The sequence below is a fragment of the Lycium ferocissimum genome, chromosome 8 (genome assembly GCF_029784015.1).
Source record: "Lycium ferocissimum isolate CSIRO_LF1 chromosome 8, AGI_CSIRO_Lferr_CH_V1, whole genome shotgun sequence".
NCBI classification, from domain to species: Eukaryota; Viridiplantae; Streptophyta; class Magnoliopsida; order Solanales; family Solanaceae; genus Lycium; species Lycium ferocissimum.
In genome coordinates, this window is record NC_081349.1 from 52,389,691 (window position 1) to 52,461,779 (window position 72,089).

Below are 72,089 nucleotides of genomic sequence, written 5' to 3' on the forward strand. Positions count from 1 at the left end.
GGCCTATGATGCCTACGAGTACATGTTTTTGTACTCATACTACACTTATTGCACTTTTCTTGAGCGCGGAGTTTGTTCTTTGGTTCGACATCCCGATGTCGTGAGTGATTTGAGGCCCTTGACTGGGGACTTCTAGGGTGAGCTACTTGCCTGATCTGTAGCTCGGAGACTCTTCTTACTTACCTATCCTATTCTTATTCTGACACAACATTATCTAGTTTATGAGACTGTATTTCCTTTATCAGACTATGTAGTTGTTAATAGTGGCTCGTGTACGATTTTTGATCATTCTTGGGGTTATGCACCTTTTATATATGAGTTAAGACTGTTATTTATCTCTGTTACTTCCGCATGATTGAATGTTAACTAAAATATCTTAGCTTTAAGGGAAGCGTTCGCCCACCGGGGGATAGTGTGGGTGCCCGCATGAGCCACAAGTTGCGTCGTGACACATGGAGAATAACTTATGTTGTTGTTGATGTACTACATGTTTATGAAGGAGGAAAATTGTATAGGATAGTCGGTATATTATGTATATGAGGCTAATTTGAATATGTTCTTGAGTTATTCATGATTTGAATTCTTAAGATATGGCTTCACTATGTTGTGGTTGTTGTCATGCAAGTGTTGTAAAAAGAGTTATATAGAGTTATTGGTGATTTAGACCAAGCTTGTCGCTCGATATACCGTATCCTAAGCCTCCTTGTGATGATAGAAGTTTTATTGTAGATTAAGGGATTGCAACTTAAGTTCGTGATTGTGTTCGGGTAAACGACAAGAGGTATGTAAAGACTATTCCCTCTCTTTCATTGGCATGAAACCATAACAAGAGAGAGAGTCGAACAATCGTATCAGAGAAGCGTATATTGTGGAATTCTCCCATTCATTAATGTTTCACCTTTCCTATGTTCAATGTAGCCTTGTGAGAGTTATACTTGCCTTGTCCATACTCCATATTGATGAAAGATTAGAGGAACTATATATATATATATATATATACACACTCTAGTATATACATGATATACAAAGATGTTATATGTCCGGCCTACACAGCTGGAGAGAGTATCCTTATGCCTGGCCTATACGGCTAGAGCGAGTATCCTCATATATGTAACGACCCGTTTGGTCTTTATAGTGTTTTGACCCATTTAACCTTGTTAACCCTTTCCCCAAGTCCCGTTAGTATGATCTATGACTTAATGAAGTCATTGGGTTGGTTTCCGCAAGGTTCGAGTGTAAATTGAGTCATTGATGGAGAAGCTAGTTAAGTTAGCGAGTTAGAATTGACCACGGTCAACGTCGGGTTAGGATGACCCGGTGTAAATGTTTTGAAAGTTTCGACATGTTAATATGATGATTTTGTACTTGTCCACAAGTTTTGGTGAGGTTCCGAAGTGTTTCAGATGGGTTTGGGTTTTGTCGCGCTCCTATTCGATATTTTCGCCATAGGTCTGTGGATAGAACCGAATCCAGATTGATCAAACGACCTTTGTTTTGAGTGAGGTTTGAACCATTAGATCCGTATCATAATTACGAAGCCATAGCAAAAAGAATCGTCGCATTTCGCCTCCGTATGAGGGAGTTATGACCATTTTAGTGCGGACTGTTCTAGCAGGTCTGCTGTAGCGACTAAGAAGCCGCTATAACGGTATGGCTGCAGCAGTCTGGTGACCGCTGCCAGGGCCCAACGGGGCCAGAATACCCTATTTTTACATTTTAACTCCGAACCATTATCCCCAAGACCCCAAAGTCAGTTTTCAAGAGAGAAAGAGGCAAAATTCATTCCATTCTTTGGTGAAAGCATCTTGGAGGGTAAGTCCCCATCTTTATTTGTTCCTTTTCCTTTCTTCTTCAAGTTTCATGATTATTTTAAGGTCCATCAATGGTGGGTGAACATTCTAGAACCCTAGAATTAGTAAACCCTTAAATTATTGGTGGGTTGCTGATTTTGTTGTTCATTAATCATCTAGGAATATAGATTAGAATATAGATTATCACTTTCTAGGAAGGGAATTTGATTTCTTATGGTTGAAATTGCATGTTGAGACTTAGGGTTCTAATAAAAATGGAAATTTTGTCCTAAAATCTGTTTGAAAGGTTAAATTGATTAGAAACCCAAGAATTGAAGGTTAATGATTGTAGAGATAGAAGTTATGATAAATTCACCATTAAAGGATGGTTTCATCCATTGGAAAGGGTAGAAGTAAGTGGGTCTTCTTCCCCAAATTGTTGTTCTTGTTTAAATACATGGTTTGTTGCTTACTTAGCATCATATTGCTAGACTTTGACCGTTATGAGGCACTTCAAAAATAGAAGGCTCGTGTGGAGTAGTTTGTGGCTCCTGTTCTGCATTCCAGGTAGGTTACGGCTTACTTTAGTTAGACTTTGATTAGCGAAACATATGTATTGTGTAGAATTGATGGGAGAAAGCATGATTAGGTCTTTGGACATGGTGTTTTGGTTGGATATTAGCTAGGTTGGTATGACTTCTGATTTTGTGGGCTCATCGCCATTACTTTATGTACCGAAATATGAGGTGTAGTTGTATTCATCTTTGTGGCGTTTCGGGATGGATTTCTATTGGGTTGATTATTGTTGATGATGGCTCATTGCCCTATTATTGTGATTAGACTTATTACCTAAATTGTTGTATTGTACTCAGTTCTCTCTTATTATGACATATATTATCGGAGAAAGGAAGGATAATGAGTTTAGGCTTGAAGTGTGATATAAACTGATGATAGTACGTAGATGAAAACTTGATGTATGATTTACTGTTGATGATAATATATAGAAAAATGTAGCATCTTGGTGATACAAGACTTAGTTATGAGGCGTACTTGCTATGTGTGGAAGTAAAGAGGGACATAGACTCTTATGTTGGTTGAGACGGTTTGTATGATTCATTTCATGGTTGAGTTGATCCAAGTCTTGATATGACTTGTGGCTTGTGACTTGCACCTTCACTTTTGCTTCATTGGTTTGCATTGATTTACCATGTTTACACTCATTTATGCATTCATACACTCATGCATGATGGAAATGGTTTGGAAAACTTGTGGCATGATGCCTTGTGTTTGACATTGATGTTGCTAATTGTTCATAGTCCATACATACTAATGAACTGGAATACGTTGAGACATACATTGTGATGTGAAATTAGTGAAGAAGTTAATATAATCTTCTTGTTGAACTTGTGATACTATTTGATACATGGTACTTGATGATTTGAGCATGGATAATAAGAGGCAGGAAATACCATTACGTATAGATATATGGAAAGACACATATGGACCTAGATTATGGCTAGTGGTCTGAGGTTCGTTCCAAAAATGAGGGATACATTGATGTGGCCCGCGTTCGAGGTTCTTTCCGGAGCGGAGGTTTATGCTCGGGTCCGAGGAGTGAATCTAGAACGAGTGGTACATGGACACCATGGGTCCCCTGCAGGTCATGACTACTGAGCAATGACATCAGATAGCATGTATGTACAATGTGTATTTGGCCAGTGCATTGCATTGCACATCACCATATTTTGCATTGTACATCATTACATTTTATTCTGCATTATTATATGGCTCGTTTAGTTCTTATTTCGGTGTGATTTGCTGAAACGACTGTTGTGGTATTGATATGATCATTGACTGAGTTAAATTGTGGATTAGTGACTTTACTTAGGGAAGGAACTTGGACTTGTGATTATTATATGAGATTATTGAAACTTGACAGACTTGTGGGTTAGGAGCTTCATCTTAGGTTGTGACTCTGTTATGGGATATTCTGTGACTTGGATTTGAGTATTAAATGCCTGCCTATTTATCTTGTTGATTTTATGCTTACATGTGTGAACTAATCTTAGTCGGCCTATAATGCTTACCTAAGATATAGTGTTTGTCGATACTATCTTGCGGCACTCTTTTGAGTGTAGATTGTGTTCCGAGATTTCATCCGGACTACATCTCAGCTTGAAGCTAGTTTGCTCGATCAGATCCGAGGGTGAGCTTCTATCCATGCCATGCCACCTCGAAGATCTCTCTTTCCAGATGTCTATTTTTATTCCAGACATTCTTTGTTATTATATTTGAGATATACTTCATTCTTTAGACATTGTTAGTTAGAGTCCTTGTACTATGACTTTCAGATTTTAGGGGTGTAATAGTTAAAACTTCCGCACTTATATTAATTATTATTTATGACTTGGTAGACTATATATTCATTCACATGTTCATTGATTGTTTTAGTATAAATGATTAAAGAAGTTAAAATTGGCTAGTGATTAAAGGGTTAACGGGTAAGGGTTCGCCTACTAGTGATAATAAAGTAGGTGCCCGCACGATCGGTAATTAGGGTCATGACAATATATCCTTATGCTCGGCCTATACGGCTGGAGAGAGTATCCTTATGCCTGGCCTATAAAACCGAAGAGAGTATTCTTACACTCGGCCTTACGAATATGTGGTGGCTAGCTATTTATCTTATATTATATATATATATATATATATATATATATATATATATATATATAAGAGACGAGTCAGAGCATGTAAGTGTATTTACAGAGTATCCTTCATTCTCAGATGTGTACGTATATCATACAGTTTCAATTGTTATTTGCCTTACATACTCGGTACATTATTTTTTATTGACGTCCCTTTTGCCAGGGCGCTGTATTTCATGCCTGCAGGTTCTGATAGACAGCCAGATAGGCTTCCACAGTAGCTAGAGCCGAGAATCAGCTTGATTAGTAAGCTCCATTTCATCTAGAGTTACTAGGTCCAGATTTGGAGTGTCCTTCTATGTATATATAGACTTGATGGGTAGGCTGTGGCCCTATCCCGATGACAGTACAATTCTGTTATCTTTAGAGGCTGGTAGACAAGTCCTGTACATCTTATATGTTAGTGTAGCGGCTTGCCGACCCTTGTATATGTTCATTTTGGTATTACTATTTACAGACGTTCATGGAGGCCTCGTATATTTATACACACACACACACACATGATTCAGAGTACGGCCTTGCCGGTCTAGATTGATATTTTCTACTTGCAGGTAGGCCTTGTCGGCCTAAGTTAAGGGTTATCTCAGAGTTCATAGTTACAGAGAGGTACGCTCAGGGTCAAGTAAGGTACCGGGTGCCGACCACGCCCCCCCAGGTTAGGGGCGTGACAAGAGAGCTCAGAATTAACTGATTTCAAGTGGTTTCTTCAAGATTCAACCTTAGGGTAAGATCCTAACCTTACTCTAAGCATTTCTCCATGATTCCATCCATTAGTTTTTTATTTCTTCCATGATTTAGAACTTAAAATACAGGTTTTTTCATGAACATGGGTTTAGCGTAAATGATCAAATTGAAGGTCCAATTGTGATTAGATCTCCACATTATTAGAATTTTCACTATCTAGACTATGGACAGGATGAATTTAAGTTGAAGTTACAGTTTTGACCTTCGAGGCTCAAGATTGGATTTTTTGTTGACCTTTTGGACCCGAAACATTTATATGGCATTATGGGTATCTACGAATTTGTATTCTTATGTAGATACCATATTTGAATAGATTGGGATTGTTTGGAAGCTCAAAGGAAGGGAAAGGCCGCGGAGTAACTATTCGCGACTTCAGATTCAGGCAAGTTGAGACTTGCTAAACCCTTTATGTTGGATAATCTAATTAAAGGGCGTAATGGGGAATTTGGAGTCCCGTACTCGTGAGGTGACGAGCATTTGTGCGGGTACCAGTATATTTTTATGGTTAACTAATGGAAAATAGAGTATTCTATGATGGGGAATGTATGTTGAGCCTAAGGGCATTGGAGGTAGTGTTAAATCTACTGGTTTGGTATGGTTGTTGATTATGTGGGCTCATGATAGCCATGTTTGACTTATATTTGTGATTATTGATTCATATGCATTCATCACTCCACACCTCGTCTAAGTCATGAAAGAGGAACTATTCTTGATATTGAATTGATATTATACATTTGAATGGTGTAAGCATATCCATTTCATACATTTCATGATATTGTTGATATACGGTTAATGAGACATAAGAAATGGTCCGTGGAGGTCGGATTGGATATGATACATGGTTGGAGTGATGAGCCTATTGACTGGGACCCGATTCTGATCAAGAGGATCTTGAATTTCGGGTAAGTACATGGACCTCCTGAGTCCCCTATGGGTCACGTGAAACCTCTTTTGTAGGAGGTGTGTATACAGGTGTATATTGGCCATTGCATTGCATTACATATCACTTGCATATCATACCATTCATACTTGACTGTATTGTTTATTTGAAAGCCTTATTTGAACATTTGGAAAGGTGTAAGCTTTGCGACTTAGTTGAATTGTGGATTCTTTATCTTATATGCTTGAGTGCTTATAAACTGTGAAATTTAATACTAATGAAGAAAAGAGGTGAGTAATGAAAAAACCAACCTTCATGTCACTTTAGTTTAGGGTCGGTCAACGATGCTACTGGGTACACGTGCTTCCCGTACTCACTCTATACTAGCTGCACCTTTTGTGTGTCGGTTCGGATCCAGGTTCGAGTAGAGGACGAGATCTTGTTGAGAATTGAGGCGTGCTTTGGAGTCTAGAGTAGCTCTTGTACTTATGCCTTCCAGGTTTTGGGAGATGAATTGACTTAGGCGTACTTTATGTTATTATTATGAGACCTAATATGAGACTTATTACGGGTTGTTTCTTTCTAATTTCTGCATTTAATTTATGTTGTAAGATTCTTTCTAATTTCTGCATTTAATTTATGTTGTAAGACTTCGCCATTATTTAAGATTTCGGATCGTGACAGTAAGTTACTTAAAAAATACCTTGAGGACACCCTAAGAAACTCTAGGGTTAAGGGTTTTTGGCGGCCGATATATACTTAGCTTTTTCACTGTATTATGTATGATGTAATCATCTTTCATTGAGTAAACAAAAGTTGGTGATTGGCCGTGAGTTTTTTTCCCCTTGAGGGTTTCTCACATAAAATTATGGGTTCTCTTTTCATTATCATTGCTTCTATTATTGTTGTCTCATAACAATCGCCACCCTTCTAACTTGAACCAAGGTTGTTCATTTTCACATACATATCGGTTACAAGTAATTTCTAACCTTTATACACAATATCATTTTCCGGCAAAGGTGTTTGACCGATCACCCTTCCAGCGACATAACCAAGAATTGTGCTTTGAAAAAGTGAATACTTTTTTTTATTAATGGGTGCGACAATTTTTTTTTTAAAAATCCAACTATGTATTATTTAGCTAAATCTTAAAAACACTTGTGATAGAACAACAAACAAAAATAATGCATTTAAACAGCAAGACAAAAAAAACATCTCTGAGAAGTAATCACATATTATTAGCAAAACAAACAAGAATAACATTTTTAATAGTAAAATCTCACTTTACAACCAAAAATCAAATTTTGATGGGCAAATCATGCCTCTACTACTAACAATACAAGTAAAATCAATATTTTCGACAGTGAAAACAACCGTCTAGAAAATATAGATTTATACGAGTTAATACAAATTTTTTGATAGGTAGTATGTTACATAATTAGGCTTTATCTTAATTTTAAAACATTATCTATTCAATACTTATTATTCTCGCGAGCATCCGAAGGTCTCTCCTTTAAAACGAGACCGAACAAAGAAAGAGTTATGCTATAAGTCGGACCTGATTAGAAAATTATCATCAATACCTCAGTCTAGGTCCGAGATAATTCTTCATTTCATGTTCGTTTTGTGTCTTGTTATTTTAATATAACTATAAACAAATAGAGAACAAAAAGAAGAATGAAAAAATCCAAAGGAATGGAAACAAAAGTACAAAAGATGAAAAGAAAAAAAAAAGAATAGGCACAGAAAATAAAAAAAGAAAGGACAGAAAATAGAAATGAATGTTGGTTTTGTTTAACAAAATACGTAGGACAGTGTTCAAAGTTAGTGTTTTTGATGAGAATTGACTATGTAAGTTTCAAGTAGCTTTGAACAAACTTCACCGCTGAGCCACCTTTATAACTCGAACCAAGGGGGTTCATATTCTTAATATATCGGTTGCAAGTAACTTGACTTATATATATATAATTTTTCGACGAAGGGTGTCCAACTGATCACCCTTCGAGTGGCACAGCCGAAAATTGTGCCAAGGGTATTCAAACTTTGAAGAGGTAAATAGTTTATTTTTATGAATTGTTGTGGTTTTCAATCAAACCGTGTAATAGTTTGCTAGATCTTAAAAACACTTGTAATAGAACAACAAACAAAAATCTCATATTTAAGCAAGACAAACAAAAATAACATCTTCATGATATAATTACATAATTACAAGCAAATATTAAATTTCAATCACGAATCATGCCTCTACTACTAACAATACAAGTAAAATCAACATTTTCAATTGGGGAATCGGACACTTCTAGCAAATATAAATCCAATAAGGAGTACCCTATCCTAATTTATTATCTATAAAAATGCTTATTGTTCTCCCAAACATGATAAAATTAAAGAAAAGATCGTGGTGTGCGCAAACTGACTCAAACACCATTGTTATAAAAAAATTAAATTAAAAAATTCACTAAGGTAAATACAAAAGTAAATAAACTGGGGTCTAGAAAAAAAAATTAAAAAAATTATGTTATCTTTATATGAATATTCTCATCATAAGTTAAATGCGAAGGAATTCTATATTGAATTGGATACTATAAATAGTCAAAATTTCTTAATGTAATAGACAAATAGACAAAAACCGTTAATTTGATATTGTTTTAGAGTTCATTAATGAACCAGGATATTTACAAACTTGGTTAATACCTTAAAAGTTGATGTTTCAGATTATGGATGTTTTGGATTTCTTTTTGTTAGTTATTTCAATGTCATTGTCAAAGAAATCATAGACCAAAAAAATAAGGGATAAATTGCGCAAGAGTACAACCCACAACACGACATTGCTCCTACATAGTCATGTTTTAAGTTTTTAGTCGCACATCTCACTATTTTCTTGCAGCAGTGTTCAAAACCCAATATACAACACTATACACCAAGTATAGAATACTATACAAATATTTGATTTTTTGCAACAATGTTTAGAAGCTTGATGTACAAATATAATATTTGATTTTTTGAAACAATGTTTAGAAGCTTGATATACAATATTATACACCAATATACAAACATTATACAAAATTATAAGAGTTGTTTATGCACCCATATACAATATTACACAAAATTAAAAGAGGTGTTTATACACTCTTATACATTATTATAAAATATTATACACTATAATATAAAAACTGACTTCGTCTTCTTCCTAGCGATGCTTCTGAAGTTTAACTCAATTCTACTCCAAATCACTGCAAGTTCAAGTTTTGACCTCCTTTTGATGTTTAGAATTAATTGGATCAATACGCAATCCAAATAACTAACTAACTCAGAAAATTCCAATATGATATTTTACTGAAATTTACTTCAAATCTACTCTAAATTACTTCACATTTAAGTTTTGAACTCCTCTAAAACTTGTAACCAGTTGTGGGATTTGATGACATCGCATCTTGGCAGCTCCATGGTGGTGGAGCCTCTGTAGAAGAAAGAAAATGGAGAAAAGTGGCAGATAGTCAGAAACAAGAGAAAGAGAGGAGGCAACATTGCAGTTACAGGCCAATTTGCGTAAGATTTTAAAATATGGGTCAATTTGATAGCATCGTTGTTTCAGTTGTATTTGCACGTAACTAATTAAAACATTAGAGGGAAAAATCCAAAGGAATGAAAAGAAAGTACAAAAGATGAAAACAAAAAGAATTAAATAGAATAAGCATAGAAATAAAAAAGAAAGGATAGAAAAGGGAATGAGCGTCGGTATTTCTTTTAACAAAATATGTAAGACAATATTCAAAGTTAGTGCTTCAGACGAGAATCGACCATGCAAATTTTAGGTAGCTTTGAACACACTTCAATGCTGATCCACTCTTCTAACTTTAATCAACAATGTTCATATTCTTCTATATATCAGTTACAAGTAATATCTAAACCTATATTTACAGTATAATTTTTTGGTGAAGGGTGTGCAAGTAACCACCCATCTGGTGGCGTAGCCATCAATTGTGCTAAGGATGTTCAAACTTAGAAAGAGCGAACAATTTTTTTTTTTTTTTATGAGTGAGTGCGGCGAATATTTTTAATCAGATTACATAATATTTAGCTAAATTTTAAAAAACACTTATAGTAGAACAACAAACAAAAATCTCATATATCAGGAAGACAAACAAAAATAACATCTTCAAGAAGTAATCACATAATTATTAGCAAACTAAACAAGAATAAAAAATTTAATAGGAAAATCTCACTAACAATACAAGTAAAATCAACATTTTCTATAGGGCCTTCTAGCTAATATAAGCTCATACAAGTTGAAACAATAATTTCGACAGGGAATACTATTATATAACTAGTACTCTATCCGAATTCCAAAATATTATCTATAAAAATGTTTATTATTCTTGCGATCATAATCAAATTAAATTAAAGATCGAGGTGCGTCATAAACTGACTCGACACCATCATTATAAAAAAAATGATAGAATTCACTAAGGTAAATATAAAAGTAGATAAATAGGAGATGAACCTACTAAGATCTGTGATTCTCCCAGGGTCCATTCAAAGTTCCGATGTTTTTTTAGCATTGAAAGAAACTTTTGACATCTTTGAAGCTCGGGAGATGAGCCTACTAAGATCTATGATTCTTCCGGTCAATCTTGGACATCCTTGGTGCATGAAGTACATCTCAAATTTTTTCGAGTGCCTTCATGTGATAGGGATTAACCTCGATCTCCCTTTTTTAAAACTAGAAAACTGAGGAACTTGCTTGAGGATACTCCGAGTGCACACTTCTCAGGGTTTAACTTCATGTTGTACTGCATGTGGATTGTGAAATTTTCCTTTAGATGGCCTTCTGTTTGGAGGGATTTCACAACATATTGTCGATGTAAACCTCGATTTTCAATCCAACTTTGTCTCTGAGAATCCTAGTGATGAGTCGCCAGTATGTGACCCCTTCATTTTAAAATTAAAATGCATTACTTTACTACAATACATACTTTGATGAATGATGAATGCTATTTTTTTTTTTTTTCAAATCTCCCGTATTTATCTATTTGATTATATTTGGAGTAAGCGTTTAGGAAGCTAATTAACATGTCGCCACCAACAATTGCGTTGATAAGTTGATCAATATGTGGTAGTGGGAAAGAATCTTTTGAACATGCTTTATTTAGAGTTTTAGAATCTATACATATCCTCCATTTTTCATTTTTCTTAGGTAAAACCACAACATTATGTAGCCAATCTAGATATTTGACTTCCCGGTTCGAGCCAATCTTAGGAGTTTACTAACTTTGTCTTTTATGACCGCAAAATTTATTCCTACCTATGGTCTCAACTTCTGCTTTACCAGTCTATGGAGAGGGTTGATGCTCAGCTTGTGAGTTTTGACTTCTGGGTATATACATGTCATATCATCATGATACCAAGCAAAGTTGCACATGTTATCTTTTAAGAATGAAATATGTTTACCTCTGACTTCAGAGCCGGGTTCTGAACCGTATTTGAATAGATTGGGCTAGTTTGAATGCTCAAAGGAAGGGCAAAGCTGTGGATTAAATCTTCGAACTTCGAAATTAAGGCAAGTTGAGACTCACTAGACTCCTTATGAGGTGTTTGTGTTGGCTATCTAATTAAGGGGTATAACGAGGAATTGGGGGTCTCGTACTCGTGAGGTGACGAGCACTCATGCGCAGTACCAGTATTATGTATGTATAATTAATGAAAAGGGATCAATCTTGTGAAGGGATGAATGTCAAGCCTACGGGAATTGGTTGATAGCATTAAATCTACTGGTTTGGTATGGTTTTTGATTCTGTGGACTTATGAATAGCCATGTTAGTTTATTACTAGTGAATATCGATTTATTTTGCATTCATCACTATATTTGGCATTGAATTTATATTATAAAATTGTATGTTGTACGCATATCCATTTCATACATTTTATGATACTATTGGCATGGTATTGATGCAACATAAGAAATAGTCTATAGAGACCCGATTAGATTTGGTATATAGTGGGACTAATGATGACATTATAGCCTATTGGCTTATACCTGATGTGATTTGGAGGATCTGACATTTCAGGTGAGTATATGGATCTCATGAGTCCCCTATGGGTCACGTGAAACCTACTGTAGGAGCGTGTTTATACTGGCGCATATTGGCTATTGCATTGCATATCACTTGCAGTTCATACCATTCTTACTTGATTGTATTGTCTTATTGAAATACTTATATGAATATTTGGAAAGCAATAAGTTCTATGACTTAGTTGGATTGTCAAATTTATTATCGTAAATGCTTAAGTGCTTATAAACTATGAAGCTTTATACCATTGAATTGTGGAGGTGAGTATTGGAAGGACCAATCCTCAGTGTTACTTTAGTTTAGGGTCAATCAACGATCTTTGCTGAGTACACGTGTTTTCGTGTACTCACTCTACGCTTATTGTACCTTTTGTATGTAGGTTCTAATCCTAGTTCGAGTAGAGGATGAGATCCAACCAGTCGTTGAGGCGTGCTTTGGAGTTTAGGGTGAGCTGCTGGCTGTTCTGCCATATTGGACTCCATTTCTATCTTATTATTCTGTCTTTGTCATCTAAATAATATTTATAGCATTTCATACTTGTATTCTGGATTTAGTACCTCTTGTACTTATGACTTTCAGGTTTTGGGATATGTATGACTTAGACTTATTTATGTTATGAGTTATGAGAATTATTATGAAGTTATGTGTTTTTTTCTTCTAAATCCCATAATAAACCTATGTTGTAAGACATAGCTTTTATTTGAGATTGCCTACGGGTTTGGGTAGGTGTCCTCAAGGCACATTTGGATTTTAGGTCATAAAAAATTTGGTATTAGAGCCCTAGGTTCATTGGTCTCATGAATACAAGAGCAATGTCTAGAAAAGTCTTGCGGATCAGAACAATGACGTCCGTACCTATCTTTGAAAGGTTGTAGGGTATTTAGGAAATTTCACTTCTTTCATTCTTATTGTGCGTTCTTGACTTTATTGAATTATAAGTTTCTTGTGCCACTCTTTCTCACAGATGGTGAGGAGTAGATCGACTACAGATGGAGAGAGCAGGAGCCTGCACCTACATCTGTACCTGGGCCTGCTACTAGGGCTGTTGTATGGGGTAGGGGACTATACAGGGGTAGAGTTTGAGTTGCAGCATCTGCCTGAGGATGAGCACTAGTGGGTTCATAGGACCCTGCTAGGGTAGTATCTGCAGAATTAGATGTTCTTGAGGAGGAAGAGCCCGTTCAGGCCGATGAGGTTGGACCAGGACAGGCACCACTAGGTTTCATTGCTACACCTATGTTTTAGGATACTTTGGTTCTCATGTTGGGTTTTCTCGAGAGTATGGCACAGGCAAGTATTCTACCGCTACTTCTGATGGTTCTCATACTAGAGTTATAGGACTGGCTCTTAATCATATAATTGCTCTCATATTTAAGACACCAGGAGCTAGGCCAACACTTGTTATATGGCTCCCCATTTCTTAGGTGTGTCAGTGCCTGGCTTTGCTTCACCCCAAGCTACTCAGTCTACAGTGACCATGGAGAAACATAAGATGTTTGATCTATTTAGGAAGCTGGATCCTCATAGATATGATAGAGACCCAGATGATGATACTTACTATTTTTTGATCAGCTGTCATGAGAGGCTGTACAACATCGAGTTAGCAGAGTCTCGTGGAGTAGACTGTACCATTTTTCAGATGATTTGGCCCGCCAAGTAGTGGTGGAGATCATGTGTCGAGACCAGACTAGCAGGATCCCCTTCTTTTACTTGGGCTTTATTTACTCAGGCATTCTTGGAGAATTTCATACCTCATAGTGTGAGCTAGAGGGGAGAAGGGCTCAGTTTGAAGGTTACACTAGGGGCATGTGACCGTGACAAAGTACAAGGCACAGTTTCAAGCATTGTTTCGCCATGCTTTGATGATACTTATGAATGAGGCTGAGAGAGTGAGGAGGTTCGCCAATGGATTGATTTGTATTCTTCGTTTGATTGCAGCACAAATGGCTGCCACAGGGCCTTCTTTCCATCAGATAGTGAATGCAGTTTGAGAGGCTGAGTTTATTAGGTGTGAGGATTATGAGGAGCGGGTGGTCAAGAAACTCGTTTCAGCACTTATGTTGGTACCTCGAGTGGAGGGGGTCATCTTAGTTGGAATCATCACTGTCAGTCCAATAGTTCTGTTTATGCAACTATGCCGGAATCTGAGGGAGGTCAGCTTGTACGTACTTCTTATGGTTTGGGGCAGTTGTCCCAGAGTTCTTATAGGCCATCTGGCCGTGGTAGACATTCGGACGCTAGTCCTTCTTAGCGATCCGTGACTCCTAGAGGGTGCTATGAGTATGGTAATCTTAGGTATTTCACGAGGGATTGTCCCCAACTTAGGCATCGTTGTCAGCATTAAAGTTCTCAAACTCCCCCATTTAGGGCAGCGGCACAGTCGGCTAGAGGTGGTTCTCAGGGCAGTAGAGGTGTTTCTCAGGCAGGTAGAGGTGGTACTTAGCGTGACTGAGGTGGTAGCCTTAGGGGTACACAGACTTCGGATGGTCATGCCAATTTCTATGCTTTTCTTGGCAGACATGAGGTAGAGGCCTCTAATACAGGTAGCTCTCAAGGAAGTAGAGGTGGTTCTCAGGGAGGTAGGGGTCGTACTCAGCGCGACTGAGGTAGTGACCGTATGGGTGCTCAGACTATGGGTGATCGTGCCTATTTCTATGCTTTTCTTTGAAGACCTAAGGTAGAGGCATCCAATACAATCATTAAAGGTATTATTTCAGTTTGCCATCATCCCGCTATGGTACTATTTAATCCAGGCTCAACCTATTCTTATGTGTCTGCCTACTTTACTTCGAGTCTGGATATGATATGTGATTCCTTTTCTTTACCTATTCATGTTTCTACTCTTGCTGGGGATTCTGTAATGGTAGACCGAGTATATTGATATTGTGTAGTTACCTTGATTGGATATGACACCCAGATAGATTTGAAATTCTTAGATATGGATGATTTTGACGCTATTCTTGGGATGGATTGGTTATTTTGTATCAAGCGATCTTGGACTGTCTTGCCAAGACATTTACTTTAGCTATGTCAGGTAATACTCGATTAGAGCGGGAGGGTGCTCTAAGTCAGTATCCAAAGAGAGTTATGTAGTTTCTTAAGGCTAAACAAATGATGGAGAAGTGGTGTCTCTCCTATTTGGCTTACATTCGAGATACTAGTTGGGAGACTCCTCTATTAGAGTCATTTTCGGTAGTGAGAGAATTTCTAGAGGTGTTTCTGATGGACCTTCCAGGTGTTCCACCCGATCACGATATTGATTTATGTATTGACTTCGAGATAGGCACTCAACATATTTCTATCACGCTATATCGGATAGCGTCGGCTGAGTTAAAGGAGTTGAAGAAGCAATTGCAGGATTTGTTGATTAAAGGATTCACTCGACCTTGTATTTCTCCTTGGGGTGATCCCATGCTATTTGTGAAGAAGAATGACGAATCTATGCGTATGTGTATTTATTATTAGCAACTGAACAAGGTGACTATCAAGCACAAGTATCTGATACCTCGCATTGATGAATTGTTTGATTAGCTTCAGGGTGGATCTGTCTTTTCCAAGAGTGATTTAAGATCAGGTTATCACCAGTTGAAGATTAGGGCAGAGGACGTTCCTAAGACAGCTTTCCAGATGTGTTATGGGCATTATTAGTTTTAGTGATATCATTTAGGTTGACTAATGCCCCCGCATCCTTTATGGATTTGATGAATGGGATATTCAGACCCTACTTGGATTCCTTTCATATTGTATTCATTGACGGCATCTTGATGTACTCCTGTAGTAAGGAGGAGCACGAGCAACATTTTAGGATTGTGCTTGGGATTCTTAAGGAAAAGCAGCTTTATGCCAAGTTTTAGAAGTGAGTTTTGCCTTAGTTCGATGGCATTCTCGGGGAATGTGGTGAGGAAGGATGTTATTATGGTAGATCAAATCTTGAGTCCGTTCGAGATTGTATTAGACTTGCCTCGATCACCGAGGTTTGGAGCTTCGTTGGTCTCGCGGGTTACTATCGTCGTTTTGTGGAGGGGTTTTCATCCATTCCATCCCCGTTGACTAAATTGACTCAGAAGGAAGTGGCATTTGATTGGTCCGATGAGTGTGATGCGAGCTTTTAAAAGCTTATGACTTTGTTGACTACCGCTCCGATTCTGACCTTACATATCAAGGAATAGAGCTTTACGGTTTATTGTGATGCTTCAGGAGTAGGCTTGGGTTGTGTGTTGATGCAAGAAGGAAAAGTTATAGCCTATGCTTCGAGGAAATTAAAGATACATAAGAAAAATTACCCCACTTATGACTTGGAGTTGGCGGCGATAGTGTTTGCTTTGAAAATTTGAAGGCATTATTTGTATAGAGTGCATTGGGAGGCATTCACGGATCATCACAATCTTCAGTACATATTCAACCAGAAGGATCTTAAATTGAGATAGCGTAGGTTGTTGGAGTTGCTCAAGGATTACGACATAACTATTCTTTATCACCCGGGCAAGGCCAATGTAGTGGCAAATGCCTTGAGTCGGAAGGCGGTGAGTATGGTTAGTCTATCATTGTTACATATGGGGGAACGTCCTATGGCTATGGATGTTCAGTCTTTGGCTAATGGTTTCATGAGACTTGATATTTCGGAGCCCAGTAGGGTTCTACCTTATGTGGAGGCACAGTCTTCTTTATTGGAGCAGATTAAGGCTCAGACATTTGATGATGTGAAGCTGTGTAGGATTCGTGCCAATGTGTTACAAGGTGAGACTAAGGAGGCGATTCTTGATAGTGATGGTGTTTTAAGGATCAAGCATCGGATTTGAGTTCCTAGATTGGGTGACTTAACTCGCTTGATCATAGAGAAGACTCGTAGTTCAAAGTACTTCATTCACCCAAGGGCTACAAAGATGTATCATGAGTTGAAGCAATAACATAGGTGGTGTCGATTGAAGTGAGACACAGTGGAGCTTGTGACTTCGTGTTTGAATTGTCAACAAGTAAAGTATGAGCACTTGAACTTGGTGGTGTGATTCAGAGGATGCCCATATCCGAGTAGAAGTGGAAGCGGATTGCTATGGACATTGTGGTAGGATTGCCACGGACTTTGGGAAAATTTGATGCTATTTTGGTCAATGTGGACAAATTGACCAAATCTACACACTTTATTTCAGTTCGGACTACCAATAATTCCGAGAAGTTGGTAAAAATCTACATTCGGTAGACAGTTCGTTTGTATAGGGTGCCCATTTCTATCATTTTGAACCGAGGCACACAATTTACATCTCATTTCTAGTGGTCTATGTAGAAGGAGTTGGGTACTCGATGGAGTGTAGTACAACTTTTCACCCTTAGACTGATGGTCAGTCCGAGCTGACTATTCTGGTTCTTGAGGACATATTCCAACTTGTGTGATAGACTTTGGTGGTCATTAGGACCAATTTCCACGCTTGGCAGAGCTTTCTTACAATAATAGTTATCATTCGAGTATTGAGATTACCCCATTCGAGGCTTTATATGGTAGGAAGTGTCGTTCTTCGATTGGTTCGTTTGACGCTTTTGAGGTTAGGCCTTGGGGCACAGATTTGTTGAGACATTCCTTGGATAAAGTTAAGTTGATTCAAGAGAGGCTTCTCACGACTCAGAGTACGCAAAAGAGTTATACGGATTGGAAAGTTCATGAGTTAGAGTTCATGGTAGAGGAGCGAGTTTTGTTAAAGGTTTCACCCATGAAGGGTGTGATGAGGTTTGGGAAGAAGGGAAAGTTGAGCTCGAGGTATATTGGCCTGTTGTTCAGCGTATTGGGGAGGTGCCTTTACCTCCTGGTTTGTCTAGTGTTCATCCAATTTTTCATGTTTCGATACTAAAAAAGTACCATTCAGATGGTTCAAATATGATTCAATGGGATTCGGTGATATTTGATCAGAATCTGGCTTTTGAGAAAGAGCCGAAAGCCATTTTGGATATGCAAGTTTGGAAGTTGAGATCAAGGAAAATAGCTTCAGTGAAAGTGCAGGTAGGCACTGTCCAGTTGAGGAGGCTACTTAAGAGACTAAGTCCGATATGCAGACTAGATATCTGCAACTTTTTTAGAGTCCAGGAATTTTCTATTCTTCAACATTCAAGGATGAACGTTTATTATATTGGTATCAGAAGTAACGACCTATTTAGTCATTTTAAGCTTGATAAGCTTAAGTGTCTCCGTGTTTTGATGATTGTCAAACTGACTCAGAACCAGATAGAGACCTGGTCTATGATCTTTTCTCTGTGCACCTTGCACGGTAAGTAGAGACAGCTGCAAAGCCGAGCTATTCACTGCACAAGTATAACAGTTGAGCTGGCCCATACTTTAGGTCAAATATTGAATGAGTGGCCTCTATCCATCCCACATACTTCCCACTATATATATAACATGTTGCAACACATTGTGCATCACTTGGAAAACCTAAAAATCACCCAAAAGGTGCAGCCATCACAAGACTCTCCAAGTGTTCAACAAAGCTAATCACAAACTGAAGGACCTATTTTCAGCACTGAAGATCTTTCTATTCTCTTAGTTATTTTAAGCTTTGTTTCATGTGCTTAAATTATAAACCTACTCTTCTGTATTAAGAGGTTGTTTGTAGGCATTTTTAAAAGTCTCAAAGTCAGCTTGTTGGAAGTGTGTTTCCACAAGTTTTTGAGTGGCACACTAGGCTAGAGTTAGTCGAGGTGCATTAGCGGTCCTTGGCTAGAGTTAGTCAAGTCGAGGTGCTTGCAATCGGAGCATTTCAAGTGAGGAGGGACTACAGGGATTAGTTAATTCCTAGCTTACGATAGAGTTATAACCTGAAGTTTCTCATGTAGTGGAGTTGAAATCCTATTGGGGTAGGTCATGGTTTTTAATCCCTTGAGCAAGGAGTTTTCCACGATAACACCCAGTGTCTTTTACTTCTTTGCATTGCATAAGGGAACTGGTACTCAACTAGGTTCCTCAAATCTTTTGTTTGGTGAGCGCACAACCTACAACAATTGGTATCAGAGTAGGTGCTTTCTAAAAGGTTAGCACCTAGAAAGAATCTGTAAAATGGCAGCGTCACCAAATATAGAAGAAGGACAGTCTTTCACCTGGCCCCCTAGATTTAATGGACAATACTATGAGTGGTGGAATACTAGGATGCACGATTTTATCATGGTTGAAGATTCAGAGTTATGGGACATCATTTGTGATAGCCCTCATATTCCCATGAATCGAGATGAAGGGAGTGTAAAACCCACCCAAAAAACCATAAAAGAATACTCCTAGGCGGATAGGAAAGCTGTTGAGAAAAACTTTAAATCAAAGAAGATCCTTGTCTATAAAATAGGAGCAAATGAGTACAATCGAATCTCATCGTGCACAACTGCCAAGGAGATCTGGGAAGCCCTTCAAACTACCCATGAAGGAAGAACACAGGTGAAGAAATCCAAGGTAGACATACTCACCACAGAGTATGAAATGTTCAAAATGAAAGAGGGAGAATCTTTTCATGATATGCACACTAGATTCACCTCTATTATAAATGAGCTTCATTCTCTGGGGGAAATCATCACAATCACCAAACTAGTAAGAAAGTTGCTTGGTCTGCTACCTGATTCCTAGGATAGCAAGGTAAATGCCATCTCCGAAGCCAAAGATCTCAGCAAGTTAGTTTTTGATGAGCTCACCGGAAACCATAAGACATATGAGTTGAAGATGTCGATAAAAAGGGATAAAAAGAATGAAGCTAAGAAAGAAAGAAATATGGTTATCAAAGAGGGAAGGGGAGATTCAAGTGATGATGAGTCTTAAATGGCTTATCTTACAAGGAGATTTTAAAAGATAATCAAGAGAAATAGTGGAATCCTCAAATCGGAAGCTCCAGCAGAAACTTCAGAGGAAATGACCACTGATGTCATAAGTGTGGGAAACTTGGTCACTCCATGAAAGATTGTCCTCAAAACAAGCAAAACCGTTATGACAGGACTGCTAGGAGAAACCAGGTTTCTAACAGGAGATTCAGAAGGAGAAAAGTTGTTGACGAGCTGGTAAAGCAAGTGCTTGCTGCATGGGAAAATTCCTCTAGTGAATCGAAAAATGAAATTGATCTTGGAGATACGTCAATGATGGCCATTGAAGATGAAGCATGTAAATATTTGTTTTGATGGCTAATTCGATATATGAGGAGTGATGACAAGGAGGAGGAGCAAGAAGAGAACAACCTGGGCTTACCTATTGGAGAAGTAAAGGAACTGATCTGTGAGACAAGTTAACAAAACATCTTCTTGGAAGGGCAACCAAGAGAAGGGGTTCGAGTCTTTCCTAAAGAAAGAAGTAAAGCAAGTGAAACTTCTCGGGATCTTGAAAATGAGCTAAAGGCAACGAGACAAAGGCTTATTACCGAAATAGAGAAAAATAAACTATTGAAGGAGGACTTGGAAAGGACCAAGCTTGATCTTGACAAGGCTCTCAAATATACCTGGTCCTCTGATGTGATCACAGCCATGTACAAAAGTAAAGGAAGTGGTAAAAAAGGGCTTGGTTTTGAAAAAGAATAAACATCCTACAACCCACACAACAAGTTTGTCTCCTCAACGGAAAATAGGCTGTTCACGCACTGTGCGCAAGCAGGTCACGACAAGGAGGCATGCAAAGCAAGGATCAAGTCTATTAAGAGAAATGAGAAGTATGTGTTAAGTAAAGCTAAACAGAAGAAATAGGTTCTCAAAAGAAAGGATCAGTAGAAAAGAAAAGGGAAGTTCTACCCTGATAGGCCAAAAAGAACCTGATTCACCTTTTTTTCAAAAGTAAAGGACCCATACTTATATGGGTTCCCAAAACCAATTAGTGATATCATCAATGGGTAAGGGAATAGTGATTAAAGTCTTCACTGGAGCATGTACGCAGTTGGTAACAAAAGGGAAACTCTCTTCCTGAGTCAAGTGGTGCCAAAATGAAGAACCGGATCTCTCAAACTCAAAAAATCTCTTGTAAAAAAGAAGAGTATTAGGCTGGTAAGTGTTTTTCGGCTATGTCTAACTCACTCTTATACCATTACAGGTATGCGTGCATGACAAAACCAAGAGAGAGTAAGCACAAGCAATGTCGCACATTTCAAAGTTGTCTTTTGTCTCAAGAATTGTGTTTAGGGATCTGGTCCCTTTGACTCAGGTTAGTAATCCTTCAATACTTATATGTGACTAAATTGTAAAATGTGCTGATTGAAGTCATACACATTTCACCAAAAGAATTTCTCAAAATAACGTCTCTCACAAATCATCGCCTTTCTCATAAACCGACCATTCCCTCTTATTGCACCTTCTCCAAAGTGTTGCATAAGCCACCTTAAATACTTTCTTGCATATCTCTCTCCTTCCATTAGAAATCCTCAGATCATTATTGCATCTCTCTAAGCTTATTCCTTACACAACCCTGTTGCCAAGTGTTCCCTTGTATCTCTAAAAGAAAATGGACTCCAACTCTTCAGAATCAAACTGCTTATCTTCCTCTAATAAAAATTCGAATGAATCATATACCCAATCTCTCAAACATAGTCCCTTTAAAACTCGAAAGTTCAGAACAAAAAGGAAATTCGCATCGCTGTCAACTATCTTCAGTCAAAGTAAGCAATGCAATCGAACTGACAGCGAGAAAAGAAAAATAGTGGGAAAGAAAGGGGGAGGCATTATCGATGAAAGGGAAATTGATGAAGAAGAAAAGGAAGAAGAAGAAATTCCTCTATTTAGAAGGAATTCTAAGAACAGGGTGGAGGGAGAAATAGAAAGCACTCAAAATCTCAAATCTGAAGGAGACAAGAGTGAACAAGTTGAAAATAAAAGTTGGAGGGAGAGGGAAGAAGGAGATCAAAATATTCAACTTTCTTCTCAAAAGAAAAGAAAAGTGGTGTTAAATGAGGGACTTGGTTCTTCCAAAAGACAAATAGGTAAAGACAATCTGTAGCAACATAAGGTTCTTTTCAGGAGAATTCTCGATGTAAGCTTACGGGAGGTATCTGAGATGAAAGAGTTAATAGAGATGGTGGAATTTCAAGGATGGACTCATCTCTTCACTCCACCAACACCCAATGTGTATGAAGCTGAAGTTACTGAACTGTACAATAACTTGGTCAAAATCGATGATGATCCTCGACGCCTTGACAGTAAATGGAAGGGAGTTTGTGCTGACTGAGTCAATTCTCGCACAAATCTTGGAAGTAAGGACAGATGGGGTGAGAAGCTAACAGGAAAGGGCTCTACTGATTTTAAAAAGGTCATTATAAAACTAGCGAAGTCTGCTACAAAGGTGAGTCTCTACAAGCACGAGCTAAAACCTAAGCACCAACTAGTCTTTGAATTCGTCAGAAAAGCACTTTAGCCAATAGCTACAGAAAGATCTAGCATTACTGTCGCAGACCTAGTCCTCATTAAAAGCTCTAATATCTTTTGAACCGATCAACCTGTCAGCTATCATGATTGAGCGGATGATGAAAGTGTCAAGGACTGTACAAGGGAAAACTGGTCTCCCCTATGGCTTCTTTCTCACAAAGGTGCTTATACACTTTCAAGTGAAAACTGGAACCGCCTCTCTATGAACAAAAGAGCATTTGGTCTCGCTAGCCACTTTGGAAGACTGTGGACTCACACCCAAAGCAGCGGATAGTTCCAGTCCCTCCACCATTTCAACCTTGATTGAAGGTCAGGAGGAAGCCATTACAGAGATTCAGCAGCTCAAAGCAGAAAATGCTCTTTTAAAAGCGTAATTAGTTGAACGAATAGAGGCCTTAGGTTCAGGTACTGAAGAAGCAACTGAAATGGACAATGGCGGGGCTGAGAGGTGTTACACCTCCCATTTTATTTCAAGTAGATTTTGACTTATTGGCGGTGTATACCCTCAGTTCGGTAGTCCGCACCAGAGCTTTACTCACGAGATATTTTACGTTGCATGTGTACAGGAATATAAGTAGGCATCCTTGACATTACATCGGAATTAGAAGTGAAACGAATAGAATCGGAGCAAAGCGAAGCGGTCCGAGCAAGTCGAAGATCGGTCGGCATCGACGGCCATGTGGACGAGCCGTCGACAGGGTTCAGAACTCAGACATTTCAGGTTGCGGTTCGACGGCCACGTCGACGGACCGTCGACCCGGCTCATTAACCCGCGGACCTGGAAGTATCCAGCCCTGTCTATAAATATAAGAACCCACGTTTTATTTCATTATTTTCCACAAAAAGCTTATTCTATATCTCTCTAGAACCCTCCAAAAATCCTCCCTCTATTTTCACAACAATCTATACCAAAAAGCCAAGATCAAAGCCAAGAATTAAGAGATTCTTCTACTAGGAAGCCTACTAGGGTTTGTGGAGAGTAAGGACCATTTGGCATACAAGTGGAGGATTCCATTCTAATGGAGTAGAGTGACTCAAGGCTTGTTCCCAAGTGCTTAAGGTGAGTTCTATGTTTATTTCCTATTATTGAGAGCATTGGAAGGTTGAAAGACTTGGATTATGGAAGAAAATAGAATATAGAGCTCAAATGTGAAAGTAATATAATATTAAATAGTAGTTGACATAAATCATGGCTTTTGATGTATTATGAATAGAATCTTGCTATAAATGATATTAAGAACATGGGAGAAGCATAATAGAAGGACGAATGCAATATTGTATCATGACCATGGCTATGGATGCCCTTGAAATGAGAATAGGAGAATTGAATGATGTGTAGTTGATGAAGATAGTGGATTATGAGATTATGAATGTTCTTACAAATGTTTGGGAGTTGTTATATGGTATGGGGGAAGTTGTAGAAACTAAGGAGATGTTGCCCAATTTTCATTAGCTTTAGTTCAAATGTACTTGTGTTATCGGTTGCCTAATTTTTGTACGAATTCCCTTGAAGGTAGAATCGCAAGTTAGAGAGGCACGCGAGTGAACGATAGAGAGTCGAAGAGATACAAGGTATGAAAGGCTAGTCCCTTCCTTCTAAGGCATAATTCTCATGAAATGAATTCCCTTTTTCTTTCCATGACTTTTTTACATTCCGGGGAATATGGGTCAACATCATATAGAGATTCCAAAGCCTATGATATGACATTAATTATTATTGCCATACCCACCTTACGATACTAGTTCCTTCAAGGTGAGGTACGATGATTATAATTTCCCCATAATAGAATCGGGGGTTCTCGACCTTACGTCACCCCGATATGGTTATAGATTGTCTTGCGACTCTAACGTATGTTTTATGATGAGTTTCTGTAATGTATGCGATGATACGATTCTACCGCGCCTAGATGGCCGGACATGTCACCGCTAATGCGGGCTGCTTGTGATTATACCGCGCCTAGATGGCCGGACATGTCACCGCTAATGCGGGCTGCTTGTGATTTTACCGTAGAGGGCCGGACATGACACCACTAGTGGGCGGCGTATTATCGTACCCGGACATGGGTAAATGAGGATTATATACGTGATAGGTTGATGTATGTGATATGTTTAAAACGCACTTACTCTTAAAGGCTAAGCAGGTTATGTTTTCACCTTATGTTTCAGGATTTCTTTATTATGCTCATTTTATTTATGCCTTACATACTCAGTACAATGCTCGTACTGACGTCCTTTTCTTTGGACGCTGTGTTCATGCCCATGGGTAGACGGGAGGTGATCCGGACTCGGGAGCTATCGGCGGACTTGAGAGCACCCCATTGTTCGGAGGTGCCATTGCTTATGATTTTGTGTATAAACCTATTTTGGGCACGACGGGGTCCTGTCCCGTCCATATGTCTAGTACTCTAGTAGAGGCTCGTAGATACGCATGTGTGGGTAGAATGGTCTCATGATTTTTCCCATGTGTATATATGTATTATTATTTTGATAGCCAGAGGGCTTATGTATATAAAAGTAATTATGTTTCAAATGAAAATGGTTTCCCTATGATTATAAGTAGGTTATTAACGAATTATCGCAGAATGAGTGTGATTACGAGTAATATGAGTGGTGCTTGGTGGTTAGCCCCAGGTACCCGTCATGGCCCTTAGTCGGGTCGTGACAAAAGTGGTATCAGAGCCAGGTTCAGTCCTAGGAAGTGTCTACGAGCCGTGTCTAGTAGAGTCTTGTTTATGGTGTGTTACGCGCCACACTAATAAATAGAAGGCTACAGGGCATTTAGGAAAAATGACCATTCTTCTTCTTATGAGATCGTGCGATAGAGCCATGTTATAAGATTTTCTCTTCCCTAATATTGTGCTATGATTTCAGAGATGCCGCCAAAGGGAAAAGTTGTAGCCACCCAGGAGGGCAAGACTACGATGAAAAGACGGGTAGAAAGGGAGCCGCCAATGAATGTAGAAGAGGGTGACTCACATAATGAGGCTCCATCTAATACATCTCCTACTCCGCCTAGTATAGAAGAACAAGAAGGGGCTTCGATTCGGTTCCAGCTCCTCCCCCGGTTACTTCGGGTCAACAAATGACCGAGGCTATTTATCTTTTGACATAGTTAGTTCGCCTGCCAAGCACGGCGCGGTGGTCCGGGTTCAAGTGACAGGGCAGTTAGTACTAGAGCCCGTGATTTCATGAGTTTGAATCCTCCGGAGTTTTTCGGGTCAAGGTCGGATGAAGATCCGCAAGGTTTTATCGATGAAATGTTGAGAACATTGAAGATTATTCATGCCTCCGAAACTGAGTCAGTGGAGCTAGCATCTTATAGACTCCGGGATGTGGCAGTCTTATGGTATAATAATTGGGTGTCGTCAAGAAAAGAGAATGCACCACCTCCGATTTGGCAAGAATTTGTAAATGCCTTCATCTGCCACTATTTGCCACCCGAAGTCCGCTAAGCTAGAGCGGACAGATTTTTAAATTTGAAGCAAGAAAACATGAGTGCCCGGGAGTATAGCCTTCAGCTTAATTTATTGGCTAGATATGCTCCGACGATGGTGGCCGCATGGGAGATAGGGTACATAGATTTGTGAGTGGCCTAGGGCCACATTTATTTAAAGATTGCTTAACGGCCTCATTGCAGGACAGGATGGATATTTCCCGCATTCAGGCCCATGCTCAGAACCTAGAAGAGCAGCAGCATCCGCAAAGGGATGAGCGTGATATCGATAGGGGGCGAAAAAGAGGGCCAGATCTATGGGTACCGGTAGCGAATATAGAGGGGGATCGAGGCAGTCATACTTCGGATATTCAGGCCAGTCGGCGACCAGTGCACCTCCCCGATTTGCAGGAAAGTGGTTTGATTGCTCTATTCGTTCAGGGCAGGGTCACAGCTCGAGACCTTCAGGTTCCCAGTTTGGGGGTGATTATAGCCAGAGGAGACCACCGGTTCCACTATGTAGTCAATGCAGAAAGTTACATTCGAGGTCGTGTCGCCAAGGTACAGATGCTTGTTATGTTTGTGGACAGACGGGGCACGTCATGCGTGAATGTCCTACGAGGTACGGTAGAGATGGAGTCCAGCCCACAGGATCAGCGGCTGGTTCTTCTTCTGTGCGCCCAACAGGGCAGACTCCCTAGGTTCCGACAGGTCGAGGTAGAGGCAGAGGGGGAGCTTCTAGTTCAAGTGGTGTCCAACCCCGTATCTATGCTTTAGCCGGACGACAGGATCTTGAGTCCTCTCCGGATGTGGTTACAGGTATATTGACTATATTCTCTCATGATGTTTATGCGTTGATAGATCTAGGTTCTACGTTATCTTATATTACTCCCTATATTGCTGGTCGTATCGGGGTGAAACCCGAGCCAATTAAACCTTTTGAGGTGTCTACTCCGGTTGGTGATCCCGTGATAGCTAGACAAGTCTACAAAAATTGTGTGATTGTGATATGTGATTGCTAGACTAAAGTCGATTTAGTTGAGTTGAAAATGTTAGACTTCGATGTGATTATGGGTATGGATTGGTTGACCTCATGTTATACTAATGTTAATTGTCGCATGAAAGTGGTTCGATTTCAATTTTCGGGAGAACCCGTGCTTGAGCAGGGTAATACAGCATCCCCAAGGGGTAGGTTTATTTCCTACCTTAAGGCAAGAATGATGATAGCTAAAGGCTATATTTATCATCTAGTACGAGTTCATGACACCGAAGCAAAGTCGCCAACTCTCCAATCCGTCCCGGTGGTGAATGAGTTTTCGGACGTATTTTCAGATGAACTTCCAGGCCTTCCTCCGGAAAGAGAGATTGATTTCGCTATTGATGTGTTGTCGGACACTAAGCCTATATCTATTCCTCCTTACCGAATGGCTCCAGCAGAATTGAAAGAGTTGAAGGCACAATTGAAGGATTTTCTTGAGAAGGGGTTTATTAGACCCAGTTCATCACCGTGGGGAGCACCAGTCCTATTTGTGCAAAAGAAAAATGGCTCCTTATGGATGTATATTGACTACAGGCAGTTAAATAAAGTGACGATCAAGAACAAATATCCTCTCCCAAGGATTGATGATTTGTTTGATCAATTGCAGGGGGCCAAGTGATTTTCCAAAATCGATCTAAGATTGGGTTATCATCAAGTGAGGGTTAGAGAAGAAGATATTCCTAAAACAGCTTTTAGAACAAGGTATGGCCACTATAAATTTCGAGTGATGTTGTTTGGGTTGACAAATGCTTGGGCAGTATTTATGAACTTGATGAACAACGTATTCAGGCCACTCTTAGATCTGTTCGTGATCATGTTCATTGATGATATTCTTGTTTACTCTCGGACGGAATCTGAACATGTGGACCATTTGCGTATTGTCCTTGGAATTCTTCGGACTCGAGAATTGTATGCAAAATTTTCAGAATGCGAGTTTTGGTTGAATTCTGTGACCTTTCTGGGCCATGTCATTTCAGATGATGGCATTCGAGTGGATACTCAGAAAATTGAGGCTGTGAAGACTTGGCCAAGACCTACAACTCCTCGAAGTCCGTAGTTTTCTCGGGATTGGCGGGTTACTACGAAGGTTTGTGGAGGGGTTTTCCTCGGTTTCAACCCCATTGACAAAGCTAACTCGAAGTCGGCTAAATTTCAATGGAATGATGCTTGTGAATGCGTTTTTCAAGAATTGAAAGATAGGCTAACTTCGGCTCAGTCTTGACACTTCCCGGAAGGGCCGACGGTTAAGTTGTATATTACGATGCTTCTGGCGTTGGGGTAGGATGTGTATTAATGCAGCACGGTAAAGTTATTGCTTATGCTTCGAGGCAGTTGCGAAAACATGAAAAGAACTATCCAACCCATGATCTTGAATTGGCTGCAGTTATTCATGCACTAAAGATGTGGAGACACTACTCGTATGGTGCTCATGTTGATATTTATACGGATCACAAGAGTCTCCAATATATCTTCAAGCAGAAGGAGTTAAATCTTCGACAGAGACGGTGGTTGAAATTATTGAAAGATTATGATGTGAGTATGTTATACCACCCCGGGAAGGCAAATGTAGTAGCTGATGCACTTAGCCGCCGATCAATGGGTAGCCTATGTGAAGTTCCTCCGGAGAAGAAAGAAATAATTCATGAGCCCCACCAACTAGCTAATCTTGGAATTCGTCTAATTGATTCAGGCAATACAGGAATTGATGTCAATAATCCCACTGTTTCATCCTTGGACATGGAGGTAAAAGAGCGTCAATATGAAAATCCTCAGTTAAGCCACTATAGAGACACATTTCATGAAAAGGAGAAGTCTCCATTTGAAACCTCTATAGATGGAGTTCTTCGATACCGAGGCAGGTTATGTGTTCTGAAAGTTGCAGAATTACGTCGCTGAATTCTAGAAGAAGCCCATCATTCTCGGTATTCTATTCATCCAGGTGCAACAAAGATGTATCATGATCTCAAATTGATGTATTGGTAGGATGGAATGAAGAAAGACATAGCAGAATTTATAGCTCAATGTCCGAACTGTCAACAAATAAAAATCGAGCACCAAAAGCCAGGAGGGTTATTGCAAGCAATGGGAATTCCAACTTGGAAATGGGAAGCAATAAATATGGATTTCATTGTAGGGTTACCTCATTCCCGAAGCAAGTATGACTCCATATGGGTGATCGTGGACAGACTCACGAAATCAGCCCATTTCCTTCCGGCTAGAACTACTTACTCAGCAAAAGATTATGCAAGACTATATCTTAAAGAAATAGTGCGACTCCATGGTATCCCGATGTCCATTATTACTAATAGAGGAGCGCAATTTACAGCTAAGATTTGGAAGTCTTTCCAAGAAGGTTTGGGTACTCAGGTGAAGCTTAGCACAGCATTTCACCCACAAACTGATGGGCAAGCCGAACGTACTATTCAAACCTTGGAAGATATGCTAAGAGCATGTGTTCTAGATTTCGGTGGTAGTTGGGACGACCACTTACCCCTTATTGAGTTTGCATACAACAACAGCTATCATTCCAGTATCCAAATGGCTCCGTATGAAGCTCTATATGGAAGGAAGTGTAGATCCCCAATTGGGTAGTTTGAAGTCGGAAAGCCACAATTAATAGACCCTGAGTTGATCCAACAGGCAGTGGAAAAGGTTAAGGTTATCGGAGATCGATTGTTGACAGCCCAGAATCATTAGAAATCTTACGCGGACAACCGCCGGCGAGACTTAGAATTTCAAGTTGACGACTGGGTATTCCTAAAGGTGTCACCAATGAAAGGAGTGATGAGATTCGGTAAGAAAGGAAAGCTGAGTCCTCGATACATTGGACCTTATAAGGTTATTCGCAAGGTGGGTCAAGTAGCTTATGAAGTGGACTTACCCTCGGAACTGGAATCAGTCCATCCGATTTTTCATTTCTCAATGCTTCGTAAGTGTGTTGGAGATCCAACTAGGATCGTCCTAGTAGATGATGTTCAAGTAACAGAAAAGTTGGCTTATGAAGAAGTACCCGTTTCCATACTAGATAGGCAAGTACGGAGACTTAGAAATAAAGAAGTAGCCTCAGTTAAGGTCTTATGGAGAAATAACAACCGGGAAGAGATGACTTGGGAGGTGGAAGAAAGTATGAAAGCCAAGCACCTACATTTATTTCGACCGTCGATAGGGTTCAGAACTCAGACATTTCAGGTTGCGGTTTGACGGCCACGTCTACGGACCGTTGACACGTCGACGATCGCCGACCCGGCTCGTCAACCCGCGGACGTGGAAGTTTCCAGCCCTGTCTATAAATATAAGAACCCACATTTTATTTCATTATTTACCACAAAAAGCTGATTCTATATCTCTCTAGAACCCTCCAAAAATCCTCCCTCTATTTTCACAACAATCTATACCAAAAAGCCAAGATCAAAGCCAAGAATTAAGAGATTCTTCTACTAGGAAGCCTACTAGGGTTTGTGGAGAGTAAGGACTCATTTGGCATACAAGTGGAGGATTCCATTCTAATGGAGTAGAGTGACTCAAGGATTGTTCCCAAGTGCTTAAGGTGAGTTCTATGTTTATTTCCTATTATTGAGAGCATTGAGGGGTTGAAAGACTTGGATTATGGAAGAAAATAGAATATAGAGCTCAAATGTGAAAGTAGTAGAATCTTAAATAGTAGTTGACATAAATCATGGCTTTTGATGTATTATGAATAGAATCTTGCTATAAATGATATTAAGAACATGGGAGAAGCATAATAGAAGGACGAATGCAATATTGTATCATGACCATGGCTATGGATGCCCTTGAAATGGGAATAGAAGAATTGAATGATGTGTAGTTGATGAAGATAGTGGATTATGAGATTATGAATGTTCTTACAAATGTTTGGGAGTTGTTATATGGTATGGGGGAAGTTGATGTTGCCCAATTTTCATTAGCTTTAGTTCAAATGTACTTGTGTTATCGGTTGCCTAAGTTTTGTACGAATTCCCTTGAAGGTAGAATCGCAAGTTAGAGAGGCACGCGAGTGAACGATAGAGAGTCGAAGAGATACAAGGTATAAAAGGCTAGTCCCTTCCTTCTAAGGCATAATTCTCATGAAATGAATTCCCTTTTTCTTTCCATGACTTTCTTACATTCCGGGGAATATGGGTCAACATCATATAGAGATTCCAAAGCCTATGATATGACATTAATTATTATTGCCAGACCCACCTTATGATACTAGTTCCTTGTGTGAGGTACGATGATTATAATTTCCCCATAATAGAATCAGGGTTTCTCGACCTTACGTCACCCCGATATGGTTATAGATTGTCTTGGGACTCTAACGTATGTTTTATGATGAGTTTCGGTAATGTATGCGATGATACGATTCTACCGCACCTAGATGGCCGGACATGTCACCGCTAATGCGGTCTGCTTGTGATTATACCGCGCCTAGATGGCCGGACATGTCACCGCTAATGCGGGCTGCTTGTGATTTTACCGTAGAGGGCCGGACATGACACCACTAGTGGGAGGCGTATTATGGTACCCGGACATGGGTAAATGAGGATTATATACGTGATAGGTTGATGTATGTGATATGTTTAAAACGCACTTACTCTTAAAGGCTAAACGGAGTTATGTTTTTCACCTTATGTTTCAGGATTTCTTTATTATGCTCATTTTATTTATGCCTTACATACTCAGTACAATGCTCGTACTGACGTCCTTTTCTTTGGACGCTGTGTTCATGCCCATAGTTAGACAGGGAGGTGATCCAGACTCATAGGAGCTATCAGTAGACTTGAGAGCACCCCATTGTTCTGGAGGTGCCATTGCTTATGATTTTGTGTATATATCTATTTTGGGCACGATGGGGTCCTGTCCCGTCCATATGTCTAGTACTCTAGTAGAGGCTCGTAGATACGCATGTGTGGATAGAATGGTCTCACGATTTTTCCCATGTGTATATATGTATTATTATTTTGATAGCCAGAGGGCTTATGTATATAAAAGTAATTATGTTTCAAATGAAAATAGTTTCCCTATGATTATAAGTAGGTTATTAATGAATGATCGCAGAATGAGTGTGATTACGAGTAATATGAGTGGTGCTCGGTGGTTAGCCCCGGGTACCCGTCATGGCCCTTAGTTGGGTCGTGACAAGAGGAACCTGCTAAAGGTTAAGTGAATGAATTTCGGGACCAAATTCTAAAGGAACAACAAGCTTTCTATGAAAGAGTTAACAACCTCATTCACCCGCTAAACAATACCAAGAGTGCTTCTTAGTCCCTGTTCCCTGTACTTAGATACTGCCCTTTTTTTTTACATGACTGATTGGTAAATTTGTAGTTTGAATCTGTATTTTTGAGTCCGGACAATATTACTCTTATCTTTTCTAATTTCTACTTGGGCAAATTACTTTGTCTTGTGTTTTATTACTTGCTTATCTCCCTCTAATTCTGCTTGTATTCGTTGACCCTCTAGGTCTGAGTTAATATGGCTGAACTTCTTACTAGCTTTCAATGCTTTTTGCTGATGCCAAAAGAGGGAAGATGAGTAGAGATGAATAGGATGAATAGGTGTAGAGATGAATAGGATGAGTATCTGATGTTCATGCTGAACTGAATAAAAAGAGAAGAGATGCTGGGGGGAGATATGTTGAACAAAAAATGAAGGATTGATATGTACTGATAATGTGGCGATCTAGTCAAGCCTTCTTTGTTTTGTTGTTGTTGCTAACATGTTGTAGGTGTCTTGAAAATGATGGTCTGCTTTGCAGGGGAAACATTGGGAAACTGGTTCCCAGAGGGAACATTGTCTATCAGTTTGTCATCATCAAAGGGGGGGGGGGGGAATTGATAAGCTTAAAATCATTTGTGTTTTGATGATTGTCAAAACTGACTCAAAACCAGATAGAGACCTGATATGTGATCTGTTCTCTATGCAGCTTGCACGGTAAGTAGAGAAAGTTGTAAAGCTGAGCTACTCACTGCCTGAAGTACAGCCGTTGAGCTGGCCAATGCTTTTGGTCAAATATTGAATGAATGGTCTCTATCCATCCCACATGTTCCCCACTATATATACAATATCTTGCAATAAATTGTGCATCAATTGGAAAACCAAAAAATCACCCAAAAGGTGCAACTGTCACACGACTCTCCAAGTTTTCAACAAAGCTAATCACAAACTGAAGGACTTATTTTTAGCACTGAAAATGCTCTATTCTCTTAGTTTGTTTTAAGCTTTGTTTCATATGCTTAAATTGTAAACCTACTCTTCTGTGTTAGAGGTTGTTTGTAGGTGTTTCTTAAAGTCTCAAAGTCAACTTGTTGGAAGTGTGTTTCCACAAGTTTTGAGTGGTAGGGCTAGAGTTAGTCTAGGTGTATTAGTGGTTTGGCTAGAGTTAGTCAAGTAGAGGTGCTTACAATCGGAGCATTACAAGTGAGGAAGGACTATAGGGGTTAATTCCTAGGTTGCATAAGCGTTATTGTAAAGGTGAGGGATTATGGGAGTTAATTCCTAGCTTACGATAGAGTTGTAACCTGAAGTTGCTCGTGTAGTGGAGTTGAAATCCTACTGGAGTAGGTCGTGGATTTTAATCCCTTGAGCAAGAAGTTTTTCACAGTAACATCCTGTGTCCTTTACTTACTGCATGCATTGCATAAAGGAACTGGCACTCAACCAGGTCCCTCATATACTGTTTGGTGAGCGCCCAGCCTACAACAGAGCTTTTTGTATTATTTTCTCCAAGATACCCTTCCCATAGTTTCATCTTAGTATTTATGACGTGCGGGCATAGGTGGCGCAGTTCCAGAGGCAATCGGGCAGGTTGTGGATCAAATTTAGTGAAATTAGAAGTTTCTAAGTTAAGGAAATTAAGATGTTTGACCAAAGTCAACATCAGGGTTAAATGTGTCTTTTTTGAAGTTTTGTAGATTTCATTAGGTCCGAAATGTGACTTGTCACTTTGTTGGACTGTTGGTTTGGGTCCTGAGGCGTTCTGATGTGATTTGGGTTGTTAGTTGAGAAATTAGAATATTTGAAGAATTAGAGTTGGTTCTGGTTAACATCAGGTCAAGACGACCTCTTTTGAGAATTTCGAGTGCGCAAGTAAGTTCGTAGTGTGTTTTTACGACTAAAATGCATATTTGATTTGTGTCCAGGGGGATCCCGGATGATTTTCGAGTGTTGGATCGTAAAATGGGAGAAACTAGAAAATATGGTTTCAGTTGTATCTAGTTTCTTTCATCGCAATCGTGATGAAAAGGAACCACTATTGGGTAGATCTGCGTCGCGCAGGGTTGCGATCGCGTAGAGGTAATCTGGACCAGGTTGTACTTCTCGATCGCGGCAAGTGGGCCTTGCATCGCGAAGGATAAATATGACCAGGACAGAATAAAATCTTATTTTGAAACTCATTCTTTCTAAATCAATTTTCGGAGCTAGAGAGCTCAGATTAGGGTGATTTCAAGGGCATTCTTCATGATTTGACTTGGAGGTAAGGTCCTAACCTTAATCTAAGTATTTCACCATGTTTCCATCCATTATTTTAGTAATTCTTCCCATGTTTTGAACCTAGAAATAAGGGTTTTTCCCTAGAAATAGGTTTTGTGTAAATTATCAAATTGATGGTCCAATTGTGATTACATTTCAACAATTTTGGGTATTCTTATTATTTAGAATATGGGTAAAATGAATTTATATCGACATTACAATTTTGACCTTCGAAACTCAGGATTGGATTTTGGGTTGACTTTTTGGACCCAAAACATTAAGATAGGAATATGGTGTCTGCATGTTAATATTCTTACATAGATACCGTATTTGAACAGATTGAGTTCGTTCGGAAGCTCAAAGGAAGGGCAAGTCCATATATTGACTCTTCAGACTTTGGAATTAAGGCAAGTTGAGACTTACTAGACTCTTTGTGACGTGTTTGTGTTGGCTATCTAATTAAGGAGTATAATGGGTAATTGGGGGTCACGTACTCTTGAGGTGATGAGCATTATGCGGTACCAATGTTATGTATGGGTAATTGATGAAGAAGAGATTAATCTTGTGAAGGGATGAATGTCAAGCCTACGAGAAGTGGTTGGTAGGTAGTGTTAAATCTATTGGTTTGGTATGATATTTGATTGCGTGGGCTTATGATAGCCATGTTTTTTAATACTTCTGAATATTGATTCATTGTGCATTCATCACTCCACATCTCATCTAAATTAATGAAAAAGGAACTTTATTTGGCATTGAATTGATAGTATGCAATTTCATGTTGTACGCGTATCCATTTCATATATTTTATGATATTATTGGCATGTTATTGATGCGTCATAAGGAATGGTCTGTAGAGTCTCTATTGGATATGGTACATGGTTGGAGTGATGATGACTTGATAACCTATTGGCTTATACCCGATGTGATTTGGATGATCTGGCATTCCGGGTGAGTATATGACATGATAGTCTACGGGCTTATACCTGACGTGATATGGAGAATCTGGCATCCCGGGTGAGTATATGGACCTCATGAATCCCCCACGAGTCATATGAAACCTACTGCCGGAGCGTGTGTATAGTGGTGCATATTGGCCATTGCATTTCATACTATTCCCAATTGATTAAATTGTCTTATTGAAACACATATATGAATATTTGGAAAAGAATAAGCTTTATGACTTGAACTGTGGACTTTATTATGTTAAATGCTTAAGTGCTTATAAACTGTGAAGCTTGATACTAACGAAGTGTGGAGGTGAGTGTCGAAAGGACCAACCCTCGTCATCGCTTCAGTTTAGGGTCGGTCAATAATGTTGCTAAGTACACGTGTTTCCTTATACTCACTCTACACTTACTGCACCTTTTGTGTGTAGGTTCTAACCCGAGTTTGAGTAGAGGATGAGATTCAGCCGATCATTGAGGCATGCTTTGGAGTTTAGGGTGAGCTGTTGGCGGTTCCACAACACTAGACTCCATTTCTATCTTATTATCCTGTCCTTATCTTCCATACGGTATTTGTAGTATTTCAGACTTGTATTCGTATTTGGTAACTCTTGTACTTATGACTTACTTGTTTAGGGGAGATGTATTACTTAGACTTGTTTATGTTATGTGTTATGAGACTTTTTACGAGCTTATGGGTTGTTTTCTTCTAAATTCCGCATGCAACTTATGTTGTAAGACTTAGCTTTATTTGGGATCGCCTACGAGTTTGGGTAGGTTCCCTCACGACACATTAGGATTTTGAGTCGTGACAGCATACTATCTAGCTTCACGTTCATGGCATCTTGCTAAGTCGCAAATTACTCCATCGTAAGTTGTGCAGTTCTATTACCCTTATCTATGCGCCTTAACCGTGGAACATCCCTGATTCGTTTCTTAGTGAGGGATGTTCAGTTAACATAAAACTCAGATTGGCTCCAATCCTCGCTCTTTTCCTATTTCTCGTCATAATCGGAGCCTCCGTCTACGTCCACATGATCATCCTCATTTAGGGTTTCATTAGAGTTTGAGAGTTCAACAATGTCACGTGCCTTAATAGCAGTTTGAAGAGCATCCAAAAGTTGTTCGTCAGCCATAGTTTTGCTGCAAACACAAAATCAATAAATGATTAAAATAACTTAGGATAATTAATATTGCAAAAGACCAACGGTGGGTGCAAAACTGTTTAGCTTAGAATTTATTTATTAGGAAAACCAGTTAAATTTGTTTGAAAGGGGTATTCAATAACGAAATTAATCTAATTATTTGTAAACTTTATTTTAAGGTTTGAAGCAACAAATACTATTAAAATATCCATGCAAGGTAGTTAATAATAAACGAAAAACTGAATAGTAAAAGAGAAAGAATGTCTGATTCGATCTCCTGGAACAATAATGTAAATTGCTTGAATGATGAACGAATGCTTGATTAATTGAATGTTTAAGGTGAACAATAGAGAGCAATGTTGTATCCAGAAGAAAAAATTAGCTAAGAGTACAGTTTAGGGATTACGGGGTAAATATAGATTTGACCTAGCTAACAAAATCCCCTAACCCTATGCACGTACTAGTCGTTGCTGGCGTGAAGGTCGTGGACTCTTTGACAAGATAGATCATGATCCCTTAAATTTTGATGTGTTGCGTTTGTCTCCAACTGCTATTTCTTGGACGTCTTGAATATACGAGATAACCCTCCGGTCAGTAATGTGTTGAGTATGTTCTGATCAGAGTTCAGACTGTCTTTTTCCAAAACCCATTCGCGCAGTGTTCTTGACCTATCAGACACAATTCTCGAACCCCTCAACTTATCTCTAAGTCTAGAATCTTCTTCACTATGTGCGCAAATCTTATGGCCGACACATATTTATCGATACGTGTGTGTATATACATGTATGTGTACACACACACACACACACACACACACACACACACACACACACACACACATATATATATATATATATATATATATATATATATATATATATATATATATATATATATATATATATATATTTAGAAAAGCTAAATAAATTTCTTAATACCATTCATAAACTACATGGTTTAAGTTAACAATCCCTAATACTCCTACATTAGTATCCATTCCTAAAAGTTCTTATCACATTATTATTTACGACAGAATAATTTCTACACTATTATTTACCGCATAACAATTCCTATATTAATTTCACAGCATAACAATCCATTACCCGTGTATTATTATATATATACGTCTAGTTTGTGTCATGATCCAAATATCATCGTGATGGCACCCACACTAACCCCCTGGTGGGTGAAACATCCCCTTAATTAATTACTTATTCAATTATCAAAATAACTTAAGCAACATGATCAATAATAGTAAGTCTAAGTCCATACCATAGATAATAATAATAAGTGCAGAAATACTAGTTATAATACACCAGAAAATGAAGTCACCCTACAAGAACTCTAATCAATACCGTCTAGAATAATACAATTGTCTAAATGTATTGAAAAATTCCTAAGTAAAGATAGACAATAGAGAAGGAATCCCAGGGCTGCATGGAAAGAAGGTAGCTCACCCTCGGATCCTGGTAGCTATAGCCTCAAGGCTAGGATCGGGGTCTGGAAGAAGGTCCTGCCTCACAATCTGCACTCAGAAAAAGTGCAGCAAGGTAGTATCAGTACACACATGTACTGGTAAGCATCATAGGCCGATTAAGATTAGCTCACACATATAAAACACAGAATCAGACAAGACAAGCAGACAGGTACAAACATTCACGCAAATCACAAATGATCAATAACCGAGTCATAAACTATGGTGAAGCACCTAAACATAAGTCTGGCGACTCTTTCACTATTGCTCATAATAGCCACAACACAAGTACAACCACAAATCCGATCAATAGATGTAAAATGAGATGATGATGTATGCAATGCAATAAGATGGATGTCAATGCAATGCAATGGCCAATGACACAACCTGTACACACATGCTCTGGACAGATTCTTAACCGTCTCGGTAATCATGACCCGCGGGAGACCCATGGTGCCCATGTTCCAGTCACTCCGCACAAAGCCCAGAGGTGACTTTCATCTTTCACTTTCATAAAATTAGCCACTCCGCACAAAGCTGAGAGGTGACTTTCATCTTTCACTTTCCATCATATGTTTTCAAAGTCTCTTTCCATCAATTGTTCCATAATTATTTTATCACACTTTTTTTCACAACATTTCCATGATGCATGAATGTATGAATGCAAGAATGAGATATCAATGAATCAAAAGCCAATGAATATGCTATGGAGATCACAAATCACAATAAGCCATAACAAGACTTGCGTAAATCACAACAACCATGAAATTGGAAACAACATAGAGTTTCAATCGTCATAGTGAATCTATCACCTCAAATCACCCAATCACATCAACAAGTACACCACATGTCACAGTGCGTAAAATAATAGCGACAAGCCTACATAATCAGAAGTCATACCAACCCAAGAGTGTATCCATCCCAACATCATGTATGAAGACCTAATCATGCTTTCTCCCGTCAATTCTACGCATACATACGTTTCACTAATCAAAGTCTGACGAAAGTAAGGCATAACCTACCTCAAATGTCGAACAGGAGGCAAGTATTACTCCACCTGAGCCTTCCCCTTCTAAAGTGTTTTAGAATGATCGAAGTCTAATATTAATAATGCTAAGTAAGTAAATTACCACAACAAGCCAACTAATCGGAAAAAGAGATGGGTGGAGAATTACTCAAAATACCCCTATCAACTCACGAGGGAAAAACGAAATTTAAGGGTGAAATTACACTACTCGTAGTCCAATTAGTCATTATCCTTAATTTCATGGAGTTCTAACCAAAATTGATCCTTCAATTTCATCAATAAAGCCAAAACCCCCAAATTAGTAAGAACCCTAATTTCATGAATTGATTCTAGGAGCCAAGGGAGATTCAAACCCAGAATCTATTAATCCACAAATCAAATGATAGGAATCAACAATTAGAACAAAAATACCCAATTAGATTAGAGGATTTAATGATTAACAACTTAGGTTTCTATAACCCATCACCCTCAATAGCCATTAACTACCATGGATGCTAGAAAAGAAAAGATAAATTACAAGATTAAGGTTCAAGAACTTACCCCAAGATGATTCCACCAAAACTCCTCTAGAAAATCGCCCCCAATGCACTTTAGGCTTAGGTTTTTGGTGAATGGAACTAATGATTCGAAGTTGCGAACAAAATAAGGTTTCTTGTTCAGTGATCTTCGCTGGGGCGAATCTACTTCCGGTTTCACGATCCCGCCTCAGCGAATACCCATCCGCTGGGACACAATTCATTAATTGCATCACACTTTCGCTCCTAGGGACCAAGTCCCGCTTGGGCGGATCCGCAGGGGCGAGACATCAGAAATCAACAATTTCCTGGTTTCACCCAGTCTCAACCCAAAACCCTGACAAACACCCGGGACCTCCCTGATACAAACCAAACATGCAGATACAAGTAAAAACATGCTACGAATCCATCCGTGACCTCGGAATTCAAAATGGAGGTCACTTTGACTCGATCAACCCCCAAACGGCTAAAACCAAGTACCCAAAACGCACCTGAAAGCCTCGGGAACCGAACTAGCTGCCCCACCAAGTCATAAACAACCCTACGGACTTCACGGAATCGATGAAATTTTGAAAAGTGTTCGTTTAAACAAAAGTCAACTACTCTTTCAAACTCTTTCAGTTAAGGGTTCTAATTCTATCAACTTTTACTAGAAACGCCCGAATACCTCAGGGAACTGGGTCGACAGGGGTAATATGGTCAAAATATGCATAACAACCGAACGGGTCACTACAATTCGTGAAACACCAGACCATCATTAGTAATTGGTCATGAGGAGAAAAAAAAAACAAAGCATTGTAATTGTAAATTTGTAAGCTTATCACCTCTGTAACTCTGTTACTACACTAAATTTGTTAACTAACTATTCTTTACGTTGTCCATTTCATTCTCCTTTATAGCATCCCACTTGAAACTAGACCTGACTTGGAATATCAACAATAGCCTGACAATAATAGACTTGTTACATTATATTGGTCGCAAGTTATCACTTGAGTTGCTTCCAAGAACATAAATTCATAAGCTCTGTATTGCATTTCTAGAAATGATAGGAGGAAGCATGCAGGACATTATACATTCCCTTCTCAGTGAAGGATGATTATAAGAGAGGTTCAAATAACGTCTTAAAGGTAATGATCAAAGGCATGAAGCCACATAATTGACTTCACAAAAAATCATAATAAAGGGCTGATATACTTGTTATCTCATCAGGATAAGGTATCTTAAACTATGAGATATTTAGTATGGAAAGAATTTTTGTGCTACATTCGAGTTTAACTAATTGAAGAGGATTGCTTGTCACACATACTCGTTACTATAGATATTTATAATGGATTTTAACTTTTAAGCAATCCGATTGTGCGAATTAAGTTCTTCTCGATGTGATAATTGCATAAAAAGTAAGTCCTTTTATAGTTATTGAATCATCCTCACCATCAATAATTACTTTCAATTAATTTGTTTCAATTTTATAACTATAGATATAGTTTCACAGTTTTTGTTAGTATGTCTAAAAATTGTACTCCTTTATATCAAGTGGGCTTAATTATGTAATTTGGATAGTGAACCAAACTGCTTCTTACCATTGTTTCAATGTCGATATTTAAAACATCTGAAACTTTCAGCAGTTAGTGGCCATTTGGTACTCCATTCCAGCAGTTGTGTTCAACACTTCATTTGATATTTAATGTATTAGCTAAATTGCATACTTTCTAAAATATATCTTATTAGTACCGCATATTACTTACACCATAATAGCAAAACATAATTAATATAACCGGCGCCCTCAAAATACGTTATAGGAAGAACGTTAATATATGTATATGTTAATAACCAGCGTAAAAGTAGTCTAATTGTGACATAATTCAAGGAATACGGAACTGAATATATACACCTCAATGAGTACGAAATTCACATAACTGACCCCAACTAATTTGTGATTGGGCGTATTAAATTGATTGATTACGAAAAAAAAATGACTTTGGTTTCAAAATGAGGATTCTTAATCTACCATATAAGGACACTCAATAACGCACCGGTAAATACTTATCCACACCGGATGCATGTTTACACCTAACTAAACAATTAACCTTAATAATCAACAAATCAAAGAGAAAATGCATTTCTCACTTATAACATGACAAACGATAATCGAAGGATAATGCTGAAAAATGAAATTTACCTGCAAATGGACACAAGTATAGTGAGTTAATCCATACTTCCATAGTTTAATCCGGTCACTCAAAACTCATAAGGAGACAAATAGATCTGATTTATGTTCTACCTATAATTATGAGTATTTTATATACTTCCTATAATGTCGCCTAATGCTTCTTATTTTGTCATGCTAGTTAACATAAGCCTCTTATGCTACTTCCTAATATCAGTTAGTAATTAGGAGTTACAGTGTGACAAAGTTAACACGTTAGGTAGGTACGTGCATTCTGCACAAAAGAGGGACAGGGTAATTTGCAAGACATGTCATCTATTCTTATACTTCAGTATTCAAGTTTCCTTTTTATCTTTCCCCGCATTGTTTTTCCAAGTTATATAAACCCAAGATTTCCTATTTAAAATATCTCATCCCTCTCAATTAATATATCACTCACCTCATTTTTCTTCCAATCAGAAAAATGCATCCTAAAGGCATGTATTTCCCTCTTTTCATTGCTATTGTGGCTATTTTTGTATCAACATCCTTCATGATATATGACCATTTAACTTTCCAGGTTCATCGAGGTCATCATCATCGTGATAAAAAAACAAACCAATCAATTTGTGACAATTTCTCCCCCAATTTTCCAGCTATAGATCCCAGCACAACTTCAATTCTCTGTGTTGATCATAATGGTTGCTGCAATTTCACCACAGTGCAAGCTGCTGTTGATTCAGTTGCGAATTTCAGCGCGATACGGAGCTTGATTTGGATCAACAGTGGCATTTATTTGTAAGTACTCGTACATTCTTAATTTAAGTTTTATGCACAAACATTACATGTTTATTTTACACCATCAGGTTAAGTTACCTATAACATGTAACTATTCTAAGTATAACATGTTTAAGGACACTGATACTAATGTAAGAAACTTTATACTATCCGTCCATATAAGTCAAATTTCTGCCCTTAATGGGGTTGGAATAAGTTTTTATTGTATTTTGTCGTTGAATATTAGTAGGTATCATTTGAGCTAGAAATTAAGGCTTATTTTTGTTTTGTTAATGCAGTGAAAAGGTGATTGTTCCAAAAAGCAAGCCTAATATCACGTTTCAAGGGCAGGGGTATACTTCAACAGCTATAATATATAATGACAATGCCAATTCTTCACATGGCACATTTAACAGTGGCTCTGTCCAAGTTTTCTCCACCAACTTTATCGCTAAGAATATAAGTTTCATGGTATATCACCATCGCTCAATTTATAAAATTGAGTTTAAACTATATGCGCTGACACTAATAAATTAGTACTAACATGCTGTAGGAGATTAATTAAATTACATATTATCGTGCAATAAATAATTTTTATGTTGTCAGTGTTATAACTTACATCATAGGCACAACATTGCACTATGTTATTTGTGAGTACACAGAATGTAGCTCCGATTCCAGGGCCTGGGGCGGTAGGAGCACAAGCAGTAGCCATTAGAATAGGAGGAGACCAAGCTGCCTTCTGGGGTTGTGGATTTTTCGGAGCTCAGGATACCCTTCATGATGATCGGGGTCGCCATTATTTCAAGGAATGTTACATTCAAGGTTCTATCGACTTCGTTTTTGGCAATGGCAAATCACTTTATGAGGTACGTATATATACCTAAACATGGATGGATCTTCTGGAAAATAAAAAGTACATATAGCTAAGTTTCATATGAATATTAGAGTACAAATTAATGTGCACTTTCACGGGAGTGCCTAAAAAGTTGGCCCTAAATTAATTTCCTTTATATTATTTTAGGGTGAAATCCCAACAGAAATGTAAAAGAACATCCAAAAGAAATGAAAAAATGTACAAAAAAAAAAAAAAAAATTACTAAGACACTAGAGATTTTAAATACCTTAAAGTGAAGAACAGATGGAAGACAAGGTTAAAATTGGAAATAAAAATGAATCTCCATTTATTCAGTTTAAACCAAACCTACGTTTTATATTAAATCATGTAATATCTCATTTTTAGTTCGATAATCAAACTATCTTTAAAAGTATATAATTATTTAATTCTAGTATTATATAGTCGATCCCATCCTCATAATCTTAAGATAATCTGTTCTTTAACCAAGCAACCCCATACAGTATGATAGAATTTGAACACTATCATATCACATGAAGATAACTATGGCTATTGGCTAATAGTCCATTAAAAGTGAGAATACTAACTTGAAAAAGTAAGGCTGATTAGCTTGTTACAACGCTAACTATAAGTTAAATTTTGAAGTGTGATGTACATTTGTTAAAGTGCAGAACTGCCAATTGACATCAATAGCGAGTCCAGGATCAAGGTCGATAAATGGAGCAGTGACAGCACATGGCAGAGCTTCAAAAGATGAAGACAGCGGTTTTGCATTCGTTAACTGCAATGTGGGAGGAACTGGTCGGATTTGGTTAGGCCGAGCTTGGAGGCCTTTCTCTACTGTTGTCTTTGCTAATACTTTCATGACTGATATTATTTCTCCTGAGGGATGGAACGACCTCAACGACCCTTCAAGAGACCAGTTAAGTTCATATCATCGATGCATTTCATAAATACTTCCCGTCCACGGATTCAGGATTTAATATACTCCCTCAGTCCCATAATAAGTCTCATCTTAGTCAAATTCTTTTGTCCCATAATAAGTGTCACCTTAGGAAACCAAGACATAAATTGACTAGTTTTTTCCAATTATACCCTTAGACAATAAAGTAACATCTAAATGATGATTGGAAAGATCACATAGTAACTTGATATTGTTGGATTCCCAATGTCAAAAGGTTTACTTCTTATACATGCTCTAATCAAAAGGTAAAAGTCATTATTTTATTATATAGGGGTAATTTGGTAAACATCACATTGCATTATAGGTTTCTTAATGTGCGTGTTTTTGGCTAAGGTGACACTTATTATGGGACGGTTGTAATAGTTAAAAAGGTAGATTCTAAGGTATATATGTCAAACCTTATATATTTATACTTGTTTTTCATATATATATATATATAAGGTTCAAACCAAAAGTTGGCGAGTTCTGCCACACATAAAATTATATATATATATATATATATATATATATATATATATATATATATATACACACATATACACACACATATACATACTCTGGCTGCAAGCATGCAGTTGATGCATTCAAAGTTGCTGCCATAGAGATGAATCTGCTTCTGATCAACGGCTGCGGGTCAAAGATTAGCTTTGGCTCAACTCATATATACATTTGAACAAGTTTAAAAGATTTATATCTATGTATATTGAGTTCCAACAAATTAAAAAAGTTAGTCTAGTTAATGCGGTGACATTTTGATCTTCATCACTTTTTTTTTTAAATGTACGTCCTCATTCATAAATTGATCAGAATTATGGTTACAGGACGATCTTCTATGGGGAGTACAATTGTTCAGGAGCAGGATCAAACATGTCACAAAGGGCATCATATGTTCAAAAGCTTAATGATACCCAAGCTCTTCCCTTCCTCAACTCGTCTTTCATCAATGCTGATTTATGGCTACAATCTTTCTCTAATTAATTTTTTTTTATTTTCTATGTACGAACATATTAATTACTTTGCATACAAATCATATTTAAAAACTAAAATGTATTGGCTTTTATGCTTTTATATTCTTTCTCATATCTTCATTAGGCGACGAAGAGAGATTGATGTTGTATTGTACATTAATAACCATCAATATTCTTCAACTGGAATAAAGTGAATATTCTACTCTCTCCGTTCCAATTTAAGTGTCTTAGTTTGACTAGGCACGAAATTTAAGAAATAAAAAGAGACTTTTGAATCTTGTGGTCTAAATTAAAGATGTGTATAATGTACTAAAACTTAAATCTTGTGGTTATAAACTTATCATTTAAGATGTTTGAATTGTCAACTTACTAAATCTAAGACTGTTTTTGGGACGGATCAAAAGCGAAAGTAAGACACTTAAATTGAGACGAAAGGAGTTGTGTAGCTCGGATTCTTTTAGTTAATTAGAAAAAGTAATGGACTATTAAGGAAGGTATTGAGATATTTTACCTCTTAATAAGCCTAGCCAACAAAAATCTTCCATTACCGTATTTACGCTTAAGGAAAAAAAAAAAGAAGAAGAAGGAACATAGCTAGTAATAGGAAATGGAAAAAATTCATACATATAGTAGACCCATAACGTAGCACTATTTTTTCGTTTACCAAACATAGTAGGAATTTTGTTTCAACACGTATACAAAACCAAACTTCGAATCTCGTTCAGGGCTTATGATTTTGCTCACGATTTGATGAATAAGTTCTGTATAAATTCTATATGAAATAGGTATATATAGGTAAATTTTGTATAAAGTTCAAATTAAATTTCTGAAAAAATACATGTAACTTTTATGTATAAATTGTGAATATAAATTGTATGTATATTGTTATTCTGATAAAGTACATACAAGTTGTATAAAATCTGATAAAGTATGTATAAATTCTGATAAAGTATGTATAAAATTGTATTCTTCAAACACATGGTATGTATAAATTTTGATAAGTATGTATAAAATCTATATAAATATTATATTAAAATAGTATTCTTCAAACATGTGGGCAGTTATAGTTTGTCTGTCATGCTTCATCCAATATCATACAAACTTACATGCAATTTACATACAAATTGCATACAATTTGGTGGAGAATTGAGGGAGATTGAATTGAAACTCTTAAGCCATACCCATTCTAATCAGAGAATTGGGCGGCTCAGCTTGTTCTTCAGGTCTCAGTCAATCAACGCAAGGATTCAAGGATCAATTTCAGTTTAAACACAAGGATTCGAACAACCCAGATTTGGCAATGGATATTTTACTACTATATAGAAGCATGGGTTAAACCCATGCTTCGTCGTCAGTCACGGACCAAAAAAAAAAAAAAAATAGGCGGCCCATACTAAAAACACTAAAGAATATTTTAAAAAAAAAAAAAGGAAAATAAGTGGACCCACCATCTCCAAACTCACAAAAAAAAAAGTTTTAATTCCCATATTAAATAAAAAAGAATGTCAAAAAAAAAAAAAAAAACGTGCACCCCATATTAAAAATCAAACAATATTCATATAATTAAAGTATCCATTAAGTCAATAATAGTGGATTCATCACACAGTATCAACCCATTAGTGAGAGCAAATGAAATTATTATACAACAAAAACATGGACTCCATATTATTGCTTTTCTTTAAAAGGTTAAGTAGCTAAATCATACAATTTTTTTCTTATATTAGCTTTCGAGATCTAATCTAGATATTTAACTATTGTATTTGCTATTCCGCCATGTCATTTATTTGTTATGTTTACTAAAATAAATATACTTAAAATATTTATATTTTAAAATAAGATAGAATTTAATTACTTTTTCATTTTTATTCTTACTCTAATAAATGTGAAAAGAGATTAATGCCAAAAAAGAAAAAATTATATTAAATAGAGATCAAATAATTAATAAGGTAAATTAGTTAAATTCTAATTCTAATTAACGTTTCCTTAAAAAAAAAAATCGTGCAAAAGACAACATGATAAGTGAAATGAGCTAAACCAAGAATATTTACCAAAAATTAAAAAATAGTAGTTCTTCGTTTAAATAGAAAATTATAATTCTACTTTGTTTCGTTTTAAACATGTAAGATTAATTTAATAATTTGAATTAGAATTATCCAAATCAAAATTTGATAAATAATAATAAGTATTGTTTAGGTCCAATCTACATACATTAACAATAGAATATTTTACCGTTAAATTAATCGAATTAAAATTCAAAGTATCAACTAATGCTTAAATATTGTTATTGTTTTATCTCAAAGAGAGGAAAATAGTTTCCTTTTAAACAAGTCTTCTCTTTTAAAATTATTAATAAAATTTTTCCAACTTTGTATTCGTAGCAAACACTAATATAATAAAGTTTTGGATACGGAGCACAAACTACAATGTTATATTAATCGTGTTTTAAACAAAGTATATATATATATATGTAGACAATAAAATTCGCGTCGAGAAAATAATAATCAAGACAGGAAAATATCGCAACAATCGTTGTATTTGATTTCAGAATATGAGTGTTACAATCTCTATGATTCCCCTGATTCGTCTTTTCAACAATAAATTCAAGGGCTTTTGAGCTTGATCTTGAACTTGATGGATTTGATTTTGACTTGGACTTGAAGTCAAGGGCTTTTGAGCTTGGTCTTGAATCTTCGTTTGGATCTCTAGAACTTCTAGAGAAATACTTGAGTGCTTGAATGCCAACTGTAGAGAAATGCGCGCGCTTGATCCACGAGCTCTCCCCGCTTCTTGTTAGAACTTCCGTCCCCTTTTCCGAATTATGAGACCCCTATTTATAGTTGTAGGATGGAGGAGTTGTGATAAGGACGAGGCTTCTTTCGACCAATAAGATTTAGCCGACATGTCGATATTTGATTGGCCGAACATGTCACTTGTACACATGGTGCATTCTCATTGGCCTTTGATTTGACTAGGTACTTGCATCATTTTGACACGTGGCATGATCCTATTGGCTCTCTCGCTTGACTTGGCGTGCCACGTCATTTGACATGTGGCACCAATTTGGGCCTCTAGGAAGATGACATCTTGGGCTTAGCAAAGTGGGCTCATCATTTGTAGCGGGCTCATTTGTAGCCTAATTACATGGGCTAGCCCAATGCATTTGAACTTTCTAATTAAATCCATATTTATTGGACCTAAATAATTAACCCAATTATATTAGCCCATAATATTTATGTGGACTAATATATTTTGAATTTACTATAATCCGAATTTCTTATGGATTTAATTTCAATAAAATTTCGTTATCCACAAATGCCCCCTACTTCAAGACTTGTCGGGTATGGATCTTTGAAGACTAGACTTGAAGTATTAACATGGATCGACACCTTAATTATGCCACATCAAATAAGAATATATATCGAACTCGAGTTCAATGTCCACAGATATCTTTGGTAAAGATTGGTCCACGTTAGACCAAATTTGATAATTAAGGAAGTTGACTTTCCCTTGCATGACAATGCATTCCTTTGCTAGAGACATATTTTTTCCTTATCTTACCATAATTCCCAAAGATCTAGCCAAAACTTCCGCCGCCTGTAGCTTCACTTCCCATTGAATTAGGATTCCTAAATCTTCTTGAACTCCAATTAATTAGAAGTCCCACACCGTTAATGTTTTTCAATAGCACCGCATTACCGTGCCTATAAATAGCATCGGAGTTCTCATAATCTTACCATAAAAAAAATCTGTGAGCTCCTCCACAAGAATTTGGAACCCAACCTGCAAGTATCAAAGTGCAAGGTAAATATTTTTGTTCGTTTTGGCCTTCTATATTTTTTTTTTCCGCGACAATGACAAGTTCTAGTTCAAGGGATGACTCCTGTATGAAGAAGGTAATCTTAAGGTGCAAAGGGATGACCACTCGTCCCCGCCTTAAGAACGGTAAGGTAATCTTACGGCGCAAAGGGATGGGCACTCGTCCCCGCCTTAAGAACGGTAAGGTAATCTTACGGCGCAAAGGGATGGTTACTCGTCCCCGCCCTAAGAAAGGTAAGGTAATCTTACGGCGCAAAGGGATGGACACTCGTCCCCGCCCTAAGAACGGTAAGGTAATCTTACGGCGCACAGGGATGGATACTCGTCCCCGCCCTAAGAACGGTAAGGTAATCTTACGGCGCAAAGGGATGGCCACTCGTCCCCGCCTTAAGAACGATAAGGTAATATTACGGCGCACAGGGATGGATACTCGTCCCGGATAAATCCAAGAATTTGGCTCACACGCCGAAACGCCAATATTTCTCAGATTCGAGCAGTCTCGCCAAAAAAATTCATAACTCGACGTAGGGGCGGTGAAATCACGAGCCGCAAAATTCTCAAGAAACTAGACTCATAAATCTAGCATGTATCCAAAAATCAAAGCCAACGACAATCTGAATAGTTCCAGATAAATTCAAGAAGTTGACGATACATGCTAAAACGTCGATAGTTTCAGATTTGCGCGTTCGCCGAGAAAATTCATATCTCGATGTAGGAACATCAAAATCATGAGCCGCTAAATTATTAGGAAACTAGACTTACTAATATAATATGTATCCAAAAATCAAAGTTGGAAACCCTCTGGATCATCTCAGATAAATTCGGGAAATTCGCCTTAGATTCCAACTTGAAAACTTGACGGATTTGAAGGATTGAACTTGAAGGCTTGCTGGATTTTAAGACTTCAACTTGCAGACACGGTGAATTTAAAACTTTAGCTTGAAGACTAACATATTTGAAGGCTTCACCTTGCAGTTGCGATGGCTTTGGACTTCAACTCAAAGGGTTGCCGGATTTGAGGCCTTTAATTTGGAGAACAATGGCTTTGCAGACTTTAACTCCTTGATTTAACCACTTGCTAAGAGATTCTGAGTCATTCCATTGGAGAAACCCATTTGTCATGGAGATTTGCCTTCGTTGGACCACTAATATTTAGTGAGAGTCCAAATTGAAGCAAAAGGATGCTTGTATGTACGATCTTCATGCGCCTAGTCAGGCGAACTTCATTTTGAACAACGCATAGACGGATGCGTTTTTTTTTTTTTTACTCATGCGACTGAACTTAGAATAAAACTCTAAGCGCCTACGTACCTCGGTGAAGAGGATCAAGTCATACCGTAGTTCAAAAAAATGAGTTTTTTTTTTTTTTTTGTCCTAACTTTTGCCTAGGCTGCCCCTTGCGGGGTTTTCGACCTAGCGGACGTGGACATTTTTTTTTTTGTGTCCTAACTTTGCCTAGGCCGCCTCTTGCGAGATTTTCAACCTAGTGGACATTTTTTTTTGTGTCCTAACTTTGCCTAGGCCGCCTCTTGCGAGATTTTCAACCTAGTGGACATTTTTTTTTGGGCCGTGCACGTTTTTATACTCTTGCGGGCCAGGAGTGGCATCTTGCTTCAAGGATAGTACTTCTTCAAGAAATTTATTTTAATAAGACTGATCCTCACACCATCTGCATCAACAAGCTTGTAAGCGCACTCGAATATGCTTCTTGCACGACATATGCTCCATCCTATTTTGAGGTGAATTCTCCCCTAGACTTATGGGAAATGATGATGGGTCTTCTTCGCAAGGACTTGATCTCCCACTTGGAAGGACCTCAAGCGAACCTTTTTGTTGAAGGCACGAGGTAGACGGGCTTGATAACATTCAAGATTTTGTTGAGCCTCCAGCCTTTTCTCATCAAGTGCTTCTAACTCGCAAGACGCAATCGAGCATTTTCCTCTTCGGTCGCCCTTCTTGAATAGCAAGTCGTAAAGAAGGTATTTGGCGCTCAAGTGGTAGGGATCGTTTCAACTCCATAAGCAAGCGAGTACGGGGGTTGCTTGCGTTGGTGTGCGGTAAGTTGTCCTATATGCCCACAAGGCTTCTTCCATTCGTTCATGCCAATCCTTTTTGGACTTGGAGACAACCTTTTTCAATAAGTTACACAAAGTCTTATTGAACGCTTCAACTAGACTAGACCGTTGGCGGCAGCATGATACATAGAAGATTTACGGTTGCTTGAAGCCGAAGAGATCACAAATCTTGTTCATCAATTTGTTATCAAATGGCTTGCCATTGTCCGTTATTATGTAACGAGGAATGCCGAAGCGGTAGATGATGTTTACTCGGATGAAGTTCGCGACATTCTCCTTCTTCACTTCTTTAAGAGCGACAGCTTCGGCCCATTTTGAGAAGTAATCGGTTGCAGCTAAGATGTACAGGTGTCCACCAGAAGATTTCGGCAACGGACCAACGACATCCAACCCCCAAGCGTCAAATGGCCAAGATGCTACGGTCGGGTGTAATGCTTCGGGCGGTGATGTATATAATTCGCATGAAGCGACAAGCCTTGCATCTTCGAGCATAGTCCAAGCAATCTTTCACCATCGTTGGCCAATAATATCCCATCCTTTTTATGTGGAAGTGGAGCTTTGGTCAGTTGATGTGATCCACATACTCCGAACGTGCTTCTTGCAAAGCTTCAATCGCTTCATTCTCCCCCAAACATCGCAAGAGTATCCCCTCAAAAGATCTTCTATATAAGGTATCCTTGTAGTAAAGGAATCGAGGTGCACGACGACGAATCTCGGAGTTCTTCTTCGAGTCTTGGCGTATCCCATAACTTAAGTAGTCAATAATGAGGTCGTCGCCGGTCTTCCTTTGCGAACTTGAAATGACTACTAGATGCTCAAGCTCATTTTCCGCGCCTTCATCCTCATTTGACGGAGGTACTACCCATTTTTGACAGATAGTCACTTGTGTTTGATCTGGCAGAGTAAGCGCTGAAGCTAGAGCGGCTAAAGCATCGGCTTTCTTATTTTCCCTCCTAGGAACATCTTTGAAGAGTCACATCACCAAGCCATCCTATCAACACGAGCATAACCATGATAGGGGAGTAATTGCTTCTTGACTTCGTAGCTTCCCAAGAGTTGATTGATCACCAACTGAGAGTCACTAAAGACTTGCAACTGCAATTGCTTCATGTCGACGGCCATTTCAAGTCCAAGTATTAGTGCTTGATATTCAGCGACATTGTTGGAGCAACGTTGTGTCAAAGTAAAGGAGTATGGTAGAACTTCTCCCTGCGGAGTAACAAACACCACACCAGCACCAGCTCCATCACGTTGTGTAGAACCACAAAGTACATTTTCCACGGAGATTGAATTTCAACGACCATTGCATCTTCGTTAGGAAGTTCATCGGTTAGCTTCCAATCATCAGGTATCGGGTGATCCGCCAAGAAGTCCGCCAATGTCTGTCCTTTTATAGCTTTTTGAGGGATGTATGTGATCTCAAATTGTTGAAACTGGAGGTACCACCTTGCTAGTCGATCACTGAGGACTGGTTTTGACATCACAAACTTAATAGGATTTGCCCTGGAAATAAGATGAACACTATGAGCTTGAAAGTAGTGCTTCAACTTTTGAATCGAGAAGACTAGCGCCAAACACAACTTTTCAATTGGTGTGTAATTCAGCTCGTTAGGTGTCATCATTCTGCTCAAGTAGTAAAGAGAATTTTCTTTCCTTCGCTATTCTCTTGGGCCAACAACGCTCCAACCGACCTTTCTTGTGCCGAAATGTACGGCATCAATGGTTTTCCGGCACGTGGCTACTAAAAGCGGAGGCTTCATTAAATATGACTTGATATTCTCGAAGGCATTAGTACATGCCTCGTCCCACTTGAAAGGGGCGCCCTTCTTCATGAGACGACTGAATAGTTGGCACCTTCCAGCTAAATTCGAAATGAATCTCCTAATGTAAGCTAACTTCCTTACCCGGACTTTTTAACTCATGAATATTTCGAGGCTCGGGCATTTTTTAAAATCGCATCAACTTTTGGCTTGATCAATTTCGATTCCTCGATGTCGAACAATGAAACTAAGGAATTTTCCGAAGTAACTCCAAAGGCACATTTCAATGGATTCATTCGAAGTTGATATCTCCGAAGTCGCTCGAACACCATTCTCAGGTCTTGCAAGTGGTCGCTCCTCTTTCTTGATTTTACCACCAAGTCATCCACATAACATTCAACATTTTTGTGGAGCAAATCATCAAAGATATTTTGCAAAGCCCTTTGATATGTGGCACCAGCGTTTTTCAAACCGAAAGACATCACTTTGTAACAATAAATACCCTTGGGTGTACGAAATACGATAGCTCTTCATCTTTTGGAGCCATGCGAATTTGGTTATAGTCGGATGAACCGTCCATGAAAGGCATTACCTCGTAACCAGTGGTAGCATCAATCATCAGTGCACGGGATGGAAGTGGAAATCATCTTTTGGGCGTGCATTGTTAAGATCCCCGAAGTCAACACAAACTCGAATTTGGCCGGTCTTCTTTTCACGGGAACGATACCGAAATCCATGTAGGATATTTAACTTCACGAATAAAGCCGACTTCAATGAGTTTGTTGACTTCATTTTCGATTGAAGGAACCAAATGCGGTACGAAATGCCTTTGGGCTTAAGGGTATGCACCATTCTTGACCGCCGATGATGGTACAACTATCAGATCTAATGAGGCATCTCTTTATAACTCCAAGCAAAAATATCCCTATATTCTTTGAGTATTTCCATGTAAGTGTGTTCTTCTTCATCACCGTTAGAAAAGCACTTAGGTAAGGTGGGCCTTGGGTCTTCATCGGTACCAAGATTAACTTCTTTCAAGGAGTCTATCGTGGTCTTCACCCTTCTTCAAGTTACGGAGGAGCATCTCTAGCATCTTCATTCTCTTGAGGATCGCCATCGTTGAAAGATATGTGGTAACACGCGGAGATGCCCTCAACTTCTCGCCAAAGAACCTCCGTACGAAAATGAAGTATCTTGATCACTTTGTGTAGTAATATAATATGAAGAACCTACACTTTCCTCATCTTCGTCACGTTCTTTGGTATACACACGTTGTGAGACTTTGCTTTCAGAACCTCTCCACATGAAACCACAAGGTTTGTTTCTCGCCTCATTCTAGAAGGAATCAAACTTTGTATATCATTCGGGTTCTAGGCAAAGCGAGCGTTTTAACGCTTTGATAATCTCTGTGGAACTTGTTCTTCCTCTTCTTGACTTCAACGGCACCAATCTCTCAAACACAGAAGCTTTTGTCGCCGACTTTCCAAGATGATCAAACACTGAAGGCCTTTTGTTGGAAGCAACGGAGACTCATCTTCCACGGTGATGTAGTTGGTACTTGCCCTTCTAACATGGAGATGCGAGCGGCGGAGGTTGTTTGTATCCCAAACCTTCACGTGATTGCATCATGGTAGCTCACGATGGAAGTTTCCCTAACTTTGAAGGCTCGTTAGGGTTGTACCTTTGACAAATAACTTTGTAAGCATTTGGATCAAAGCCTTCATTTGTACGTTTTGTAGGGAGTGCCATATTTTGCGGCGGTTACGAGCCCACGAAGTCTCCAAGTAGCTTTGAGGACAAATTTATTGCGGCAATTCGTACGATAGGGAGAGTTAGCCCCCTAGCACATTTTCTTGAGCTTCGATGGTTGCCCCTCTTTCTTCAACTTTGGAACATAGCGAGCACGGGAGTTGTCTTCTTCTTCTTTTAAAGACACAATGTTTTCTTTGTTTATTCGTCTTGGGTGCGGCGCCTCGACGTCGACTCGGCTTTTCCAATGGTCTCATCAGCTCTTTTGGTTGCGACCTTCTCGCTGTTGGTCGTTGTGATATCGTCGACTTTCTTCTCTCCTGATGTAGTTCTTAGTAGAACTTCGCATCGACGAAGTGTGACTCAGCTTCAGTAAATGGCTTATCATCAGCAACTATCTTCTTTTCGACACCGCCTTGAGATACTTCCAAACAACGATAGTAGGAGGATGGGATAACTTTGTTCTCGTGTATCCATGGCACCAAGCAACATATTATACGAAGTCTTTGCGTCGATGACATGCGTCCATGCATGATTGCAAATCTTCGATGGTGATATCTCTTTTGACGAGCACCTATGGCTCGTTGCCCCACTTTGATTGAATCCTTGTATCATCAAGCGGCTTTCGAAAGTTCTTCAGTTATGATGCCAAGTTCCTTCATTGTACGAATAGGAAGAATGTTAACTCCGGATCCATCGTCTATCAATATTCTGTTTATCCTCTTCTATAGGCATAACCCGCATGCTCCTGATGGACGATTATGTAACAGTGTTTCACCAAGTAGAAGATCGTCATCTGTGAATGTGATTCTGTATCACATGTGTGTGTACCTCTTTCGAAGAAGATTTGACGAGCTCTTCGGATGATGACGGAGACAATGTTGATGGCTTTCATCATTTGCTTCCCTCTTTATCGATATTGAAGCATGATGCCTCGATGTTGTCTCGACGATCTTATTGCGGAACCGACTTGGTAGGAATTCCCCAAGTCACGGGACGTCGTGGTTCTTGGTGGTAGTTGCTCTCTACTTTCTTTCTTCGGACGCTGCGATTTCTGCTTCTTAGTCTTCTGACCATCCTTTTCCTTGTTGGTTGTGTAGATGATTCTTTTCGTGGACTTGTTTTACGGCGTCTCCGCCTAGTCACGGAATCCAACCTTCATTATTGGCTTCGTCCAACTTGGGTTCTATCTTCCTCTAATGGTCCTCCTCGTATTCTTGTTGCGTATACGAATTTTGGATCGAAAGAGCCAAAGGTGATAGAGATTTGATTTGAACTTACCTTCGTCATCAAGCGAATCTTATTTTCATTAATAGCTGCATAACTTTGTCCTTGAAGACAAAGCACTTCTCAGAGGGTGACCCACAGTCGATGATACTTGCACGATAGTTCGGGTCGTTTTGTTCTTCCCGGCTTACGTTGGGCCGCTTCATCTCGGCTAACTCAATGAGTTTCAACTCAAGTAGTTCATCAAAAATTTCGGACATCGGAATCTAGGAAGGGTATTCTCTTTCTTGCATCTCCTTCAAGGTCGACTTTCGACTTTGTTATCTTGGAAGGAAGTTGCTTTCATACTCTGCCTTTCTTCGCCTTCGTAGTAAACTTTACGGGCGAGACATTGACGTTCATAGATTCTTTGTTGTCCTCTTAGGAACGAACTTGCTCCATTTCTTGGGTTCACCTTTGTCCTTTCCTTTGCGAGGGTCATGACGAGGCATTACTTCATTCCCGATTAGAATACATGCTCGATTCTATGTCGTGAGCACGAGTAGCTAGTTCTTCAAAAGACCTTGGCTTAATTCCTTGCAAGATGTAGTGAAGCCCCTGATGCATTCATGGATACACATCTCATTGCGAGAAGCTTCGAGCCTATCTTTGCGAGGTTAGGCTTGCATTTCTCCATCGATTGATGAAATCGATAACCGGTTATATCGCTGGCGAGTGCTTGTAAGTTCAACCATGCTCGCGGTGCGCCTTGTGCTATAAAAGCGGTTGAGGAACTCCTGCTCTAGTTGCTCCTAACTATCGATAGAATTAGGCTCGAATCGGTGTACCGGTCGAAGGCATTTCCTTTGAGGAGCGGACGAACTGTTTGATGAGATAGTCTCAATAGGTCCCAGCGTTGTTACATGTTTCAACAAAATGTGCAACGTGTTGCTTTGGATTTCCTTACCTTCAAATTGCTGAAATTTGGGAGGTTGATAAGCGGGCATCTTGAAGCTATCAATTCTTGTAGTGTACGGCTTTGCGTAAAAACGAAGACTTGGCAACAACCATACTTATCCTTGATAGTCCGCCGATGAACTCTTTAGTCGGTCAAGAGGAATCATCCTTCGGAAAACGAGGAATTTCCTTGGTAGGTGGTACTTGTTTTGCATGAGGTTCGATCTCTTGTGCCCACGGACCCTTCCAGTGCGTGGGATTCTCCCTCCATTAATCCGTCCATCTTGTCCGTCAGCTTCTCAATCCGTCTTGGTTTTGCGCGTGCTTGGCCAAGCCATCAATCACCTTTGCCAAGTTTGCCGATGTCTAACTTCCATTGACGAAGCGTTAGTTACCATTGCTTGCATGATTGTTTGGGGATATTGAAGAATAGCATGGATTATCGCATAAGTTGATCTTTGGTGGCCCTCTTCCGTGGTGTGAGTGGAGAGGGATCCGTCACTTAGTGTATCATCATCGTCCTTAAATGCCGCGAGTTCTTGGATCGAGAGATCAAGTAGAGCTAGAGTACTTCCTTGTCTTTTCGGCAATGCGCCTACTTATACGATGCCTCGGTAGAGGATCTTGCTCCTTTTGGAGATGAAGATCAAAAACGAGTTGTCACGGACGACACTTGGAGTGCTTGTTGTCCCAACATGCTTGCTTTGCTCCTCGTAGCTGGTCCAATGCTGCACGAAAAGGTGATGTCGAGGATGCTTTCCACGTCGACGAGAGAACTTGGAGCTAGCAACCTTGGAGGAAATTGATTTTGAGTTGATCTTCTGCGAAGTCATCTCGATGTTGTTAAACTTTGATGATTGAAAAGTTGAGATGAGAGGTAAGATTGTCCCAGGGCATGCCGGGGTAGAATTTGTGAACCAATAAAATTCGCGTCGAGAAAAATAATAATCAAGACGAGGAAAATATCGTAACAATCGTTGTATTTGATTTCGGAATATGAGTGTTACAATCTCTATGATTCTTTGATTCGTCTTTTCAACAATAAATTCAAGGGCTTTTGAGCTTGATCTTGAACTTGATGGATTTGATTTTGACTTGGACTTGAAGTCAAGGGCTTTTGAGCTTGGTCTTGAATCTTCGTACGGATTTCTAGAACTTAAATACTTGAGTGCTTGAATGCTTTCGGCAGCAGAGGAAATCTGCGGCGCTTGATCCACGAGCCCTGCAGCCTTTGGCCAGAACTTGTGCCCGCACCTGAATTATGAGGCCCCTATTTATAGTTGTAGGATGGAGGAGTTGTGATAAGGACGAAATCCTTTCGGCCAATCAGATTTAAGCTAACATTTAGATATTTGATTGGCTGGAACATGTCACTTGTACACGTGGTGCATCTCCATTAGCCTTTGATTTGACTAGGCATGCTGCATCATTTGACACGTGGCATGATCTATTGGCTCTCTCGCTTGACTTGGCGTGCCACGTCATTTGACATGTGGCACGATTTGGGCCTCTAGGAAGATGACATCTTGGGCTTGCAAAGTGGACTCATCATTTGTAGCGGGCTCATTTGTAGCCTAATTACATGGGCTAGCCCAATGCATTTGAACTTCTCTAATTAAATCCATATTTATTGGACCTAAATAATTAACCCAATTATATTAGCCCATAATATTTATTTGGACTAATATATTTTGAATTTACTATAATCCGAATTTCTTATGGATTTAATTTCAATAAAATTTAATTTATCCTAATATATATATGCATAAAAGCAGTGCCAACTTATGTATGTTTATTAGCAATATAATATATATATATATATATATATATATATATATATATATATATATATATATTATCACTATGACTTAAACACAACTAAATACGCGCCATCTGTATAATAAAAGTGTTGGGCGTCTTGTGTACCTCACTTGGTCTAGTTAGGGAAGAAGTTGCACAGACGTTTTTTCCTGAGTTCTGCTACTAAATGTAAAATCTCTCTCTGTTTGGTGCACAAGGGAAAATACATATTCCCTAAATACGATTAATGTGACATAGCTAGTTTTAGTCTATCTAAAAACGAATTATATATTTCTATATTTAAAAATAATTTAACTTAACACTTAATCTTAATCTTTTACCTTTAATGAAATCCTTTTACCTTTAATTAAATGATTTACAGTCACACAAATATAGGCTTGTTTAGACCACAAGTTTCAAAAAAATTCATTTCTTTCTTAAATTTTGTGCTTAATCAAACTATATCCCATAAATTGTAATAGAGGAAGTAGGGGTGAATTACTCATTAGGGGTGATTTTTCCGTAGGAGACTACGTGAGGTGAGGCCCATCAATATTAGAAAAGTTTTTGACCAACTTTCTTCAATACTAAAAACAAATGTGCTTAAATTTGGAAAGACCGTATATAATTCATGGAATTGATATTCCAAAAAAATGTAAACAAAGGATCACCATTTGGATTCGAAAAGTTTCCCAAAATCTAAAAACAAATGTGTTCAGTTCGAAAACCAGATTTAATTTCCGAAAATCAAACGAAAATTGGAAGAAAACAAGGGTGTGTTTTTGTTAAAATCGAGACAGAAACGAGAATTTAGAGAGACAAGAATAATAAGAGAATTATTCTACTTTGTATTCATCATAATGACCTCCTTATATAGAAACAAGGATTTCATTCTCCTAATCTAATAAGGTAACTCTATTCTAATAGGACTACACATCCTATATTATAGCATAATTACAATTTACCATAAATAAACACATCGGCCAATTGCTCACTAGCTGACACACGACTGGGAAGTATTATATCGGTTGGAGTGCATCCCGACCATAGTGACAGTCGACTTCACTATGTTTAGTCCATTCATGAAACACCGGATTTCATGCAATATAATGCCGCTTGACTATCACAATACATTTTCACCGGAGATTTATGTTCAACGCCCAAACTATGCAAATTCCCTTTAACCATTTTAATTCAAAAACTGTCATTGGCATTGATCGGTATTCTGCCTCCGCGGACGAGCGAGAGACAATATGGTGCTTCTTAATTTTCCATGATACAGGTGAATTTCCGAGGGAGATAAACCAACTGGTAAGTAATTTTCGAGTCAACGGACATCCGGCCCAGTCCAAATCACGCCATCTGTACAACTGGAGATCACATTTTTTTCCCATCACAATGCCTTGTCCTGGGTTCTTCTTCAAGTAGCGCACCAGACGGAGAGCCGCATTCCAATGTGCTTCCTTTGGTTGTTGTATGAATTGGGATAGAATATACACGCGATATGACAACTCAGTTCGCGTAAAACTGAAGTATATCAATCTACCGACTAGACGTCGGTATGGTTCCAGATCACCCAAATTGGCTCCTTCAGCCAACGCCAAACCGTGATTTCGTTCCTTGGGAGTATTGATTGGTTTAGCTCCTAATAATCTGGACTCAGAGATTATATCAAGGTATATTTCCGTTGACAGAGAAATAGCCCAATTGGTCCACATTTACGACTTGAGTCTGAAAGTACTTGAGGAGGGCCCAAATCCTTCATGTGAAAACATGTTCGGAGATAGTCTTTGAATTGTTCAATGGCACTATCATCGTTTCCAGAGATAATCAAGTCATCCACATAGACTAAGACGTTAAGTTGCATACCTCCTCGGTGCATCGTGAAGAGAGAATAATCCGTGTACGACTGTTTGACCCATATTTCATCAAAGCACTTGACAATTTCGTAAACTAGCACTGTGGGGCTTGTTTCAAACCATAAAAAGATTTTTAAAGTCGACATACTTGTCCCGGACCAAGAACAAGAAATCCCGGTGGCAATTTCTATAAACTTCCTTCGTAAGGTCACCGTGCAAGAAGTCATTATGAACATCCATCTGATATAACTCCTAATTTCGCGCAGTCGCTACTGTTAGGAAGGTCCGAGTGGTTACTACCTTCGCAACTAGAGCAACTGTTTCATAGTAGTCAATTTCTTCCTCATGTTTATTTCCAAAAATGATCAACCGATCTTTGTAACACTCGATTGTCTTTGTTAGAATTGTACTTGATCTTGTACACCTATCGATAATCGAGTGCTTTCTTATTTGGTAGCATTGTTTCTAATGTCCACGTTCCATTATTCTTCGCTGCTTGGATCTCTTGCTGCATGGCTTTTTTTTTTTTCAATGTTCCTTTTTCATTGCCTCTGAGAAGGTTTTTGGCTCAGTTCCTGAGGTGATTGCTGCAAGGAATCTTTGGTGTTGCGAGGAAAAATTATCACAAGCTATATAGTAAGCTAAAGGGTAAGGCGCGCACGAGGTTCTTTGAGAATCTGGCGGACGCGTTGATGCACTTTATTTTCGGAATGTTTCAGTGATGTAGTAGCACAACCGAATTGATTCGTGCTTCTAACGTTTATCCCGACCTAATTGTTCTTCCGATGGCACTTCGTTGGCACAAACACTTTCTGTCTGTAGTTCCTTCATGTTTTCTCTATCTGGACCGGCATCTGTCCGGTCTAATTCTGGCTGATCTGTAGGTTCGGTATCCCGTGTCGTACTTCATCCATCCGATTTTCGTTCGTATGTACATTATCATTTTGGTTTTTTTCGAAGTTATGTTGGTTCCTTTCTCCCTCCGTTTCGTCTGAAATCACTTCTATGTTGTCAACTAAGTTACCTGATCCTACAGCAAAAGGGAACTTAGTCTCTTAGAAGTCCACATCTCTTAAGACTAAATATTCATCGTTCTCTAAGTCATACAATCTCAAATACTTTTTTTCCGTAGGGTATCCCGAAGCACACACACCTTTCTGACTCGGCTCTCAAACTTGTGCCTTGTTCTTCCCTTTGCGTGTGCATAGCATTGTGACCCTATCACCCTTAAATGATCATACCGGGGCCCCTCTCGGTATAAAATTTCATAAGGGGTTTTCCCATATAACATCGAAGATGGTGTTCTATTGATCAAGTACCCCACAGTCAAAACATATTCTCCCCAGAATTTGATCGGAAGATGACCCTGAAATCTCAAAGCTCGTGCCACATTAAGAATGTGACGGTGTTTTTTTTTTACTCTTTCATTTTGCTGTGGTGTCCGTGTAAGATGTTTGGAAAAGAATTACATGTTTGAAAAGTAAGTATTTATACATGTGAACTCGATTCCATTATCACTTCTAACAATCTTTACCCTCTTACCAAACTACCTATCAATCAAGGCGAAGAAATTCTTCAGGGTTTGGAAGGCTTTTTTCTTGTCGCCTAATAGAAAAATCCACACGACTCGTGAACGATTATCCACAACAGTCAAAAAATACGAAGCACCACAAGAAGAAGGGGTTCTATACGGTCCCCATAAATCACAATGAATCATTTCAAAGATATCCAAAGCTATGTTATCACTTAAGGGAAAAGCACTTCTTGTTTTCTTTTTCCTTTGGCATATATCACATTCTTTATCTAATCCAATAGTACTCTCATTTAGGCTTAATGTTGCAATGGACTTCGTTACTTGTGCTGAAGGCTGACCTAACCATTTGTGCCAAAGATCGAACTAATCAACTGCCTCTGCCTTCATAGCTTGTATCCGTGGCACATTCCAAAACTAGTAAAGTCCACCTCGACGCTCACTCATTCCAAGCAGCTTTCTTGTGGTGGGGTCCTGTATAGCACACATAATTTTGTTAAATTTTACTTCACAATCTAAATGATCAACAAGTTATGACACAGAAATTAAATTGCATGTAAAAATTCGAAACATAAAGGACATCCTTCAACCATATCCTGTTATTTAGCCTGGTTGTTCCTTCTCTCGTGGCCACCGAGCTACTTCTATCCGGAAGCCCAACCGGACACTTAGAAATGTCCCGCTATCACATTTCAGTTCCTCCGAATTACCTATCACATGATTGGTAGCTTCGGAGTCAATAATCCAGGATGAGTTTTCAGTCTTACTATCTATCTCTCCATTCGAGTTTATTCCTTGGGAATTCAACACGTGAATCACAGTCTTCCGGATCTCATTGATCAAATTGTGAGGTCTTGTCCCGCTTGTGTTCACCGGTCTTGTCTCTGCCTGAGTTTCTTTTTTGACAACTATGGTGTTAGCCCGGTAGTTGCCTCTTCCACAACCTGATCCCGATCCAACCCTCTGCTATTGTTGATGTCCTTGCCTTCTTCTTCCGATTTTCTTGTCTCTTTTTTAATATCCGACTGCAATCCGGATAACCAGACCGAGTCGAAAACATGTCCACACGTGTCCGAATCTCTTGCAATGTATGCAAAATGCACCATCATTTTTCCTTTACCCCGATCTTGGTAAGGGTTTCTGTAACGACCAGTTTGGTCGTTTAGCACTTTTGGACTCTTTTTCGCTAAATACCCTTTTCGTAGTTTTAAAAGATATTCTTGACTTGCGGGAATTGGTGGCACGGTGATTTAATTGGCGGGTACTTTTTGAAATATATTTATTTAATGTGTGTGGATAGTTTATTTATAGGAATATGAGTTTCACACATATAAGGTACAAGTCGGTAAATAAAGTATTTGTCGGGATGACTATATTTTATATAAAGTGGTTAAGTGAATTGGTGAAACTATTTTGATGAATTATTATTGGGCCAAGTCCACCTTATATGTTATCACGTGCTAGTTACCCTAGGATTAGAACTAGTTCACAAACATTAGGTGCTTGAAAGGGGAAAATAAGCGTGTTGAATTTTTAGCTTCAGTGGATACTAGTATAACGACATAATTTCTTTCACTTTTTGGTTCATGGTAATTGAGTCGTGGGAAGTGAAATTTTGATCCTAAGTTAAAGAATTTGGGGTAAATGAAAGTTTTGAGCCCTAGTCTAAAAAAATGAGAATTTATGATTTGAGAGTCCATTTGTGAATTGACTAGTTTTCGGAATATAGGGCTCTTAGGTTATGGGTAAAATGTTTTTTAAAGAAAATTCCAGTTTTGCCCTTGTGGGCCTAGGGTAACTTTTCGGGGTGCGTTTTTGGATTTCAAATATAAGTATAGCAATATGGGTGTCGCATATTTGATAGAATTCGATCGTTCAGAGGCTCTACGCAAAGGAAAGGCATTGGTTTGCTCGTTTGTGACACCCGCTCGACATTGAGGTAGGTTATGGCTTACTTTATGTCTAGACTCCGGTTAGCGTAATGTATGTAGATAGAGTGATTGACGGGGAAAGCATGATAGACCTTGGGGCACGGTGTGAAGGTGAATTTCATCTAGGTTGGTATTGTGAGCTGTTAAGTGGGCTTGTCGTCATTATTATGATACTGGTATGTGGGCTTGTAGCCATTTTTGTTTTACTGTTATGTGGGCTTGTCACCAATATTGCAATATTGTTATGTGGTCTTGTTGCCATGGTTGTGATTTCATGCACTTGATATAATTGTCACTCTCTCTCTCTCTCTCTCTCTCTCTCTCTCTCTCTCTCTCTCTCTCTCTCTCTCTCTTGTTATCTCACTTCTTATATGGAAGAGGAAGGTTACTACTGAGAAATTAAATATTGAATTACATTTCATAGTATGAATTTGTGGAACCTATGATTGCGGTGATTATTGAGGTTGATTTAATACAAGGCATGCATCCCATATTCCATGTGTTATTTGATATGATTATCACCCAGTTGTATCTCTGTCACATACTAGCTCACTTATATGTTAAAAGGGAAGGATAATATTGATGATTGAACCGTGGACAATAACATGACTTGTACTTGTTGATTGCATATTGGTGATATTGTTGAGACTGATATCATGCATGACATGCGTCCATATTACTCTTATGTTGTCCTGATGGTAATGTGAGTGATTGAGAGACTCTGAGGTCTTTGCCGGAGATTAAGAGTGAGAGAGAGACTCCGAGGACTTTGCAGGAGATTGAGAGTGACAGAGAGACTCTGAGGTCTTTCTTTGGAGATTGAGAGTGACGAGAGACTCGAGGTCATTGCCGGGAGATTGAGAGTAATTGATAACCTCGAGGTTTTTACGTCGGGAGAGCACGAGTGGTACATGGATTTCGCGGGTCCCCGTGGGTGTGACTATGAGGCATTGCCATAGCATGTGTGTACGAGAGTGAAGCGTGAGAGGTGACTACTGCATTGCATAGCATTTGCATAGCACGACATTGCACTCCATTTGAATTGTTATTCATGTCATTTCATGGCATATACTCTGATTGATTCTTTACTGGTAAATTATTGAATTGTTGTTGTTTGTAAGTATTTATTTTAGAGGCTTGATGAATCAAGATTTAGAGATTTCCACCTAGGATTATAACCTGAGGTATTGAAATCCCTTGTGACTATCGTTACTGCAAGACTTCTATATTTACTAGAGTTGTGACTGTGTTTGGTAACTTATCTGCTTACTTGTTAGTTGCTTCTTGTTTATATGCGTGAAACTAACCATTGTTGGCCTATGATTCCTACAAGCCTTGTGTTATGCTCATACTACTCTTGTTACACTCCTTATGGAGTGTAGAGCTATTTTCAGGTGATGTTCGGAGTCTCGCGACCGTTTTGAGACATTCGTCAGAGGCGTTTGGGTGAGCTATTTGAGATCTTGCAACCCAGAGTCTCTTCTTAGATTTCTGTTGTTCCTTATCCTTAAATAGAAGTCGTATCCAGTTTGAGTCTGTAAATTACTTCAAATTGAAAACTTCTTATAAGCTCGTAGTTAGGGGAAGGGTTTGCCCACCAGGGGGTTAGTGTGGGTGCCCGCATGATCTGTGATTTGGGTCGTGACAGTTTCTTCCGTGTATGGCAAAAGCCGTGATTTCACTACCGTCCTCAGGTTTTCGTGCAATTCGGTTCACACTTTTTTCTTGCACTAGCTTCGAATAGATCTTGTTCAATGATGGCAATGGTTCCTAGGCCAGTATGCTCGACCTCACCATACCATACGTTGTCTCATCCAGTCCCATGAGGGAAAAATGGATTTTTTTTCTTCTTTTCAGAGCGAAGCGTTGGTTCTATGGTGTTGCGAATCCTTGACACCAACAATGAGTTTATACTCCACCAATCTTCCAAATCCGGTGACTCTTCATCAGGCTTCTTGATTGTACCGTCGACGAAGCCAAACTTCTTTCTTGCTCTTAGAGTTATCCTCACGAATCTAGCCAATTCTTCATGATTCTCACCCTTCAATTGGACTTGTGTCACCACTATTCCAGGGTTATCATTCGACGTAATTTCATAGGGAGAGATTGTTTTTCTTTGGGTTTTGTTTTCTTCACCGACGATTCCTTTGCAGTTATCGTCGGTTTCTTTTTCGTCACCTGCCTTTGTTTTAGGATTTTTGTGTTCTTTCTAATGTGGCTCTGATACCATGTTAAAATCGAGATAGGGACAAGAATTTAGAGAGACAAGAATAATGGGAAAAATTCTTTCTACTTTGTATTCATCATAATGACCTTCTTATATAGAAGTAAGATCTTGATTCTCCTATTCTAATAAGGTAACCCTATTCTAATAGAACTACACATCCTATATTACCATAATTACAATTTACCATAAAGAAAACTATTACAATTAGATTAGAATAGGATTCCATAGTTTGGTAGGAAGGAAAATCTTTCCCATAAAATTTATTTTTAAAATACAAATGTGGTTTTCTTATCAATTTTTTGGTATTTTGATAAGTAAGCAGAAATTATTGTCACATGAACATTTACAATAAAACCTCTTTATAACAAGATCAACATCGGTCTAGAGAATTTTTGGTTGCCATATCACGGACTATTATACACTTATAATTGTCACGACCCAAAATCAATAGTCGTGATGGCGCCTATTTTACCCAACTGATAGGCAAACCAAACTCAAATTTATCAAATTAAGTAAATAAATTAGCAAAAGTAAATAGACTAAAGGAATATCCAATACTAAGTCTATATATAAGAAAATGTGAAAACAACAATACCTCCAAAGATTCGTGTCAGAAGTACAGGAGCCAATACCATACCATACAAGTCTGAATATAGAAATACACTGTCTGAAATATAGAATTACACTGTCTGAATACTAAAAGGACAGAATAATAAAGTAGATAGAGAGAGAGAATGCGGGAATGGCAAGCGGCAAGCCACCACAACCTCCATTAATCAACAAGACCCGGACTCAAAGAGTGCAACAAGTATAGTATGAGTATGGAAATACATGTACCCTGTATATCTCATAGACCGACAACGAAGAAGTTGAAAGAAAACCATCTCTTAAGCCTTTTGTGTCTATATTACACCCAACAGTCAAGTTTGCACCGAGTAAAGGATAATCAAATATTAAGTAATGCCAGGTAATCAAATAAGCACATAATCGGATAAGAATAAAGAATGCAATGCGATGCAACGATGTACATCAATACCAAATCCTCTCCAAAACCTATATATACACAAAGCTCTACGGTAATTTTTGGGAGTTCGTCACCCTTGTTAAGGCATGCAACCCGATCTATATACTTGTTGCCGCATGCAACCCGATCCAAATACGTTACCGCGTGCAACCCCATCCAAAAACCTCAATACTATTAAAATGAATGCGCAAGAATAGTTATATATGTATGAATGTCTATGACAAATTATCATAGCCATAAACTGCATGAAATTACTCAACTAGTCCAATTACAAAAGTATACAGGTTCAATGAAATAATATGAGGACTGAATAAGCAACCGAATCAATTAATTATCAGTTAATGCCCACATTCTTTTGGCATTCTCGGATTACAACTTGTAACTACATATTTACATACTTTCCCATTCATAACATGATACTCGTACCAATGCCCTTCACACAACGGGTACGATACTCCCCCCCCCCCCCTTCTGGTTTCGGTTCGCTTTTACGCAGACTAATGCGCAAAAGTTATTACGAGGTTGTTGGTGCTCTAAATTGGATATTTAGTGTTTTAGAGTCACCACCTAATTTATTTAAGGAAAACTAGGAAAATCGGGTTTAAAAGAGTTTTTCAAAAACAAGAGAAAAAGTCTTTTGGACCAGAGTTCGAGGTAAGGGTTCTGGTGATCCACTGGGGAAGGTTTTAAGCACCCTAGTATTAAGGATCCATAGAATACGGTTGAGCTACGAGCTTCAATGTGTGATTTTGTAATTATTTGCTTAAGACTTGTTTAGATTTCCGCAACAATATCATTCTTTTTCATATCATAATTTTCAGAAAAAATTGGCAAAAAGTCCCCTTATAGAAGGGGGTTTTGGGTTTAGAAAATCCACATAAATGTTCAACCCACTTTATTGCCGGGCTAGGATACACTCGGAATTTCTCCCAAGTAGAGTCGCTACTATTCTAGTCCTAATAAAATGAGTTTAGTAATTACGGGTTTTATTATACGTATATACATAAAGTATGGAGTATACCTCCAATTTTGTACACACACACACACACACACATATATATATATATATATATATATATATATATATATATATATATATATATATATATATAAGGAAAAGTACAAGCGTTATTTAGTTTAAACCCGGTTTATATCATTGAAGCTCATAATGTCAAAAGTATTCTAAGTCCCAAATCCAACTTAATCCACAAATTTTGGTCCAAATAGCTCGATCTCATTTTTGGGTCCATTTTTCAGTCTTGGGCTTCCTGGACCAAAGTCTTTTCCAAGCAAAAATATGTTCTAAGTCCGGATTTTTATGGTCCAAGCCCATATTCATTTCAATCATATGTTCTCTTTAAACCCATATGTTCCAAGTCCTCATTAATTAGACCAGTTTTACAAAGACTAAATCGTTTCTGCTTCAGTCCATTTTTATAACAATATTAGCAAGTCCATTTCAGTCAAATAATTTCACATTGGAATCCATCATTCAGCGTTTTTTAAGAGAGAAAAGTATTCTTTTCATTTTAACTTTAAAACTCATTCGACTTAATCAAAAAATCCATTTTTTATTCTCATATTTATCGTGATTAGTTGAAACAAATTTGAACCTTTTAAAATCGTAACTTTAATCTTAGAAATGGCTTAGCCTAATTTAGAAATCCATTTTAAGGAGAATTTCCTAAATACTACGCGCTTTTCCTAGTTCTAACATGCATAAGGGTTTCAATAATCAATAAGTGTCTTTTACAAATACATTTTTCACAAAAATGAATTAGAAGGGAAAACGGGTTAGGCTGGTGGGCCTACCTAAGCCCACCAGTTGTCTATTTTTACCCATAGCTGGAATTTTTAACAACGGTTGGGCCTTCATTGCAAATATTAGCTTTCCTTTCATATTTTTTCTCAAATCGGTCTCGATGAAGAAGTAGTGTTGGGCCTTTGGCCCCGAGAGTTTAATGTAGGGAGGGCCCGAATGGCTCAGTGTTGGATCATATTGTTACACCTCGAAATTTTGGGTTGTTGCGTGGTAGACAGACTAACGCAAGTTAAGGTGGTTATGGCGTCCCTACAAGCAAGAAGGAATACTTAATGATTCTAATTGGGATTCCAAAAACACTTAAGGAGAGAGAGGAGAGCTCATTGGAGAAAGTTAAGGTAGAGAGTGTCTTACCGTGCGAGGAAATGCACCACCAGTGTTCCCAGTAATTTACGGGCCTATAAGTTGAACGGATCAAATCGGCAAAATCTGAACTGAATCAGGAAAGTCTGTAGGCACCAGTCACGATCGACGGGCTGTCGACATGTCGGCGGACCATCGATGTGTATCGTCCCTGCGTTTTTGCAATTAGACAATTGTAGGCGTGAGTCGACGGGTCGTTGACCCGCCCGTCGAACCGCCCTCTGGAATTTTCTGGTTCCAACTATAAATAGACGAGCCATGCTCTTAATTTTAAGATCTCATTTTCTCTCCAAGTCTTGAAGGCTCTAGAACATTTTCTACACTTCTCTAGTATAAATCCTAGGTAAATCAAAGATCAAAATACCAAAACTAGAAGAATCAAGTGCAAAGATGTCCTCTAAGGTTTGTGGAGATCAAAGAAGTTCTTTTGTATTGAAGTAGGGTTTCTCTCCAAGGGAGCTATTGTCATTCAAAGTTCATTTCCACATCATCAAAGGTGAGTTTTATGTTCAAATCATGTTATTAAGAATATTGAGAGGTTAAAGACTTGGATTATGGAAGCGAGGAGGATATGGAGCGCAAATATGGAAATAGTGATATTCTTGAATAATGACTTGACTTAAATAATAGTTCTTGACGTGTTATGAGTACAATCTTGTGTTGAGTAATACAAATGACGTTAAAGGAGTATTATATGAGAATGAATATGAAGTTGTAATATAGGTATGGTTATGGATGTCTTATTGATGGTTGGGAGTTGTCCTATTTTATGGAAGAAGTTGTCGAAACAAGGAAAATCTTTGCCAAATTACCATTAACTCTTAATTGCTTTAGCTTAAGCTTAAGTATGTTTTCGGTTGTCTAATCTTAGTGCAAATTCTCTTGAAGGTAAAATCGCGAGCTTGAAAGGCAAACAATTAGACAGTAGAGTCAAAGGGATATAAAGGTATTTAAGGCTAGCCCTCTTTTCAAAGGCATGATTCTTATATATTGTGATTTCTTTCTGGTAAATCCCATGACCTTCTTGCATTCCAAAAGATGAAAGCTAAAGAGTATTAAAAGTGTCCTATGAGATATAGATGAGATATGTTCCATGATAATAATATGATGCCATTATGATGTTAATGATCTTTACACGATTCCCTGATGCTATTCATTGTTGATAGCCTCATCTTATAGTGCTAGTTCCTTTAAGGTGAGACATGACGATCATGATGTTCCATAATGTGATCGGAGATTCCCGACCTTACGTCACTCCAATAGATTGATAGCTTTTATTTGAACTCCCATGCATGCTTTAGCTTATGTATATGTATGATAACACCGCGCCTAGATGGTCGGGCATGACACCGCTATGGCGGGCGGTTTATGATAACACCGTGCCTATTTGGCCGGACACACACGGTAGTGGGCGTACGTGACATGATTACCCCGGACGCGGGAGGTCCCGAAGGCGTTAATGATGTTATTGATTCGTACGTATTATGTATGTATATGTGATATGTTTGAAAGGTAAAAGTGAGCATGCATGATTCCGCCTCAGAAGGCAAGCAGTTACAGTTATCTTTTCTTCTTATGCTTTTTATGTTCCCTTATTATGTTATCATATATGCCTTACATACTCAGTATATTGTTTGTACTAACGTCCTTTTCTTTACGGACGCCCGTGTTCACTGCCCACGGCAGATATAGAGAGACGGCGCGACGCAGAGCTCACTTAGCGGTTGTACGGGGAGCACCCCACTACTCACTGGGAGTGCCTTATTGGTAGATTCTTTTATGTATATATTTGGGGCATGGCGGGGTCCTGTCCCGCCCAAATGATTTCAGTCTTCAGTTAGAGGCTCGTAGATACTTATGCGTGGGTTGTAGGTGGTATATGACTTCTTCATTGCAGATTTTGTACATCATTTTTGCTGCCTTATGGGCCTATGCTTATATATGCTTTGGGAGACGTTTGGAGATTGCTTCATGATAAGCTTTGTGTCGATAATGATATATGCCCAGGTTGAGTATGTTAGTCAGCATGATAAGTGGTGCTCGGTAGTAAGCTTCGAATTTTGTGCCATGACTAGTTGGGTCGTGACAAAAAGTGGTATCGAAGCCGTTCCGTCTAGGGTGTGTCTACGAGCCGTGTCGCAGAGTCTTGTTTATGGGTGTGAAGCGCGCCACACTTATAAACAAGAGGCTGCGGGGCATTTAGGAATAATGACCGTCTTTCTTCTTCATTGATCGTGCGATAGAGCTATGTTATAAGATTTCCTTTCCCCCAATTGTGCGTTATGATTTCAACGATACCGATAAAAAGAACGACCGCCCGGAAAGGGCAAGGCTACTCTGAACGGTGGATTGAAGGCAAGAGCCGCCCGGTACATGTATGAGGGGTGAGTCCCACAACGAGGCTCCATCTCACACCTCGCATACGTTTTGTTTTAGAAAGAGCGTGAAGGGGCTTAACTCCGACTCTCCGGTGCCTCTCCTCCATCGGTGCTTCAAAGTCAGCAGATAACCGAGGCTATTAATTATTGACCGGGCAAGTTTCGCACGAGCCCATCGGCGAGTGCGGGTTCGGGTGATATAGCCACTAGTGCCCGAGCCCGTGATTTTATGAGTTTGAACCCGCCAGAATTTTTCGAGTCAAAGCCGAATAAAGACCCGC

General features: G+C 38.7%; 1 protein-coding gene across 1 annotated transcript; it reads left to right on the forward strand.

Moving 5' to 3' along the window:
• The first annotated feature begins 42,174 nt into the window (after positions 1-42,174).
• LOC132068732 (probable pectinesterase 8) lies at positions 42,175-45,515 on the forward strand. The gene is made up of 5 exons (XM_059462415.1): positions 42,175-42,543; positions 42,822-42,993; positions 43,185-43,391; positions 44,050-44,300; positions 45,164-45,515. Exons 1-5 carry the CDS (start codon positions 42,230-42,232, stop codon positions 45,318-45,320), a joined length of 1,101 nt encoding a protein of 366 aa, XP_059318398.1. The 5' UTR covers positions 42,175-42,229; the 3' UTR covers positions 45,321-45,515.
• The last annotated feature ends 26,574 nt before the right edge of the window (positions 45,516-72,089 follow it).

Coding starts and splice junctions, on each gene's coding strand:
- LOC132068732 (XM_059462415.1), top strand. CDS start 42,230: ATGCATCCTAAAGGCATGTATTTCCCTCTTTTCATTGCTATTGTGGCT. Junction 42,994..43,184: donor CTAAGAATATAAGTTTCATG/GTATATCACCAT, acceptor GTGAGTACACAG/AATGTAGCTCCGATTCCAGG. Junction 43,392..44,049: donor ATGGCAAATCACTTTATGAG/GTACGTATATAT, acceptor GTTAAAGTGCAG/AACTGCCAATTGACATCAAT.